This window comes from Rhinolophus sinicus, chromosome 1, assembly GCF_057876585.1.
Source record: "Rhinolophus sinicus isolate RSI-liver-muscle chromosome 1, RSI-T2T, whole genome shotgun sequence".
Taxonomy (NCBI): Eukaryota; Metazoa; Chordata; class Mammalia; order Chiroptera; family Rhinolophidae; genus Rhinolophus; species Rhinolophus sinicus.
The window spans coordinates 10,101,966-10,160,599 of record NC_142501.1 but is presented as its reverse complement, the minus strand read 5'-3'; the positions used below and the strand labels follow the sequence as shown (position 1 = coordinate 10,160,599).

Below are 58,634 nucleotides of genomic sequence, written 5' to 3'. Positions count from 1 at the left end.
AGGTTACCAAGATTTATGTTTAAGTATAAAGATTTATACAATGTAACAAGCAATAGCCTTTATCTCAGGTACGATGCTTCAAAACAAAAAGTTCCCTTGTAGAGGAAGAGGAAGTTATAAGGTCTCCGATTAGGAAACTATTACTTTTCAGAAAGGAAGTTAACCTGACCTTTAATTTCACAGACACAGCTTTCCCATATTTATCATCTAAAGTACTCTCATTCCAATGATAAGTGTACCACTGAAATGCTTTTTACAAGGTGTAACTAAATATTCAGTATAGAAAGTATGTTTTCACTTTATACGTTTTAAATATAATACTATGTGAACACCAAGGGCCCACTGCCACCCACTTAAGAAACAGACACGCGACAGCCACCACCGCTCCAGCCCCATCTCCTGTGAGCCGTACATCAGCAAAATCATTCCTGCCTGACTTCTACCTCAGAAGTATGCCTACGAATGTCTTGTGCTTCTTCTGCCTGATTTTTTTTTCCTGCCCAATATTTTTACATCATGGACAATAAAGTGTAGCCATCAAAGACCTGGGCTGTGGGCACAGATTTCCTGGATTCAGCTCCTGGCTCCTGTCCTCCTCCTACCTGTGTGACCTCAGCGGACTGACTAAGCCTCTCTGTGCCTCAGCACTGAGCTCAGGTGAGTGAAATGGATGAACACAGGCACAGCCCTGGGAACAGGGCCCACTTCTGGTCATAAACTGTCCTGCACTTGAAACCATACTGTGCCCACAAGTTGGAGTCCTGCTTCGCTCCCCTCGCCCCCCCAAGCATGTCATAAACATTTCCCCAAGTCTTAAACATACATCATAAACAAACTCATAATATTCATATATTGGAACAAGTGCATCCATATTCAAAAGGCTGCATAATGTTCCACGTGTGGATATCGCCTGATTTACTTGATTAACCAATTCCCGAATGGAACACACATCAAGGCTGTTTCCAAATTTTCGGTGGTATCGGTGACGCAACACTGAGGTTTTTGTTTGTTTGTTTGTTTGTTTGTTTATTTTTATAAATGCTCTGGCATTTTGGAACGATGGTTCTAGAACACTTCCTAAGTATTGCATACTGAAGCTTTGGGTCCCTGTAGACAAACTTCCCTATGAAAATCTTGGAGTTCCTCTCCCGGGAGGAGGGTGTGAGAGGTGCTGTGGGACCTGCCACCTGCCAGGTCTGTGCATCTAGGGTTGTCCCTGGTCAGGCGAAGAACAGGAGCCAAGCCACGGGCCGCGAGGAGTTCAGCCCCAAGCCCGCCCTGGCTGCTATTCTGGAACAGCGTCCCTGCTGTTGCTGCCATCTGATCACTCTGGATGAAGACTCTCCCTTCCACACATGGGCTCAGCAGAGTCACCCAGTGAGGGGGTCCCATGTCAGCCACCCACTGCTCCCTAAAGGAGGAAGGGTGAAGGCTGGGACCTGTCGGGACAGGTGCCTAGGGGATGGGCAGGGAGAGATGCCCGGTGGACATGGGCACAGAGCCTCAGTGGCTGTGACTGGGAGGATGGGACAGTCATCACCAGAGGAAGGACATTGGGACAGAGCCTTCAGTCTCAGGGCAGAGGCCACCAGTAGAGCAAACAAAAGGTTCTCCAGCTGGTCCCAGGTGGCTGGGGACTCAACGAGGAAGAAGGACCCCAGGGGCGGGCTCTGCTTTTCTCCCTGTCCTGGCCTCCAGACGCCTGGCGCCTCCAGACGTCTTCAACTTTCACTATAGAAACCTGGGACGGGGTGAAGGTGGCACAAGGCCAACCTAGGCTACTGTCTGGAGCCCTGGCCAGTGATGCCCATCTTGCTGGACGTGGATGTCCTTCACAGCAGGGACAGGCTCAACCTGCAGGGATAAGAAGCTCTCAGTGGGATGATCTCATCCTACAGCCCATCGATTTAGACCAAGGATGCTGGCAGCGTGGAGCTGGGTGGAGGCAACAAAAATGAAACGCTCAGACTGGGGGTGCCTCCCTTTGGGGTAAAAGTCCAGATGCAGGCCCCACAGGCAGATATAGGAGGGTTCTGTGGGCTGGAGAAGGTGGGGCGACTTGGGGTTCATCTTCTTGAGGGCAGGATGGTACCTGGCCCACACTGCAGCCCAGTTTCCTGGGGCACCCCAAGGGGGAGGTCAGCGGGTTGTTGTTTAATGAATGAGGGAACCAATGAATGACTGCATCAGCAGGTCATCCCCGTAGGGAGGGACAAGGTCCCAGAGGTGGGGTCTGTGGACCTCCCATCTGGCTCGCTGGGTCACACACTCCACTGCTCCTCCCCTTCCCATCTCCTCTGCCTGGGGAATCTTGCCATGTGGAATGTGCTTCATATTCACTGGAACATTCTGGAGAAGCTGGAGCACACAGACGCTGCCGGGTCATATGGGACACTTCCTGGAGCCCAGTTCTGAATGTGCCCAGACCATGACCACGCTGCTGACTGAGCACAGAGACTTCAGCTTGAGGACTTTGCACCCTGACTCAACTACAGCTATGTGTCCCACCAGACCGGCAGGAGCTCAGACCCCCGCACAGGGCGGGGCCTCAGAGGATCAAGGCTTCCAGGGTCAGCTGCCTGGAGGGGACGGTGGGAGGCCCAGCAAGCCCTCAGGGGGAGTGTCCACGGCAGGTCCTGGGTGAGAACTCAGTGACACTGGGGACAAGATTTAGAGTCCATGTGGAAGGACGTTTGGGGGGGGAGGCAAGGCACTGGAGGGGGCCGCCCCCTGTATGGCGGGGTGGCCTCTGCTCTTTGCATGGAAGCCAACTGTCTCTTCTTCCATCGCAGTTTGTGAAATTCCAGGAAGACTTTGTGGACCCCCCAGAGAAGGCTTCTGAGCCCTGGCCCAGTCTGCACACAGACACATGAAGGCGCGCTGTGCTGAGCCCCCATCCCACACAAGGCCCCTCTTTGCTTCCGACTTGACACATCATGGGCCTTCCTGGCCTCTCTGGGAGACCTTTCTTTCTGTAAGTTTTCCTCTTTGCCCAGTATTCCCACAGCCCCTCATCTCCTGTCCCTGTGCTCATCTCAGCTTCCCGCTCTCCTCTGTCCCCAGTCCCCTCTCCCTCCCCCCGTCTCTCTCCCTCACTTTTCTCTCTTGAGGCCCCTTTGTTTTTCTCTACCTCCCCAGAGTGTTTTATCTTCCTCTTTGATCCTACTCCAAAATTAAGTATTAGACATCTGTCAAGTTATGCACATACCTGGAAAACCCAATACATTGAAAACATCAAAAATGAAAACATCTATCTATGGAAAGACTTCATATACTAAGAGCCTCGACACACGTTGAGAGAAAGCATTTGTAGTGTATGTAACTGACAAAGGATTACTATCCAGAATATCTAAAAACTCTTATAAAGCAAGAGGGAAAGACAAACCGCCTCACAGAAAAATGTACAAAGGACTTGGCCAACAGTTCTAGAAAAAAAGGAGAACAGGCGGGACAGAAAAAATATGAAAAGACACTGGATCTCTCTAGAAATCAGGAAACCATAAAACCAAGCAGCAGCGGGAGAGATTTCACATCCCACTGTCACTGCGGGTTCACTGGGGTGTCTGAGAGAGGACTCAACCCAGAGCAGTGGTGATCAGGTTCTTGTTTCTGCGCCAGAAAGAATCAAGAATCCAGAAAGAATCAAGAATCGAGAGCGAAACAGATGCAAGAAAGCACAGGAACTTTACTGAAACAAAGTATACACCACAGAGGGAAGCGCGGGGGAACTCAGAGATTGAGGCACACAGAGGAAGTGCTGACCAGGTATTTATACCTCCCAGGAGCAGGTTTCCATAACTGTCCGGTTGACAAGTCTCCTTAGTTTCTTGTCAGGAGGCAGGATCCTCAGGTTCCCTCTCTTCCTTATTTGGTTCCTCCGGAACTCTCATGGCATCAGGTGCATGCTGGGAGTCGTGGTAACAGCAATGCAAATGAGATTATAATGACATTAAAATTAGCTAAACGTCAGATTCTGGTCAAAGGGCTTAGCCTTGCTGGATGAAACTGGTTCTTGTTCTTCTCCAGCTGCAGGTGCCAGCTAGTCACCCGTTACTTGTGTAACCAGTGAGGCGCCTCAGTTGTTTCCTGGAGGGGGTTGTCAATTTCGTAGCCTACCTATCCTGCCTCACCATCAGGTGGGAAAATGAGAGGTCTGATAATACCTGCACTGGTGAGGACATGGGAATGGTGACACTTTGTATTCCCCCGGGGTGTTCATTGGCATGAGAGCTTTGAAAAGCAGTGTAGCAATGCCAAGTATGGGTGAAGATATCTATGCTCTGCGTGCTAGCATTTTTCATTCTAGAAACTTCCCTAGATAGTCTCACTCACAAGTACACAACAGGTAATCCCTGCAGGGCTATCAATGATGGTGGAAAAGTGGGAGCAATCTAATTGATCCCCCATAGAGGAAAGGAACAAATCATTGTCCAGTGCGGTCATGGGAGGCTGTTACCAAATTCAGGTTTGGTTTGCTGCTCACGAGACAATGATCGAGAGACAAGGGTTGGTGGAAAGAAAAGCAGGTGTATTCAAAATGCTAGCATTCCGGGCAGCCAGATGGCTCAGTTGGTTGGAGCGCGAGCTCTGAACTACAGGATTGCCGGTTCGATTCCAGTGTGAGCTCTTAACAACAAGGTTACTGGTTACCTGCATGGGATGATGGGCTGTGCCCCCTGCAACTAAAGATTGAAAATGGGGACTGGACTTGGAGCTGAGCTGCGCCCTCCACAACTAGATTGAAGGACGACGACTTGGAGCTGATGGGCCCTGGAGAAACACACTGTCCCCCAATATTCCCTAATAAAATTTATTTTTAAAAAATGCTAGCATTCAAGGAAGATGGTGGACTGCTGTCTCAAAGACCACCTTCCCCGTTTCTAGCATGGCCAGAAGGTTTTATAGGCACACAAGAAGACGCAGAACAAAGGAAAAGGGGAGTTAGATGAGTGATTCCTGGGAGTTAGCCAAGTGATTCCAGAGGTCCAGCTCTGTCCGGAAAATTCCTCCTAGGGTCTGCTTCGTTTTGAGATAAGGTTATCTCGGACACGGATGTAGGGGTGCTCCATGCGTCATCTTGCAGCCTGGTTGCCAGCATCCAGATGTCTGTGGGCTGAAACAGTCTCTTTCAAGTTAGTGTTCTGGCAATTAACTAGATTAACGAGGTATGTGTGTAGCCTTGGGAAAACAGAACAATTAAGTCAGGCAGTCGGGGAAAGAAACAAAGACAAGAAAGAAAGAAGAAAACAATAAACTATAAAATAATAAACTAACCTAGACTGTTAAATCTTTGCAAGTACACAGTCACCCTTGCAAGATGGTATCCTCAATGACAGTCAGAGTCCAGTGGGCCCCCAGATGGGGTGCACTGATGGCAATAACATAATGTCGACTGAAAGAGTAAAGGGCCAGAGAGATAGACGCAAACGACACCACGCATGCAAATAATCCCCAAATAGCCAGGTACTATTTACAGAGAGACACAGACACAAATGCCCAAGCCAGGAAAATGTAGAGGACAGGGAACACGCTGCCTGTAGGACATGGTTACCTGTGGAAAGAGGCAGCTTCGGGGCCGGCTCCACCAGCAGCTACCTGAGCGTCCTCCAATGAATATACAGTATGAATTAACCTGCTGGGGAGCCCCCCTTCCCCACCAACACTCCTTGTCCTGTTCCCATGACGATCTCCATCGTGCTAAGGGCAGCAGTTGCCCAGCTGAACTTCCTCACGTGCTGGGCCTCCCCTGACTAGCAGTGACCGTGACCTCGGAGAAGGCAGAGGCAGAGCCTGGAGAGGCAGCTCTGGGTGTCAGGCAGCCACCGCCCCACTGTGCCACCGAATGACGAGCTAGCCAGGGAACACTCTTAGTTCCGGGCTGAACTTTAGTGTCCTCCAAATTCATATGTTGAAGCCCTACTCCACTATATGATTGTGTTTGGAGGTGGGGCCTTTGGAGGTGATTAGGTTTGGGTTACAAGGGTGAAACCCCAATAAGGGGATATGTGTCCTCAGCAGAAGAGGAAGAGAGATCAGAGCGAGCTTAGCCTCCACGCCTCATGTGAAGGCTGAGGGGACTCATGCAGAGGACCCAGCACAGAACTAGGAACTCAAAGCACATGTGTTCCTTCCCTGTGTCCGTATTTTCTGTGTCCACAGAGAACACAGGAGTCCCAATCCAAGGCTCACGCTTTCCCATCACCTCCATCATTCAGCAGGCAGGGGCAGAGCGTGCCCTGGGCACAGACTTGGGCTGGGTGCAGGGGTGGGGTGGAGAAGGCTCCAGCCTGCCCTCCCCAGGGGAGCTGGGCCTCTGTCCTGCTCTCTTCAGCAGGGCCGGTCCCATCCTCCTCTCTCTGCCCTCACGACTTTCACTTTCCGTTTGCCATCACAGTGGGTCCTGCTGCACAGAGGAGTCTGTCTCCACCAGAGGTCCAGCTCTGCCCAGAGGGAGGGCCCCAGGGAAGAGAGAGAAGGTGGGTGAGCCTGAGCAGGCACTCACCCGGGCCCTCCCATCTCTGCTGCCCAAGCAGGAAGTCGGTGGGGCCTCAGCTGAGAGGGCTGGGAGGTGCTTAGACAAGGGACTTTCTAAAGCAGGGCCCCTGTGAGAAGAAATGGATCTCCAGTATTTGAGGGAAGAGGCAGAAGCCTGGCTGGAATACTACATCAAGAAGTCCTGGACCAGGTACTGCTGCCCACCCTGGCCCGCTGGCCCCCTCTCCGTAGCCCCTTCCTTCACAGGGGGCCCTAAGATCCTCTGTCCTTGGGGCCCATCCTCCTGCTGTCCAGCCTGGCTTCTCTCCCTCTCTCAGCTCCTTCTCTGCAGGTCCCTCTCCCTCGGGGGTTTTTGTCTCCACTACTGACTCTGAATGTCCCTGCCCGTACCTCCACCCAGCCCTGTTGTCCTGGCCCACCCCTCAGTCTGCAAGTCTGTGGGGCTGGGCTGTCCCCTCCCGGCCTGTGGGGCAGCCTGCCCCACGGTCTTTCCTGTGCTCTGTTAACAGTTAGAATTGGACGAAAGGATGAGTGAAGCAGTTGGTGGATTTAGTTTTAAGCACTTTGATCGATTTGCTCTTCTACTGACCCTGGTATACACACCGTGTGAGAATAGCTGTCTGGGGCAAGAAGATACGTTATCTGCTCCAAGGATGTCTCCACTGTGAGCAGAAAAGTAAATGCAGACTGTTCCCAGACACACCCACAACCTTTACAGTTATCACTACCACCAGCCCTGACCTGGAGAAAAGATACCTCAGGTCAGGAGATAGGCTGATAGTTTGCAATTAAGTAGAAAAGAGCGCCCCACCCAAGGCACACACTGCTGCCAGGTCACACAAGGGAATAGCTGGGCATGGCTGTGCCTGGACAGGGTACCAGGTCCGTCACTACCGGACAGGTAGCCAGCCCTGTGACTCGGGCAGGCTGCTGCCCCTCTTCCTCCGCTCTTCTCTGGGATGGGTCCCCCCAGGAAATGGGGAGGTGTAGATGACTTCAGATACATACAGCACTTAGAACAGTAGAGCTGCCTGTGACTTTAGGTGTTAACCTCATATTTAAAAATAAATAAACATGCATCGGTGAGAAGTTAAGCATCAATTGAGTGGAAATATTAAAAGCTACTATTTGGGGGCCAAGGTTTTTTGTTTATTGGTTTGTTAGTTTTGTTTTTTTTCTCGTTTTTATTTTTCTAACTGGTTGGAGGATGGTGGGCAGGAATCTGGGTAGGGTAGGAGGGGTGCTCTTGGAAGAAGCAGAGCCTGGGCTCCTATGGGACCCGGTCCCTGCTGTCCCTGACCCCTCTCCTCTCCCTCTCCCCCAGTCTTCCTGCCTGGGCGGCAGCAGGAAATACTCAGGGACCCAGGAGCGGTTGGGGGAGGCACAGCCCAGGTGGCACAGGGGGCTGTGTTCAGAAGACACTACATGGAGAAAATCCAGGGAACACTCTCTGCATTTTCTGTTTTCTCTTTTGCCCCAGAAACCCGATGGAGCAGTTGTATCGTGACTATTTCTACTTCCACTTTTACAACCTGCACAACGCCAGTCTTCGGTTTGGCTGCTACATCTGCTACCACGTGGAAGGAACACAGACTCACTTACCTATGCCCTTTAAAAAAGGGGTCTTTGAAAACCAGGTATGGGCCCCACTAGACTCTCATCAAAGGCAGGAACTAAGCCAGGCGATGATGCGGGGAAAAAAAGGATCAGTAAAAAGCCAGATGCTTCTTCCCACACATTGTCCTGCATCCTTGGCCCGTGATGTCTGTCCCTTGATGTTCCTCTTGAATCCTGATACACGATGGCTTTTGACTTATCCCACGAGACCTCTTTTAGAGACTCTGCTGGCTGTCCGTCTCTATGTCTTGTCATCTAGTGTGGCCTCTAGCAGCCTTGGAGGAGAGAACATCTTAGAAAGTCGGGTTTCTTGTACGTCAACGCCTTACGTGGCCACGGTAACTGCTCTGCTGGCCGGGTCCTCCCCCGGCCACAATCCTGACTCCTCCACAATCAGGATGTGTGATCCCCCAGGGGAGAGGCCGCAGCCCTCGTCCTGCCTGCCCCCAGCCTGCTCTGAGCCGTGGCCAGGTCTGCCTGGATGAGGTCTGCGGCCTCCATGGACACTAGATCAGACCCCCCCTTGCAGCCCCTGAAACAACCACTCACCTCTCCTGCAAAATATCCCACCACCTGCCACTCAGATTGCAGACTTTTCAGAATCTGTTTGGGGGGAAAAGCCATTATGGGATGGAGGGGTGTGCACTGTAGCGGTACTATCCCACTGAAGCATAATCGGGGTTACTTATGTCATGTAACCTTTTCTAGTACCCAGTGTTCAAAAGTTAAGAGATATTGATGAATTTAATGTTGCTAGTGTGCTTTGTAATATATCTAAGATATTATTTCAAACTATAATTTATACAAAAGTTCTTCAGGAGATAGTTACGTTCTTTTTTCACACTAAGTCGTTGAAAGGAGATGTGTATTTCACACTTGCTCAACACAGACGAGCCACATTTCCAGAGTGCAGTCAGCACGTGTGGCTATTGGCTCCCCTGCAGACAGTGCAGCTCTGTGCCCCCCCACCCAGCAGACAGCACCCAGGGAACAAGGCTGGACCCCAAAGGCCCAGCCCGGAGCAGGCGCTCAGGATGCTTGTGGCTTGAATGGATGGGAGAATGAATGTTGGAATTAATGGATGAGTCGATGCATGTGGGAAGGGATAACTAAGTACAAACAGAAGGGAAAGCAGAGATGGAAAGGAGTAAATCAATGCAGGACATGCCCCTGGGCCCTTTCCCTTGGTTCCCACACCATCTCGCCCTGCCACATGCCTGCCGTGCCAGCCAAGAGCGTCCCCTTTCCTTCCTTCCCCATCTCTCCCAGTTTTATCCCAAGAAGAGACGCCATACAGAACTCTGCTTCATCTCTTGGTTCCGCAACCAGAAGAAGTTCTTGGACAAGATGCTGTCCCCTGGTGAGAAATACCGTGTCACCTGGTACATGTCCTGGAGCCCCTGTATTAACTGTGCGAATGCTGTGGTCAGGTTCCTGGAGGAGAACGAGAACGCAGATTGGAGGATCTTCGTAGCTCGCCTCTATCACTCCAATTCTCCCGAACACCGGCTGGGGCTGCGCAGGCTGCATCACGCAGGGGTCCAGATGAATATCATGTCATCAGAGGGTGAGAGCAGAGGGAGCTGGGGCAGGGGTGTGGGAGGGGCTAGAACCAGGTAGGGGCGACCTAGAGAGCCTTAGGGAAAGTGAGAGGAAGGGCAGCCTCTCTTCGCCGCCTGCAGAGGAGGTGCTGGACCATGGAGAGGATTGCGGAGTCTACTGGAAGAGAGAAATCAGGGGAGAAAGGTGGTCCTGGGCAGGGGAGGGTACACAAGAAGGACTTGGGGGCTTCCAGAAAGGGGGAGAATTGTAGCCTCAGATTCCAGTTGGAAGAGAGAAGTTGAGGGAAGAAAGAGGAGGCAGTGAAATTATGATGGGAAGAGTGTGTCCCTAAGAGTCAGACACCTGTGGCCCCTCACCCACCCCTAGAACTGGAGCTCACCTCTGTTTCCCCTGTCACCTTTCAGATTTTGAGTACTGCTGGGAAACCTTCGTGGACCACCAGGGAACACCCTTCTTCCCCTGGGATGACATGGATGAAAATTATGAGAGACTATCTATGACTTTAGAGGACATTCTCCAGGTGAGGTTCTTCCCTCCCTGCTCCCCGTCCTCCCACCTCCACGCCCCTTCTCCCCCTCACCATCTCTCCCTGGACCTTTCTTTCCCTGTGCTCAGGGCCTCCTCTGGGTTACCTGCTCTCTGCCGGGGCACCAGGTCTATCCCTCCCATCCCTTCTGACACGGTGCCTCTGCTTTCTCACCTCCCTGTGTCCCTCCTTCTCTCCCCGTTTTGTAACTGCCCCAGACCTCTTCTCTTTTCATCTTTCCAACTGCCTCACTCCCTGCTTCCTTCAACTCTGCCTTCTGGATCTAGAATCAGGAAAATTGATGGGTGGACTTCAATGTCTCTAAAGAAGGCAGGAGACCTGCGTTGAACAGCAGAATAATACCCTTTCTCAAGAAATGGAACCTCCCTATTGGCCACCATCTCCAGATTGATGCAAAGAAACCGGCGAAAGTCAATGAGCTCATAAGAAATTGTTTGTTTGTTTGTTTGTTTGTTTGTTTGTTTTTAAATCTAATAGATTTACTGTCATTTAAAATCCATGTTGTGTTCCAAATATACACCAGTGAGATTATTATCAATAGTATCAGAACAGTTTTTGATGATTTTAATTGATTTTAAATCCAAAGCAATGAAATGAAAAATTAAGAATCTTCCACAAATTTTTTTTCCCTTTCTAAATGTATCATGAAGTTCAAATAGCTCAATAAATGCTTGCAAATATGCAAATGCTTTTCTCTTTTGTAGGTACCTTCATGGGGTGGGGGCAGTGGGTATACTAATTCCCGCTTGGGGTCAAGTAAAAATCAGCTAATCCTTATAGCAGGGGAATCTGGCATTTAAAAACCTACATTCATTGACTAACTATTACACTGTTAGCAGCAAGTTTTTGAAATGACAGCCTACACAATAAGAAAAGAGAAAAAATGAGTGTAAATATTGGGAACAAACATTCAAATTGTCAGTTAGATGGGGGCTGGGAATTACTCCAGTCCTCAGGCTGTTTCTACTTCCCCTGCCCTGGTGAGGAAGCTAGAGGGAGGGGCTTTCCTGCCAGAGCATGACCTCTGCCCTTTACGGTCCTGGGCCCAAGCAGGACCCACCACAGGCACTAGATGTCTCTCCTGCCATGTCTCTGTGGAGCCTGCGTCCTGCTGAGTGAGCCCCTGGCAGCTGGGTGTCCTGCACAGGCTGTTCCGGGCAGTGAAGGCTCCCAGGTCTCACCTCACAGACTTCTGCTCACGTGCCAGGGCCCAACCTGGTCACAACCTCACACAGTGACTGCAGGGACTGCGGGAGGAGTCATTGAGTTTGAGACATTGGAGGGATGGAGAGTAAGGACAGACGATGACCATGGCCAAGGAGGGAGGAGGGACTAAGTCAGGGAGGGCCTGCAGCCTGAAGGGGAGAACTGATACGCAGTCACCTGGAGAGATGGAAGCAAAGGAGAGGGGGGGCAGTGAGAGGAGGGGCAAAGCAGGGCTGAGGGCCAAAGGTGAAAGGCCAAGGGGCAAGAAGGAGCCTAAGGACAGGACACTGGGATCGAGGGAGCCTGGCAGGGACTGTGGCTGCCAGTGACGGAAAGCTGCCGGGAGGGCTGAACCAGGCTGTTTCACAGAACAAGGCACGTGGGAAGGGTAGGGTGTGGGCCTGGCTCAGCTGCTCGGCAATGCTGTCAGGACCTGGGCCACAGCCCCTGTCCCCAGCTCAGCTCTAGGTGCTCGTCTGCTGCTGGTTTCCTCCAGGCTTCAGATGGCTGCCCACCTACAGCCATCACGATGTCTCATTCCAAGGGAGCATGAGAAAGGGGACAGGACAAATCCCGGAACTTTCAAGCCTGTACATCCTTTCAATGGACAATCAAAGTGACCTACCATGAACGGTGGCTGATAGGATACCCCATAAGTCCCAGTTTCCAGTGGTGTTACCTTTGGAGACCCCGTTTGTTTGCAAAGGGAACAGGACTGGCTCTTGGGTTCCTCACCTGTAACGTGTGGAGAGTAAGAGTGACTGACCAGGGGGCTGCCCTGACGGTTAAATGTTGAGTATTTATTTACTTAAATGTCTGAGATAGGCAATCCTCAACAAAGGAAGAAGTTATTATAAAATAGAGGGGAAGTCTCTCATTCACTAAATCACTCAATCCACCAGTAATACCTCAATCTTGCAGCAAGTTCTGCTCATACCACGTGCAGCCAGGTGCTGGGAAGAGGTGATGCCAGGAAGCGCCCAGGGCCTCAGCAGGGCGGTCACAGCTGAGACCCAGGACAGGGCCAGTTCCTGCTCCTGAGTCCCCTCCTCCTGGTCTTCGTGATGGGGACTCCCCTCCTTCCCTCCAGGGCTCCTTCTCTGATCCCTGGGAGCTCCTCCTGTCCCCTGACCCCAGCGTCTGGCCTGGCCTCTCTCTAGGGGTCCCGGCGTGTCCTCTAGGCTGATGCTTTCATTTCTGTGTCTCTTCCTGCTCCTGCAGCAGGTGTGCCAGGGAGCCTGAGTCCCATAGGTGATGGTGCCATGCCCAGGTGAGGGGGACGGATGGAGAGGTGTCATGTCCAGCACAACACAGGCTGTGGGAGAGTGAGAAGGGGCAGCGCAGGGTTAAGAAAGAAACAGAAATTAAGAAAATTGTAACACAGAGGGCCAAAGATCTCACCACCTCAAAGGACTGTGAGCCCTGAATCGAGCCATCCTGTGGCTTTTATTGATAAACATACAAGGAAGTAGCATTGTTTTTTCCACGGTCTGTGAATCTCATACATCATACCAGAAAACTGATTCAAACCAATCACCCTTGCCTGCAAATAGCCGGAACAGAAAGTCCCATGATGTCATAACAATTATGATATATGCCGTCCCAGGAACAAATCCTTTATGCTGAAACTTATTGTTAAGAATGGAAGGAGAGCTGATGTTATCACATCACTGACTCACTTCCCAAGCAGGTAATGGGAAGGAATATAGCCACAGAGGCAGAAGGTCTTTTCGGCTGGGGAAAGGTGGGGGCTGTGCCCACCTCTATCGACCCCGTAAGTTCTCCTAGTGGTCCCCACACGGTTCCTCCTGGCTTGGGTTGTTTCTCCCGTGAGAAATCTTACCCGTCATTGGCTGACCAACCATCTTTTGGGGGCCAAACAGAGACATGAGGTGTAAGCACAAAGGTGAAGCCAAGTCCCTGAAAGGTACAGTCTCACAGACTCTTCTTTCATTAGGGAAAGGCACGAGGGGACGGACGGCTAGGCTGCGGCGTGACAACAGAGAGGGGACGCCTTTCCCTTGTCTTTAAATTAGCCTCCACTTTTTGGTGCAGACTCACCTTGTCTCAGGCCTGGGCAAAGCCCTCTTCATCCCCAAGCTCACCCCAACTTCTCCAATCTTCAGACGAGGGACTGACTACTTAGTACCATTTTGCTCTGAGGGAAAGTCCTTTTTCCCTTTTCCCAAGGTCACAGGTAGGACAAAGTAGAACCCAGATTCGTATCGTCCGTCCCTCCTTTTTTTCCTCCCTCCCTCTCTCTTTCCCTCCTTTCTTTCCCTTCTGAAGGCCCATTTCTTCTCTCCATCTGCCCAGAGTGGTTTATCTTCCTCTTTAATCCTGTTCCTTCCTCTCTCTGCTCTTTCCTCCTGGTCCCCCTCCTGGCTGCCTTTTTCCTTCGCGTCCATGTTCCCCTTTAGCTGCCTGACTCGATTTCTCTTTGCCTCTCCCAGACCCAGCATGAATCAAGGCCTTTAGCTTCTCCTCCATCTTCTTTGACATTCACCCCTAGATGACCTGGCATGAGTCGTCTACACGACCATGGCCTGAAGTCCTTCCTAGAGATGCCACCCTGGGCCCTGGTTCATGTCCACGAACCAACACAAATGACAAAATGCCCCTCTGTGTCAGTGTCCTTCTCGGTCGCTTGGCAGAATTTGGAGTCTGTCTTTTTATCTTCACTCTTTTGGGGCAGGAAACCTCATCCTCTGCTCCCTCATGTGGATGTCTACCGGCTACTGAAGTGGCTGCCCCAGTGTATTTGCACTAGTAACCAGCCCAGTCCCTCCCGGGAAAGAGAGCACATTTGTTGAAATAATGGACAGAGGCCCTGCTCAACACCACCATTCATTCGGTTTCTGAGCCCATCGCCCCTTGGCTCAGCTCCTCTGGTCACAGGCTGTGTCCTTGCCCTTCAACTGGATCCTGTAACAGGGGGGTCCTTACATAATGGTGGGTTATACTAGTTACCAACAATAATACAATTATTGGGAATCCATTCTCATATATAGAAAACGATTTTAATATTACAGGTTTCTAGTAAAACACGCAAGCAATTTATTTTTTTATTTTGTTTAACAGGACTTTATTGGGGAACAGTGTGTACTTCCAGGCCTTTTTTTTTCCAAGACAAGTTGTTGTCCTTTTAATCTTAGTTGTGGAGGGTGCCGTTCAGCTTCAAGTTGTTGTCCTTTCAGTCTTAGTTGTGGAGGGCGCAGCTCAGCTTCAGGTCCAGTTGCCGTTTTCTAGTTGCAGGGGGCACAGCCCACCATCCCTTGCTGGAGTCGAACCGGAAACCTTGTGGTTGAGAGGACACGCTCCAACCAACTGAGCGATCCGGGAGCTCAGCGGCAGCTCAGCTCAAGGTGCCGTGTTCAATCTTAGTTGCAGGGGGCAGAGCCCACTATCCCTTGCGGGACTCGAGGAGTTGAACTGGCAACCTTGTGGTTGAGAGCCCACTGGCCCATGTGGGAATTGAACCGGCAGCCTTCGGAGTTAGGAGCATGGAGCTCTAACTGCCTGAGCCACCGGGCTGGCCCCACGCAAGCAATTTATAATCAATAGAATGAGAGAGAAAATCTCCCATACCCCCACCCATCCCATCCCATCCAGCCTTCTCCAGAAGTATCCTGTTTCTTACAGCTGTAGGTCATCAGTTCTCATTGCTGTGTAGTATTCCACCAGGTGAGCTCACTGCACTTCCTTTATCAGTCCTGCTGTTGATGACATTGGCTGTGGGCGTGGTGACTGTGGCAGAGCTGAGGAGGCCATGAGGAGCCTGAGAGGAATCAAGACCACTGGAACCCAGCTTCACCAGAATTGTGTTTTCTTCACAACAGCACTCATTTACCCATTCAATCAACATCTTAAATCTTTTCTAGTCTGACGTGGGAAGGAGCTATCGTATTGGTCTTAATTTTTATTTTTCTGATTACTAAGGAGTAGATGAAAGTGGTGTCTTTGTTTTAAGCTCTTTCCAAGAGAAAGCTTATCCATGTCTCACCCCATTTCTTCCCTTAAGATTTGGTTCTCACAGGCTGCTATTGGCTTTCCTGCTAATGAAGTGCCACCGCCTCCTTCTCAAAAACTTGCAATTCTTCCTAAATACGAAATAATGGAAGACAGAGATGAGAATGTCCTTCCTCCCTGTAGCAATTGAGGGAGAGAGGTCTTGCTGTGTCATAAATTAGTTCAAAGAACTGGTTCAAGGAATCTGAACATGAGGTTAAGACCTTATGTTCACAGGGTACCAGTCTTGACTTTCTGTGTGGTAGGACAGCTGTGTGGACACGGGTGGTTATTAACAAGTAGAATAGAGATGGGAGTAGGGGCTCAGGAGGCAACTGCCTGCGTTCCCATCCTGCCTCCACCACTTGCTGCTTTATGATATTTGGCAAATTACTTAGTCAAATTATAGGCATAAAATGGAGACAATAATAGAACTTCCTCATATGTGGTTGTGAGGCTTAAATTAGTTTTTTATGTTTATATCTACATATCTTATGAAGAGTGCCTGACCCACACTAAGCATTATAGAGTGTTTGCTGTTTTCTATTACTAGAAATCTGTCTCTAAAAATAGCATTCCACATCATCTTGCAAAGGCTGTATAAGACCCATACATTGAAAACATTACTAAGAGATAGTAAAGAAGACCTAACTAAATGAAGAGATATACCATATTCATGGATCAGAGGTCTCTGTGTTAAGATGTCAATTCTATAGATTCCATGCAATTCCAATCACATTCCAAGAGTCTGCCCCCTTGTGGTAGCTTTGTAATGCGTCGACTAGGCCAGGCCAAACTACTTTCCCAGAATTCCCTTTCTAGTAGTTGTGGACCAGTGTGCCCCGCAGGAGGGATTATCCTAGCTGATGAAGAGGGAGGGAGTGAAATAGCAGCCTGTTCTAGTGTTGGGGTGCTGACTTGATTCATCTCCTTGGTGTGAAGCAGCAACTGTGAGGACTTCCTCCACTTCTCCTTTGAGCATCTCTGACCTCTGGGCCAGGTGTGTGTCATTAGCTCCATGATGAAGGGCCCAGCGACACCCAGACCACTAAAGTCATAGGCAAGAACGACTACATGGGTTTCTGTCCATCCTCATGCGCTCCACAGCTAATACTTGTGGGTCCAGCTTGTTCTTGCTCTCCCACACCTTCCATCCATCGTCCTTTCCCAATTGCTCATCCTGTGGACCTCATCTTGCAGCATTAGACATGAAAACAAAACCTTACAGAGACTGCTTAACGAGCCCCCACAACTGCATAAATCACAGTCCTATAGGAAATCCTTATATGCACCATCTTGTAACCGGAGGACAAAGGAATCCGAGGCTCGTGTTGCCTGTGCCACTCAGCCAATAGACCGACACAGGAGTTGGGTCATAGAATAAGCGTTTTTTACCAGAGTGCCAGGATCAGGTCTGAGAAGGCAGAGGGTTAACACCTCCCAAAATTGCCTTAACGTTCTCAGACCGGCTTGGGGTATTTAAGGGAAAACCAGGGCATTCTCCCAGAGGCTGCAGGACATCTCGGAGGTCTGTTCTCATTTCATGATGTTCCCCTCTGTCATCTATCTCTGTGGTGCCAGTGGCTCAGGAACCAGTGGTCCAGGAAGGGTGGGGGAGTAACCTGCAAAAAGGTTTGTAATTAGCAAGCATCTACAAGGTGATCTTCTAAGATAAGCAGCCTGAACTGGGACAGAACATCCCAGAGGCATTCTGAGCTCAGCCACAGGGGGTGCGAAGCCCACTTGGATGGGGTTGGGGCACCCCAGAGGCATTCTGAGTACAGGGGGCCCAGCTGGGCCCTGCTTCAATATGATCTGGCAATCCCACTTCTGAAAACAAAATCTGTATTCCAAAGAGCTATCTGCACTCCCATATTTATTGCAGCATTATTCACTCTAGCCAAGATATGGAAACAACCTAAGTGCCGGTCAATGGATGATAGGAAAAAGATGATATGGTAAAGACAATTTCTTCAATAAATGGTGCTGGGAAAACTGGAAAGATACAGGCACAAAAAATGCACCTAGACCACTTTCTTACACCATATACAAGAATAAACTCAAAATGGAGTAAAGACTTAGATGTAAGACCCTGAACCATAAAACTCCTAGAATAAAACATAGGGAATAAACTCTCTGACATTGCTTTCAGTAATTTTTTTTTTTTTTTTGGATATATCTCCTCTGGCAAAGGAAACAAAAGAAAAAGAAAATAAATAGGACTACATCAAACTAAAAAGTTTTTGCACAGCAGAGGAAACCAAATGAAACCAAATCAACAAAATGAAAACAAATGGGAGAAGAGATTCACCCATGACACATCTGATAAGGGGTTAATATCCAAAATATATAAAGAACTCATAGAACTTAACACCAAAAAAAACCCAAACAATCCAATTGAAAAATGGGCAGAGGGGCCGGCCCAGTGGCTCAGGCAGTTGGAGCTCCATGCTCCTAACTCCGAAGGCTGCCGGTTCGATTCCCACATGGGCCAGTGGGCTCTCAACCACAAGGTTGCCGGTTCAACTCCTCGAGTCCTGCAAGGGATGGTGGGTTGTGCCCCCTGCAACTAGCAACAGCAACTAGACCTGGAGCAGAGCTGCACCCTCCACAACTAAGACTGAAAGGACAACAAGTTGACTTGGAAAAAAGTCCTGGAAGTACGCACTGTTCCCCAATAAACTCCTGTTCCCCTTCCCCAATAAAAATCTTAAAAAAAAAAAAAAAAAAAAATGGGCAGAGGACCTTAATAAGTATTTCTCCAAAGAGGATAGAGAGATGGCCAATTGACATATGAAAAGATGCTTACCTTCACTAATCATCAGAGAAACACAAATAAAAACCACAATGAGATATCACCTCACACCTGCCAGAATGGCTATGTCCATAAATCAACAAACAAGTGTTAGGAGGATGTGGAGAAAAGGGAACCCTCCTGCACTGTTGTTGGGAATGTAAGCTGGTGCAGACACTATGGAAAACAGTTTAGAGGTTCCTCAAAAAATTAAAAATAGAACTACCTTATGACCCAGTAATCCCACTTCTGGGTATTTATCTGAAGACATCCAGTCTGGCTCGGATCAGAGGGAAGACTCCAGAGAGAAGATGGGTGTGAGCCTGAGCAGGCACTCATCAGGGCACTCCCATCTCTGCTGCCAAAGCAGGAAGGAGGTGGGGCCTCAGCTGAGGAAACTGGGAGGTCACTCAGACAAGGGACTTTCTAAAGCAGTCCCTGTGAGAGGAAGCAGAGCCCCAGCACACCAAAGAAATGGCAGGGTGGGGACGTATCAGTGGAGGAGACTACATCCAGATCCCCTGGGTCAGGTACCGCTCGCTGCCCACTCTTAGAACAGTAGCAGGAGCCTGTGAATTTAGGTGTTAACCTGATATTTAAAAAATAAACTTGCATAAGTGAAAATGGAATGAATAGAACTGAAATATTAAAAGCTACTATTTTGGGGCGGAGGGGGTTTTATTATTGATTTCTATTTTCTAACTGGTTGGGGGAAGGGTGCGAAGGAATTTGGGTGGGGTAGGAGGGGTGCTCTTAGAAGGAGCAGAGCCTGGGCTCCTATGGGACCCGGTCCCTGCTGTCCCTGACCCCTCTCCTCTCCCTCTCCCCCAGTCTTCCTGCCTGGGAGACAGCAGGAAATACTCAGGGACCCAGGAGCGGTTGGGGGAGGCACAGCCCAGGTGTACAAGGGACTGTGTTCAGAAGACACCACATGGAGAAACTCCAGGGAACACTCTGCATTTTCTGTTTTTCTCTCTTGTCCCAGAAACCCGATGAAGCGGTTATATCCTGGGATCTTCTCCTTCCACTTCCGCAACCTGATCTACGCCAACGGGCGAAATTCCTCCTACCTCTGCTTCGAAGTGGCAGGAGTGCAGTACTACTCATCTCGTACCGTATCCTTTCACCGTGGGGTCTTTCGAAACCAGGTATGGGCCCCACTAGACTCTCATCAAAGGCAGGAACTAAGCCAGGCGATGATGCGGAAAAAAAAGGATCAGTAAAAAGCCAGATGCTTCTTCCCACACATTGTCCTGCATCCTTGGCCCGTGATGTCTGTCCCTTGATGTTCCTCCTGAATCCTGATACACGATGGCTTTTGACTTATCCCACGAGACCTCTTTTAGAGACTCTGCTGGCTGTCCGTCTCTATGTCTTGTCATCTAGTGTGGCCTCTAGCAGCCTTGGAGGAGAGAACATCTTAGAAAGTCGGGTTTCTTGTACGTCAACGCCTTACGTGGCCACGGTAACCGCTCTGCTGGCCGGGTCCTCCCCCGGCCACAATCCTGACTCCTCCACAATCAGGATGTGTGATCCCCCAGGGGACAGCCCGCAGCCCTCGTCCTGCCTGCCCCCAGCCTGCTCTGAGCCGTGGCCAGGTCTGCCTGGATGAGGTCTGCGGCCTCCATGGACACTAGATCAGACCCCCCCTTGCAGCCCCTGAAACAACCACTCACCTCTCCTGCAAAATATCCCACCACCTGCCACTCAGATTGCAGACTTTTCAGAACCTGTTTGGGGGGAAAAGCCATTATGGGATGGAGGGGTGTGCACTGTAGCGGTACTATCCCACTGAAGCATAATCGGGGTTACCTATGTCATGTAACCTTTTCTAGTACCCAGTGTTCAAAAGTTAAGAGATATTGATGAATTTAATGTTGCTAGTGTGCTTTGTAATATATCTAAGATATTATTTCAACCTATAATTTATACAAAAGTTCTTCAGGAGATAGTTACATTCTTTTTTTCACACTAAGTCACTGAAAGGAGATGTGTATTTCACACTTGCTCAACACAGACGAGCCACATTTCCAGAGTGCAGTCGGCACATGTGGCTACTGGCTCCCCTGCAGACAGTGCAGCTCTGTGCCCCCCCACCCAGCAGACAGCACCCAGGAAACAAGGCTGGACCCCAAAGGCCCAGCCCGGAGCAGGCGCTCAGGATGCTTGTGGCTTGAATGAATGTTGGAATTAATGAATGAGTCGATGCGTGGGGGAAGCAGGCATGACTCAGTACAGGGAGGAGAGATATTTTAAAAAGGGAGAGGTCAATCAACAACATGCCTCTGAGACGATTGCTCCCTGGCCCCTCGTCCCCACTCCAACCCTCCCTCTACATGCCTGCCGTGCCAGCCCAGAGCGTCCCCTTTCCTTCCTTCCCCATCTCTCCCAGGTCTATGAGAATAAATCCTACCATGCAGAACTCTGCTTCCTGTCTTGGTTCAAAGCTAACAAGCTGTCTCCTGGTGAACATTACCATGTCACCTGGTTCCTGTCCTGGAGCCCCTGCGCCAGGTGTGCAGAGGAGATAGCCAACTTCCTGAAGCAGCACAGGAACGTGACGCTGAGAGTCTTCGCTGCCCGCCTCTACTACTTCTGGAACCCAGCATTCCAGCAGGGGCTTCGGAAGCTGCGCTGCTTAGGGGCCCAGGTGAAAGTCATGTCCTACCACGGTGAGAGCAGAGGGAGCGGGGACAGGGCTGTGGGAGGGACGTAGAGTGCCCCAGGGAGAGTGGGGAGTGCAACTTGGGAAACTGAGGCAGGAGTGATGGCTCCTGGCAAGGAGGAGACCAGGCCCTGAGCAGGGACACCTGGGAAGGCTGAGAGGCAGTCTCCTGGGCGGGTCCTGATTGCTTTCACCCCTCTTTATCTCAGATTTTAACTACTGTTGGGAAAACTTCGTGTACAACCGGTACATGCGTTTCAGGTGTTGGAAGAAAGTGCATAGAAATTATAATTTTATGTCCACACGGCTTGAGGAAATCCTCAGGTGAGTGCTCCCCTCACCGCCCACCACCTTCACCTCTGTTCTTGGGCCTCCTGCCTCCTTGCTGGCTCTGGTCATTCCCCCCTGCACTTCCTCTCTCTGCCCCTCAAGGTCTCCCTCTCACCAAGGAAGTCTCCTTCTCCCCCAACTTGGTTCCTCCCATCTCACCACAGTAACCAAATCTTGTTATTAAACTGAACATAAGTGGTCATGAGTGTGTAAGTGTGAAAATCAGAAGACGTGTGAAACATCCTTCAAGGAATCCTTAACCAGAGAAGGAGGGCCCACTGGGAGAATGACTGACTGCATTGGGTTGCTAGGGCTTTCAAAACAAACCCTGTAGCCAAGGCCATTGTGGTTTGAAGGCTCCATGCATTTGCAGCAGCTAGCATTTAAATAATTTAATTCTTGACTAGGGCTTTGTTCACAAGGTAAGTGTTCTTCCTGCTTAACTCCCTTTGTTCTCATAAGCTGCTGAGATGGTGTCTCTGTGTCAAACAAGAGGAGATAACTTCAGAGTCAAGAGGAAAATTCAGGAGTTTGTTTTGCAGAAGAATGTCTCCAGGCTACAACCAGCCGCTGACGCCCAGGAGTCTGATACAAAACGTTATCTAAGACTGAAGAAACAGACTTCTCTCTCTGGATTCTCTGAAACTCCCCCTTCCCTACTCCCGAGCTGCATAAAAACTCCCTACTTTTGCTTTTTGGGGAAGACAGATTTGAGAGATGTGGTTCTTTCATCCTCTCTTTGGCCAAATCCAATAAACCTTTTTCTATCTCCAAGCACCAGTGTCTCAGTGCTTTGGCTTACTAGTGCCTCGGGCACACAGACCGGAATTTTGGGAGGTGACTCAGTAACAACTCAGATTGGGGGACTCTAGAACAGACCTGTATCCCCTCACAGTTCTGGAGGCTGAAAGTCCAGGATCAAGGTGTCGGCAGGTTGCTTTCTCCTGAGGCCTCTCTCCTTGTCCTGCAGATGACCGCCTTCTCCCTCTGTCCCCACATGATCTTTCTTCTGTGCATCCCTCTGTGTGTCCCAACTTCCTCTTCTTGTAAGGACGTCAGTCAGATTGGATCAGGGCCCACCCTACGTGCCTCATTTAAACTTAATCACCTCTATAAAGGCCCTATCTGAAATACAGTCATATTCTGAGGACCTTGGGGTTAGAACTTCCACATATCAATTTAGGGAGACACAGTGCAGCTCACACAATGACCAAGGGCCTTTCTGAGCTGAGTGGGTGATGCAAGAGCAAGATCCTTGTCCTACGTGTCTGTCTCCCAGGTACGCCTGTGTCTCCCAGGTACGCCTATGTGTCTCCCAGGTGCGCCTGTTTCTCCCAGGTACACCTATGTGTCTCCCAGGTATGCCTGTGTCTCCCAGGTGCGCCTGTGTCTCCCAGGTACACCTATGTGTCTCCCAGGTACGCCTGTGTGTCTCCCAGGTGCGCCTGTGTGTCTCCCAGGTACGCCTGTGTGTCTCCCAGGTGCGCCTGTGTGTCTCCCAGGTACACCTATGTGTCTCCCAGGTACACCTATGTGTCTCCCAGGTACGCCTGTGTCTCCCAGGTGTGCCTGTGTCTCCCAGGTGCGCCTGTGTCTCCCAGGTACGCCTGTGTCTCCCAGGTACACCTATGTGTCTCTCAGGTATGCCTATGTGTCTCCCAGGTGCACCTGTGTCTCCCAGGTATACCTATGTGTCTCCCAGGTGTGCCTAGTTGTCTCCCAGGTATGCCTATGTGTCTCTCAGTTACGCCTGTGTCTCCCAGGTGCACCTGTGTCTCCCAGGTGTACCTATGTGTCTCCCAGGTGTGCCTGTGTGTCTCCCAGGTGTGCCTGTGTCTCCCAGGTATACCTATGTGTCTCCCAGGTGTGCCTAGTTGTCTCCCAGGTATGCCTATGTGTCTCCCAGGTGCGCCTGTGTGTCTCTCAGTTACGCCTGTGTCTCCCAGGTACGCCTATGTCTCCCAGGTACGCCTGTGTCTCCCAGGTGCGCCTGTGTCTCCCAGGTGCGCCTGTGTCTCCCAGGTACGCCTATGTGTCTCCCAGGTGCGCCTGTGTCTCCCAGGTGTACCTATGTGTCTCCCAGGTGCGCCTGTGTGTCTCCCAGGTGCGCCTGTATCTCCCAGGTACGCCTATGTGTCTCCCAGGTACGCCTATGTGTCTCCCAGGTGTGCCTGTGTCTCCCAGGTATGCCTATGTGTCTCCCAGGTGTGCCTGTGTCTCCCAGGTGTGCCTGTGTCTCCCAGGTATGCCTATGTGTCTCCCAGGTGTGCCTGTGTCTCCCAGGTATGCCTATGTGTCTCCCAGCTGCGCCTGTGTCTCCCAGGTATGCCAGACCTGATCTTGACTCACCTGCTTCCATTCCAGACCTTGCTGCCCCAAGAGCCCCCACCCCCTCCCACTCCATCATCATCACACCCTGCTCCACACCCCCTCACACCCCACCCTCATTCTGCTGCTCCTATTCATTCCCAAATGGGTGTGTAAGGATTGAGATTATCAGAGCTTTCCAAAAAGCAGAACAAAAAGTGGAAGGGCAGCTGAGAATCGGTCAGAGACAGCTCAGGAGCTCAGTGTAGATCAGGAAGTGAAGGTCTGGTCCTGGACCACAGAGCTGGCTACCAAGTGAATGTCCTGGGGAGGAAATGAGTGAGGTTCCCAACAGGGTGGGATGGGCTCTGGCGCCCAAAAAGGAGAAAGAGATGAGCCTGATATGGTGGGATTCTGGGCAGGCAGCCACAGAGGAAGGAAAAGCAAGAGGGAAGCTGTGCATGGGAAATACTTGCATAAAACCACTGCGAAGAATGTCTTAGGTCCCCCTGATTTGGGAGCCTTAAAAAACAGGAGAGACCATCTGTTTCTCCTCTGATCTTCACTGTTCTAGTGGGAGTTGTTGCTGGTGGCAGACACCTGTCCCTTCACTCGCCATCCCTGTCTACACTGCTGCCTGGGGTGTAGGGCAGAATCCAGGGTCTCTGGCTGCATTAGCCTGTCTACCTTAATGCTCCCCTCTCCGTGTTTCCTCCACAGAATGAGGCACAGAGGGGCACAGATGTGGATGACATTCTTGACTGCCTTGGTCATCAAAATGGTCCAAAGGGGCCAGCTCAAAATGTCTTCTCCTGGAGGAGACATTTCCGGCCTCCTGGAAGGCCAGTCTTTGCAATCCACAGGGACCTCCAGAACATCTCCTGCAAGACAGTCACTGTCCTGCTCCCAGCACGTCTCCATTCTCTGCCCACCTCGGAGAACTCACAGGAGTTCTCCAGGCTGAGATGTAGGAGTGCGGTTGTTGGGGAAAGGCCAGCAAAGGGGTACAGCTTCAGGTCCATCCCTCCTGCTTCTCGGGCTGTGGGGGCGTCTTGGCTCTGAGTTTGAACAGCACCTCAGTGTGCACTGATCACTCTTCCTGGAAGGGCCCAGCTTGTTCTGGAATCTTCCATTGGTTGTGGTCCCTGTGTGTGGAAGAATGACGAGGACCGAGAGACTCAAGCGGCACGCCGAGATCAGGGAGAACACAGCTTTATTACTCCAGTGGGCTCAGTGGGATTGTTCCCAAAGAACTGAGCACTAACTGGGGTTGGGCGCTTTGTTTTATAGGGTTGGGCCTCCAGGTTTTGGGGAGATACGCGCTATTGTTATTGCAACGCTAGGGGTTGGTTAAATCTGGCCAGGGTGCTGGGAAGTCCGTCCCTAGCAGCTGTGATTATTCAACATTGTTTTGACAGGGAGGCCTCTAACCATAGTGCCCGCAGGAGACATCTCCAATAAGGGGATGGAGGGAGACATCCCAATAAGGGGGGATGGAGCTCTGAGCTGGAGCTGCAGGAAAAAACCGTCCCAACACCTGAACATTAGGACAGATTGGGGTGGAGGGGACGCCATTTCTACAGACCCTCTAACCTCCTGCCCATGCTCTTGTTACCCCTGGGCCATCCCAGGGCCTCTGTGGCAGAATGGGGTGTGTGTGGGATGGGGAAGCAGTGGGGAGACAAGCTGGGAAAGGTTCCTTTGGGCCTTATATTTGTGTGCAATCTAGATTTGAGATGACAGGTGACTGCACTAAGACTTCTTCCTCAGGATTCTTTGTTTTTTCACCTAGAGGTCTTAGTGAAGTAGGAATATGTCTCTGTGAGTCCCCAAATGATGCAGGGGACTTTGGAGTGAGTGAGTGCCGGGATCCTGTCTCGTGAGACCAAAGAATGGAAACATGGACCCAGGAGAGGCAGAGTTTTAAAGGAAGATAGTTTATTGAAAGCAAAGGGTCAGACCTCCTGAGCAGTGAAGGGATCCTGATTGGGGGTCTGAGGCAAAAGCTCTTACTTTTATACCTTTCCTTGCCTGCTTGGGGAAGGGGAGCTCTTTGAAGAAGGGAAGTGGCACCTTCTAATGAAATTCGTTGTCTACCAGGTTTGTTCTGCTTGCCCGTCCTGAAGGAATTAGCAAAATAACCCACTCTTACCTATCAGATCTGCTCCGTTTGTCAGGCCAAAAGGAATTTTATGATTAACCTCAAAGCATTGTTACATTTTGTCCTGGAGCGAAGAGTGATTTCAAAACCTGGAGTTTCAGGACATGGCCTTTTTTGTTTATTCCACCAGGGACCTTCCTGTCTACCTAGCGACATGTTAGCTAACCTGTCTCATTAGTGGACATGCCACAAGGCACATTTGAAATCCAGGTCCTCAATTCCTGACCTGCGATGCCCTAGGGGAATGAAAGCCCCCTCCACTTGTGCTATCTTTCTCCCTCCAACACACACACTGCTTTTCAGGAAACAATGAGGAAGCAGGAGAGAGTGAGGCCACACCGCCTGGACAGCATTCCAGCTCTGCCATTTATTTGTTGTGTGACCTGGGGAGAGTGTCTTCATGTTAGGCCAGGAACAGAAACTGCCTTAGGCCTGAGAAACCGCAGGGAATGTGCTGAATAGAAACCATTTTATCTTGGAAGCCATTTTGCCTTGCTCCCTGCTTGCTTGTATCTGCTGGCTTGTATTTTTCTCACATTAGCCCATGATCAACGGACCTGAACATTCCCGGACAATAGCATGGGAACCAGGATACGGAGCAGGAGGACATCGTCACACCCCGAAACCCTCGGTGATGAAGAGTGCACCGAAAAGCCCTTGAAGCCTGGAAGAGAAACAGCCTTGTTTACTTCCCCTTATAAAGCTCCATGCCCCGCTTGCCCGGGGAGGGGATGGTCTTGTCTAACCTGGCCTCCCGCTGCTCAAACACACCAGCTAAATTCGAATACACCAATTTTGATCTCCCGCAACTCAGTCCTGCAGTCGTGCCTAATACTTAGTCTCTCTGTGATGGGACCTCGTGTGAGTTGTCAGTATTATGATCCGCCCTGTTAATGCTATGAGGATGGATTACAGGATCTGCTCAACACACCTGCCTTCTCCAAGGCTGGAGATGAAAATGCGACGCCCTGCCCTCACTTTACATTATCACCAGTCTTTGTCAGGACACTGAATGGCAACTAACTGCAAAGCAGGGGTGGTGTGGAGAGGGTTCCAGCCTGCCCTCCCCAGGGGAGCTGGGCCTCTGTCCTGCTCTCTTCAGCAGGGCCTGTCCCATCCTCCCCTCTCTGCCCTCACGACTTTCACTTTCCCTTTGCAATCACAGTGGGTCCTGCTGCACAGAGGGGTCTGTCTCCACCAGAGGTCCAGCTCTGCCCAGAGGGAGGGCCCCAAGGAACAGAGAGAAGGTGGGTGTGAGCCTGAGCAGGCACTCACCCTGGCCCTCCCATCTCTGCTGCCCAAGCAGGAAGTAGGCGGGGCCTCAGCTGAGAGGGCTGGGAGGGGCTTAGACAAGGGACTTTCTAAAGCAGGGCCCCTGTGAAGAGAAATGGAGCCAGAATGCCCATGACATTTTGGCTGGGCTGGGAGAATCATGCTGAGTAGACTGTATACCTGGGATCAGGTAAGTCAAAGGCACAGGAGGAGAAAAGTTGGGTTAGAGCCCAGAGAAGCAAAATCTCCCTAGGGCCTCCCACCCTGGGCTATCACAGCAGCTTGGGGAGCGAGGGGCATCCACCATTCAGACAGCGGGAGGACAGATCAGGGGCTTTCCCAAGGCCAACAGCAGCCTCGTGCCAGGCAGCTTTGTATTAGGGAAGTGGAGCCTGAGAGCTCAGGGACCAGGGCAGACTGGGGCAAGCCTGCCAAGGAGACTGGGGCTGTGCTACAAGGACCAGTTGCCACTGCCTCCTGTCCTCTCTGCTCCTGCCTCCTCCCCTCTTCCAGGCCTGGGTTCGCTCCCTCTCTGGTGCCATCTCTGCAGGGTCTACGCCTGCCTCCAGCCCCAGTCCTGCCTCTGTAGACCCCCCACCACTGGCTCCAGCAGCCTGTCTTTCTATGCCACTGGCTAGATCTCGTAGGCATGCCACCGGGTCTTCTTAAAGCCCTTTGTTCAAGCTCACCAGTCCACTTTAGGTGCAAGGACAATTGAGATAATTGTTGGAGGCAGCTATCAAAGCATTCTGATAAGTTTTATTTTAAAAACTTGCACAGTTTTGCAAGGAATGTTCTAATTTCTGCCATGGGGAAGGTAACTCCTCTTCAAGACAAGAAGATAAACTGTTTCTCTTAAAGACACTACCAAGTGTGCAAAATTAAAATGGTCCTTAAGTACTCCCTCCAAGTTGTTTCTATCATGCCTACAATTTTAGCTATTCAAGGCTAGGGGTCAACACTTGTGCTATTAAGGTAGTGCACTTGTCTAACATTTGAACTACTTTAGCCTTGACTGTGTGGGTTTGCCCGGCACTGGGGAATCTTCCCAGAATGGGGGAACTTCAGTATTAAATCAGGAAGGTTTTCTCCTAAGTGTACTATGAATGGGTGTCTTTCTTCTAATCCTCACCCTGAGGGTGGCCAGTGGCCCTAACTGGGAGTATGAACTTCTGCCTGGGTCACTGGTCTGTCATCAAAGGCCCCAGTCACAGATGGTCTCTTCAGCAATTGTCATCCAGTTCCATCTGAAGATTTGCTAATTAGCACAGAGATGTCAGAGGTGGGTTTCAGTTTATGAAATTAGTGGCTTTCTAAATTAGCATAACCGATGTCAGAAATGGTTTTTCATGGGTGGACTTAGGGGTGTTTCTGTGAGTTGGCTGGAAATAGGGGGAAGGCATTTCTGCCTTTGCAGGAACAGGATATGCAGCTCAGTGGCACCCTGTGCTGTGCGCCCCAAGGAAGGGCACCCTTGGCGTGACGCCTGCAGCCAGATGCAAGTTTCTGAGCCCTGTGGTCGCCAGGGCCTGACTCCATGATCAGCCAGGTCACCTCAGCCTTGGGTGGAGTGTCCAGAAGGACAGCAAGCTGGGGTGCCACCAAGCCTCCCAAGCTTGTTCACACTGTTTGGCGTCCACTGGGTCATGAATGGCCACGTGCAGTGGGGTCCGACCAGAGCCAGCGTCAAGCGCGCCGCTGGGCTGTGGCAGGAGGGCTCCAAGTTCTGTGCCCCTCGTCCATCTGGGCAGAGTCCACAGAGTTCTCAAAAAGGATCCGGTGGTTCTGCATGCCCGTGTGGGCCAGGTCCCTTCGCAATGTAATTCTCAATGAAAACCAGCAAGATACAAAACGGACTACTCTGTAGAGTATAATCACCACTGGGGGAGAAAAAGCTATGTGAGTCCTTCAGCCAAAAATCTCTCTCACAACACTCCCTTGGTGAAAAGTTTTTCCTGTTCACCTGCCTCTGCTCTTTGTACAGACTAAAGCGTGATACACATGCCGAAGCAAAGGGCGCAGTTAGAGGAAGCACCAGCTTCCGTCCCTCACTCCCCAAAGACAAGGTTCTGGAGTTGGACATGTTGGGGTTGAGGTGCCTGTGGGACCCGAACAGAGGAGTCTGGCGCTCAGGACAAAGGTGTACGAGCCCAGGAAGGACATACGGTGACCAGTTTCCAGGGCGTAGACCCCACTCAGGCCAGTTGTCCTGCCTGCAATGGTTTCCAAAAGGGGAGGGGCCCTCGGCCAGTCTAGAGGTGAGAGGCAGCGGGCCAGGTGGGAGCTCTCTCCTCTTCCTTCCCCCTCCTCAGTCCTTCTGGCCAACGAAGAAAGAGGAGACGCTCCTTACCTCCCTTACCACCCCTAGGTCCCAAGTGAACCCAAGGTGACAGAGCCTGGGCTGACACCACAAGACGCTCTCTGCATCTTCAGTTTTCTCCTTCCTGTTGCATAGAAACATGAGTCTGCTGCCAGAGGAAATATTCTACTACCAGTTTGGCAACCAGCCACGGGTCAGCGAGCCCAAGGGACGGAGGAAGACCTACTTGTGCTACAAGCTGAAGCTGCTCGATGTGACACTTGAGCAAGGCTACTTTAAGAACAAGGTGCCAGGCGGGCTCCCTGGGCGCAGGGCAGGAGGGGCTCCCGCATCCAGTGTGCAGGGAAAACACTGAGACGGCTGGGTCTGAGTTAGCCCAGCTTCCCTGGAACACTCCAGCTCCTTTCCATCCTGGGCCTCAGCAGAAGCTCTTCCCTCCAGCAGAACGCTCTTCCTGCCCCATTTTGAGAAGTTAACGTTTCCTGGTCCTCCGGATCTCAGCTTTGGGAAAGCCAAGGGCTCTTCCGAGGACTGAGCACTTAACTCTACCAACAAGATCTCCACAACATCCCTGCTTTTCCACCTGTTGCCCAAACTGGCCATGCCTCCTCCCTTCTGCTCTGACCTGCTTCTTGGGATCCCCAGACAACCTCCTGGGCAGGTGTCCAAACAGGTCCTCAGAGCCTTCAGGACTGTTCTGTGGGCTGTCTCTTTGCCAAGCCATCACCTACTCTAGTCACTGGGATCCTGTCTGATTTGGATCAAGCTGTGGGTGCTTTGGGAATCTTGAATTAATGGATGAGTGAGTTAATGAAAGAATAAATAAGGAAGGAAGGAAGGAGATTCTTTCCTGTCTTAGGCAAGTTTACGTATTCAAAAATTTACAGGGCAGAGGTCACGAACCTCTGGACTCTGCCTTTTAACCAACCCTTCCTTGTCTCCGTCTGGGACCCTCCCCAGAAAAAGAGCCATGCAGAAATTTGCTTTATTGACAAGATCTGCTCACTGGACCTGGACCAAACCCAGAGGTACAAAATCATCTGCTATGTCACATGGAGCCCCTGTGCCCACTGTGCTGAGAAACTGGTGGCTTTCATTGATGACCACCCCCACCTGAGCCTCCAGGTCTTCACCTCCCGCCTGTACGTCCACTGGCGCTGGGTAAATCAGCATGGGCTGCGACAGCTTTGGAAATCCAACATCCCAGTGTTGGCCATGACAGAACCAGGTAGAAAGAGACACAGCTGTCAGCTGACGGGAGGGTTTGCAGTTCCGAGAGGGAAAAGGCCCTGGGGGAGGGATGGTACCTGGACGGGAAGGATGGGGGCCCAGCTGAGGGCCAAGGTGGGGTAACACCCGTAAAGGACATTCCCAGGGAGAGAACGAGAAGGGAGGGGAAAGGAAGGAGGAGACCCTGACCCTGCAGGTGAGACATGCGTCTCCTCTGCCCCCTGCCCTGACTGGGACTCTCCTTTCATCTCAGAGTTTACTGACTGCTGGAAAAACTTTGTGGATAACCAGGAAAGGCCTTTCGAGCCCTGGGAGAAGCTGAAGCAACATAGTGACAAAGTAAAACGAAGGCTCCAGAAGATTCTGAAGGTGAGGCGCGGTCCCACTGCAAGCCCTTGGCCTCCACACCACCTTCCCAGCTTCATCCGCTTCGCCATGTCACAGCTCCCCTGGCCGCTCCCTCTGCCCTCACTCATTTCTCTTTTCCCACAATGCCCTGTTTCACTCCCCTCTCCCACTAGGGCTCTCAGTTCCTTCCTTCTCTCCCTTTCCTTAGACTCTTGTCTGCTTTCTATTTCTTTAAAGGCCTCACTTGACCTGGTTCATTTCTTGTCCCAGCGTTTTCAGTGTCCCCTCTCCTTCCTCCCTGCACAGCTTTCAGCCAATCGATGCTTCCTAATTTCTCTCTCAACAGATCAACACGATAGATCTGTTCTCAGAACAGAGCTCAGAAGAGATTCGAGATCTGAATAATTTAGTGGATGCTGTCAGAAATTTGAACTTGGATGCCCATGACCCTCATTACTAAGAAGTCACTCAAGATGACTGTTCCTGAAGCATCTCCATGATTCATAAACTGCTGACTCATGATTCAAAACTGCAAGAAGTGAGCTCCACAGGCACACCTGACCCTTAGCCAAGTCCAGGAGACCTTTCTTTCCTCCTTTTTTCTTCTGTTTCATTTTCTATTACAAGTAAGCATGTATTTTTATAGTTGAAAAAATAAAGATGATTTTTAAGTTTGTAAAAGGTGGCTTATTTTCTCAGGGGAGAATCAGGTCTTTCCCTCATAAAAATAAGTATAAAGGGCTTTTATTCTACAGCACCAAGAAAAAAATTTATTTGAAAATTCCCTGGATAGTCTAGAATAGTTGGATCATTTTGGTGGTCCAAGTATTCTGTTCCTTCTCAGTATCTAATACGGGTCTAATAAATAAGCTAAAACTCTATTGAGTGTAAGGTGTCCCATAGAAATGATTAGGGGAAAAACACCACTTGGAACTGTGTATTCACTGTTCTTAGTTGAAGAAGCAAGCACCAAGTCTGGCTAGTTAAAACACACACACAAAAAGATTGATTAAAAAGATGTGAGTGGCTCAGTGAATCTCTAGGAAAGATGGAGGACGAGATTTGGAGGCATCAGAGCCAGGAAGGAACGCCTAGACTGCTGCAAAGCTGGTCTAGTGAGAGCAAGGATGGAAGCAGTATGCTCCACCCACACCAGCCACATCTGGAAACTGGATGCTGATACAGAACACCTGCCTTGGCTGCCACCACTGTCAACACCCCCACCAGAATGGAGAAAAGGAGAGGGGGCAAGAAACTAGTTACAATAAATCACGAACACAGCATAAGATGAAAAAAGTAAAACCAAGTGTATCCCACTAAATGTGAACAGAACGAATTCTTCCATAACTTCTTACAAGAAACACTCTTAAAAATAGATATGGAAAATAAAAGGGATTAACAAAGCGATACCAGACAAATGAAAATTTAAAGAGCAAGCAAGAATGGCAAAATTACAAAAGGTAGAGTTTCAGGCATGAAGCAAGAGAAAGAGGGACTTAACTATAATGACATAAAGGGACAATTAAAGATTAAAATATAACAATCATGAACTTGTATGTACCAAACAACATAGCAGCCAAATAAAGGGAAAATGATGAGAAACTCTGAGTTTGGTGGCAGTGGCAATTTTACAGCCCAGGGGATAACTCATGATTGGCCTAAGTCTGTCGTGTAATCCTATCCCCCCTTTGCCAGATACTTTATTAGCCTCTCTTGAAGCTACGAGTGGCCATGGGACCCCGTTATGACGAGTTAAGCATAAGAAAATATCTGTCTGAGAGCTTTCTTTCTTTTTTTTAAAAGATATTTCAGACAAGTAAGGTTTAATTATCCCTCCATTGTTTTTCCTGCCGGTTAGTGGGACAGAACATGTGATGTCTGGAACGGTGACAGTTATCTCGCAACTATAAGATGAGGAGCAGGAGGACAAAAGTCAACATGTTGATGATGATGACGCAAAAAGCTAGGAAAAAGCTTGAGTCTTTGATGAGGGTGTTAAGACACTGAAACAATATCTGCTCTAGAAATATCTAGCTATAATCTTCCTGTTACATAAAATAGTAAATGTCTGTATTATTCAAGTCACTATTAATCAGATACTTTGTTATTTGTAGCCAAATGTGCCCTAACAGATGTAACTTCAAAATCTAGAGGACACAGCAAAAGCCATACTCAGAAAAAAATAAGGTAAATGTTTTCATTACAAAAAAAAGATAACTAGAGCAATTTCCTATTCATTTTTAGAAATCAGATAAAGCAATGAAAGAAACCAGAAATAGGAAATTAACAAAGATCAAAGCTGAAATTAATTAGAAAATTTTAAATGGCAGAAAGCACAAATTTAAAAAATCTGATCCTTAAAAAGATCAATAAAGTAGATAAATCTAGAAAGAATTTGATAAAAGAAAAAAAGATGGCAAAGATACACAAGATAAAGTATAAGAAAGGAAATGTAACCCTGATACAGGAAAGACTGGAAGAATTCTAAGAGACTACTACAGGCAAACTTATGGGAACAAATTTGAAAATCTTGAGGAAATGAATAATTTCCTAGCCAAATACAATGAACAAAATTGACCCAAGAAGAAATAGAAAACTTGAATAAAGCTATAATCATGGTGGAGATTGGAAAGATAATTAAAGATCTACCACTAAAAAAAAATGCACTATAACCTAATGTATTCACAAATCTATCAAAACTTTAAAGAATATATCATTTTAGTGTTAATAAAAGATTACAAGTTATAAAAAAATATGGAAAATTTTTCCCAACTCATATTGTGAAGACATAACCTTAATACAAAAAATAGTGAAGAGTACCAAAAAAGAGGCTATGCAATCTCTTAAATCAATCTCACTTATGAATATAGATGCAAAAATTATAAATAAAATATTTACAAATAGAGTCAACAATGTATTAAGAGAATACTATGTTATGACCAAACAAGGTTTATTCCAAAAATGAAAGTATAGTAATATATCAGGAAATAGACCAACATAATCCATTACACAACTGATTAAAGAAGGAAATCATGTGATGATACCAATAGATGCTGAACAAAACCTCACAAGAGTCAGCCATCATTAAAATACTAAGTAAAATAGAAATAAAAGTTCTGAAGCGTAGAAAAAGATTTTTATGAAAAAGATAGCAACAAATATTATTATAAATGCAAAACATTAAAACCATTTCAATTAAATGGGGAACATGCCAGGGATGGTGCTCATTAACACTTATTCAACATAGTCTTGGAGTTGTAATGAATGTAATAAGACAAAGAAAGTCCATAATTAGTGTAAACATTAGTGTAACTTTCTTCTGTTATTGTTGATGATTTTATATCTCCCAAACCCAAGAGACTCAAATTTGGAAAAGAAAAAAAAGAAGAAAAGATTCAGAGTAAATAAGAGGGTTGAATACAAAATGAATATTAAAATCTTTTTCTCTGTATTAACAGTCATTTAAAAATAGAAAAGGAGGTATTATTACTCTTAAAATAGCAATAAGATTAAATCCAATGAACATATAAAAACCAGTTGCATTTCTATACACTAACAATGAACAATCCGAGAAAGAAATTAAGAAAAGGATCCCATGAACAATACAACCAAAAAGAATAAAATACTTAACCAAGGAGGCAAAAGACCTCTACGTGGATCACTACAAAACATTGCTGAAAGAAATCAGAGAAGACACAGTAAACGGACAGACATCCATGTTCTATCATGTTCATGGACTGGAAACTTAACATTGTTAAAATGTGCATATTACCCTTCAACACGAGTCCTTCACCTTCAACGCAATTCCTATCAAAATCTCAATGTTATTTTTTTTTGCAGAATTTCGAAAAAAGCATCCTAAAATTTCTATGAAATCTCATGGGTCTTCAAATTGCTATGCGAATTTAGAAAATGCATACATTCTGGAAAAGTTGCGTTTCTATACATTAATTTCAAAAATTCAGAGTTCCGTGACAAAGACAAACTGAACAGTCCCTGGGGCCACAAATGCATATTTTTTATTATTCAAAAAGAGACAGACAGCCTAATGAACAAAGATTTCAGTTTCAGTCTTTTTAGTTTGTGCATCTCAGTAAAGAATCATTAGATGACTCAGACCCTGCATCTCCCTCAGTCTGAAATATTTTATTTGTGTATGTCTGTCCTGTTATTTAAGATGTCTGGAGGGTTCCAAAGAATCAATCATACTAGATTTGCAATCGTATTTAAGTTTTAAGAGACTGTGATTAATCTAATTAATAATGCTTAAATGCTCAAGGAAAATGGGTTTTCAGTTATATCACCTTCATAAAAAAAGTACCAATAGTGTTGGGTAATCCCGTCCATGGACAAAGACCTCCTAGATAGTAAAGAAACTATCGACAGTCTATTATATGAGTTGAAATTAAGATCACCTGAAAGTAACTGTGAGCCCCCCCCCCCCCCCCCCCCCAAACCAGGGACTAAAACTAGATAGAAGCAGGGCCTCTGAGGCTGGCCATGCAGTCTGCTCACTTCAGAATTCCAAGGCCTTCCATTCACCTCCTCTGCCCTGAGAACGGTGCAGCACGGCAGCCCTGGACAGACAGCTACCTCAAACAGGAAAGTCCAGGTGTAAGCTACACAGCCAGGAGATGACTCCACAGTCATTTAGATCCCAGGCTGCTTTCAGCTTTCTGCTATGCCATCCTCAGGACGTGCGAGGCCTTTGTCTTCATGGCCCACAATGTATCATTATAACATCTGTGTTCTGTCAGCTAGATGGGAGGGGAGAAGGGGCAGACGACCAAGCTGGCTGCCTCCTAAGGGAGCGTCCCAGAAGCTGCCATATGGCACTTATGTTCACACCTTCCTGACCAGGACTTAGTTACTTGGCCACACCTAGCAGCAAAGGAGTCTGGGAAATGTAGCCTTTATTTTGGATGGCTATAGAGCTTGCTAAAAAGCAGGAGTTATACATTCTGCAATAAGAAGAATTAATAGAGTGGGACAATTAACAGTCTCTACCACACAGGTGAGAAAGTTTTTATTAGTAAATGTGAAATGTATATGTCCTGGGTTGGAATAGTATCTCCCTCCACCCCAAATTCATATCCTTCCCAGAACCTTCCCAGAACGTGGCCTTGTTTAGAAATAGGGTCCTTGCAGAAGTAATTAGTTAAGGAGAAGTTACACTGAAGTGGGTGGACCCGTAATCTAATACGGCTGGCGTCCTTATAAGGAGACACACAGACGCGGACTCACAGGGAGAAGCCCACGTGAAGATGAGGTTGGAGAGATGTTTTACAAGCCAAGGACTGTGGGCAACAACAGAGGGGGAAAGCCCCCACCTGCAGCAGACACAGGAAAAGATTTCCCATAGAGCCTTCAGAGAAAGCACATCCTGCCCAGCGGGTATTGGAGAGAAGATCCGGGTAAAACAGTGAGTGCAAAGGCCCTGGGGTGAGGACCTGTTTGCGGAGCCGCATGGAGGCGAGTGTGGCTGAGTGTTGCTCTGAGTGTGGTGTGAGCTGGGAAGCTGTGGGAGATGGAGGGGGGGGCAACCAGGGGAGGGAGGGGCAGCAGAAGGAAGGAATGGGGGTGGCGCAGCTCAGGGAGGGCTGAGGTGATACTTTGAAGTCAATGGTTAAGAACAAAATAGGACTTCTGGCTTATTCCTTCTCTCATTCTTGGTGAAAAGGGAGTAAAAGGGAGTGATGTCCATTAACACCTGCTTTGCTGAGGGCTTGCTGGGGCCACACCCCCTGGCGGCCTCTGGACACTAACGGAGACAGCTACTAAGTGACTACTGGTGGGGGCGGGGGGGGGTCGCTTATACAGGGTGGAGACATTAGACAAAGGGATGATTCACATCCTGGGCAGTTTGGGAAGGGAAGGCACAAGATTTCACCATGCTACTCAGAAAGGCGCACAAAACTTATGATTTGTTTATTTCTGGAAGTTTCCATTTAATATTTTTGGACTGTCATCATCTGCGGGTAACTGAAACCATGGAAAATGAAACTGTGGACAAAGGGGGCTACTGTAGTGAGTCACGGGTTCAAATTCCTGGCTCACTACATCCTAGCTGTGCAGATTTGAATAGCTAACCATAGCCTAAGTATTTGTCCCACCATAAAAGCAGGTGCAGTAATAGTGCCCGAGCGTCAGGATGGATATTTGTACCAGGGTACCGATGGGACTTTTCTTGGGGACCCAGAATTAGGGTCAAGGCTCACAGCTGAGGACAAGGCATGCTAAGTCCCCACTTTCTAAAGGCAGTTATCTAGGAGCTGCCGGCCTGAGGGCCCTGACCGTGCAGGAACTAAAAGGAGGCAGAAGCACACCCTTGGCACCGCCCCCCACCCACTCCTCCTCGCCCCTGAACCCTGACCACCACGGTGGGCATGCATCCATCTACACTCTGGTTTCAACCACTTGCCACCCATCACCGAATTAATCTTACTCGACACCTGGAGGACACAAAAAACTGAATGACCTGCCCAAGGTCATGGTCAGTACCCGGCAGACCTGGGACTAAACCCCAGGCTGAGCCCTGCGGGCTGGAACTCCTTCCTCAGCAGAGCTGTGTGACGCCATCAAAAGGAGGAATGGGATGCCCAAGAGCTTTTTTTTAAAATCATCTTTAATGTATTTTTAATAATTTTTTGCCTCATTTACCAGATAAATCATCTAAATAAATAGATGCTATACAGTCTCTTACCAATATCAATACAAAAATAAAACCGAGCTCTGCATCCACTCTGGCTCTCCCCAGCACACCCCCCCTCAGAAAAGGCATGTGCAGGGGGTCAACTCGTGCCCAACCCCTCCCAAATACATTCATTTCGTCTGAACAAAGCTCACCGCTCATTCTGTGCAAAGGAAGCGTCCTTGTGCTGAGACCTGGAGGCCAGGCTGGCCACTTATAAAGCAAAAGCTACACCACCTTACAGAAGCATAGCGCCATCCTCCGGCAGGGGAGGAGGAGGAGGTTGGCAATGGGACCCAGGGGGCAATGATCCCGCTCTGCCCGCAGGCTCGGCTGCTGCACTGAGTGGCCTTGCCAGGGGTGCAGAACATTCTCTGTCCGATCCCACAGCAAACAAAAAGTACCGACTGGGGTCTACATTCGAACAGGTGGGGGCTGGGGAGAGGAGAGGCAGGCGGTCCGACGTTTCTAAGCCCCGACCCACCCACGAGTGTACTGGCCTTCCGGGTGGTGGGGGCGTGGGGTAGGAGGTCAGCGTTCGCCATGCCTCCTCTCAGGCCAGGCAGCCCAGCGGGGACACTCAGGGCTGGGAGGAGGCCTGCAAGCCACACGGAACCCCTCCTAGAGGTCTCTGTCCTGGTCAGTGCAGGAAGGGTCCTAAGAGCCACAGCCCTTCCCCCAGGGAGCCGCTCCTGCTGGGTTCAGCCCTCCCTGAGACACAGGCCTGGCTGGTGAGCTGTAAAGGGCTGAGGAAGAGGCGAGAAGTGTTCTGTTGCTGCCGACAGAGAAACAGCTGCCTCATTCCACCAAAGAGCCCTCCAAACCCCAATCCTGCAAATTGCACATGAAAGTGCCCATGAGGCAGGAAGCGTTTTTTTCTGTGTCCCCAGGGGGATAGGGAGTTTGACTTCTATTGGAAGCTGCCAGCCAAGTCCCAAAGCCAGGAGCCAACAGCGTTCATTTAGAGAGAGGCCCCCCTGCCCACCTGGCTCTCCAGCGCCCTCACCTCTGCTGGGAGCCAGGTCCTGGGAGAGTCCCCAACTCCAGCTGCCTGTCCCCTCCCCGGGTCCCACAGGGGCGGGTGGGGCTTCCTGCAGCTGGCCTCCTCTCCCTGACCTACTCCCACTACTCCCATGCAACTCCCCAGGCTAGGGGTGAGTGAAGTCGCCCAGGAGGGGATCGTCCATCCCCCAATGGAAGCACTGAATTGACCCTGGACAGCGAAGGATGAAGGAGGAAGGGGAAAGAGACGGAATTCGGGACTCTTGCCAGCAGGGCACCCAAAACAGAAAGGGGGATGCAGGCTGTCTTTGGTTTGGGAACTGAGAGAGAAGGGGTCTGGGAGAAGAATGGCCTGTCCTTGCCTGGGCAGGGATTCTGCTGACGTCCTCAGGACACAGGGAGTGGGGGGACAGCCCTGGGGGAGGACGGGCGGCAATGGCAAAGGGCAGAGGAAGCCAGCCTTTTACACGTGCTCCCTGGGTGCACCCACAATTGGCTTTTTCTCCCTTACAGAGCTGGGATGGGGGAAGAGTCACTCCTCGTTGCTGGGGGAGCTACTAGTCCACAGGGCAAGTGTGTGCAAACTAGAAAATGAGTGCCCCTTCCTCCTGGCAGACACAGCCCTTTGCCGGGTGCATGGGGCAGGGCTTGTGGACAGCCTGACCCCAGGAAGGCATGGCAGAGGTCCCCCACAGGACAACAAGGCCAGCCCAGCTGCAGTGTCTAGGGTGGGGGGGAGGGGACACGAGGAAGTGTGTCAGGAGCCAAGGCTGCCCTGAGACGGCGGGACACCCCTCCCTCCCTGACCACCCTCACCGATACCCAACATGGCTGAGTTGGAGGGGAAGGCAGAAAAAGAGGGGAGTGGCAAGGGCTGAAAAGTCACCTGAGTCAGAGAACAAGAGCCCCTCAGGGAGGAAGCACAGGGCCCAAGTGCCTCAGAGCCCCGCACATCTGCAGACGCTTGCACACCTGCGGCTGGCCAGGCGAAGCCGCAAAGCCACAGCTGTGTGCGTGGAGCGTTGGAGGCCATCTTGCCCACGGCAGGACTCCTGCCGACAGCTTCCAGCAACCGGTGTTGGGCTAGATTCTGTCACGTCATGGGCCATGCAAGATGGGGTGCATGTGGGGTGCCCGTGGCAAGTTCTTCTGTACTGTGAATCACCCCACATTCAGTCATCTGATCAAGGTCTCTAAACAGGAGGTTTGCAAGGCCCACTGCACATGTCTGCAGACACGAACACACACTCACAAGGGCGGGAGGGGCAGTGTGCATGTGCACACTTGTGTGGCTGAGTGTGCACGCGAGTGCTTCTCATAGGCCCGTGATGGGGGATGAGGTGGACCTCTCAGCAGAAGGGGCTCTGCTGTCAGCCGCTCCCCCTCCCCCCAACCAGGGAAAGGCAGAGACCGCTCTGAAGGCTATCTGACACACAGGACACACCACCCCATCTCCAACTTCCTCCTGCCCCTTCTCTCTGACCCTCACTCCTGATCAAAGGCAGCCTCCAATCCCACCGAAAGCTGGAGTGCAAAGTGAAAAATAAAGACCACTCCCCACAAAAACAGGAAAAGGAAAAATCAACCAGAAAGGCTGGGGGAGGGTTTGGGCCGTCCCATCCTCCTGTATTTCCTAGGACCAGCTGCTGTGTCTCTAGAGAAGAATGGTGATGGAGGTGTCCAGGGGAGAGTGGCTCTGTCCCCATCCTGACGAGGAGATGGTACCCCAACGGACAGAGCAGTGCCAGGCCTCCCCACCCCCAGCCCCAAAACAGACCCTGAGGCCTCTCTGTAAACATCACTCCAGAAAAAAGGGCAGGGTGGCGGGAGACTGTTGGGATCTTCCCCCCATTCCTGCTCCATATTTTTTAAATAAAATAATTATCCCGCTCCCAACCCCTCCCCACCTCTGGAAGTCCCCACCCCAAGCCCAAAAGAAAACAGTTTAAGAAAAGTAAAAATGGTGATTCAGAACTTCCCACTGCGGTCTCGGAAGAAGCCCTCAGCAGCCTGGGCCTCACGGAAGGTGACGGTGATGGAGTTGGCGGTGATATCGGTCACTGTCACTTCACTTGTGGGGAGCGCAGGTGTCCAGGGAGGGGGCCCCTCGGCCAGGTCTGCATCTGCTACAACTGTGGGAGAAAGACAGATGGGTGAGGCCAGGCTTGACAACAAGGTGGGGCAGGTGGGAACAGGTGGCAGCATGCAGACCACTCCCACCCCCTCACACCAGGTCTTCCTCTGAGTGTCCAGCCAGGTCAGAGCCTAGCTCAGGGCCGGACACACAGGAGGTGGTCACATTTATCTTTCTTGGCTGGACCAGAGCTCATCCCGAGCAGGACTACAGAATGGGCTGTGTCTGGGCCGAGTGCCAGGGTCTTTGCAGGCTGTGTAGCCTCAGGAGCACCCCACGCCCTCTTTGAGCATTAGGCCAGCTGGACCTGATGACTCAAGGGACCTTTCCAGCTTTGAGGGTCTCTGGGCCTAGGCCGGGGGGGCTGGGCCACCTTACCCTCCTCTTCGGGGGGCTGCTCAGCAGGCTCCCACTCGCTGGCTGCCTGCAGAACATCCTGAGCTGGTGACTCCTGCAGGAAGAGCTCCCGTCGATGGCTGTGACTCTCCAGGTTGGGCCCGCGGGGCGGGAACTTCTTGCGTGAGAGCCGCAGGTACTTGTGGGCCTTGCGCGGCTTGCGGAGCGGGAAGGGCAGGGTGGGCACCAAGGGGCCCTTGTCCACCAGCTCGGGCGTCCCTGCCTTGACCACCCCCTCGGGGCTCCCGCTGCCGAGTGGGCGTGTCAGAGAGAAGCAGAGCTTCTCCTTGCCCTTGGCCTTGTGGGAGCTCCGCAGGTCCATGCTGTACAGCCGCTGCAGGGGCAAGCCAGGGCACGGCGGGTCAGCCCTGCCCTCCCACCCACTGCCGCGCCTTTGCTCACGCCGTTCCTCCCACCCGAGTGCCCTTACCCATGTTTCATGGCCCAGAGCCAGACATCACCCTACCCCCTGCCCAGTGCAGCCCAGAGAGCCCCCCTGACCAGCCCCAGCCCCAGGCCCGGCCCAGCTCTGCCACTCATCTCAGCCCCACAGCAGCCTCATCTGTGCAGGGGGCTGTCAAGGGCTCGCGCACGGGGGCCGCAGGCATATGCCTTTCATGCCTTTGGGACACAGCAAAGGGCGTACAAGAGGTACGAAGCCAAAACTGACTGACGAAACACAGACCTGGATTTATGAAGCAGATACATTAAGGACTTATTCCTCATCAGAGGAATCGTTCTCACTGAAGGACCCCCATAGCTGAAACGGCCAGCTCGCCAAGGAGATGGTGTGAGGCAGAGGGCTGGGAAGGTTCTTGGGGCAAGTTCACCAAGGGGACGCACAGCACTGGGGGCGCGGGCTCTGCCAGCAGCCCGCAGGCACCCCGGGCCCGTCCAGGGCCCTCTCAGCCCTGAGCTGTGGCCCTCTGTTGATGCCCTGCCTCACTCCTGCCAAAATGGGCTGCAGGGAACATTCTCCCGCCACTCAAGGGCTGGAGTTCTGAAATTTGGGGATTTGTCTTACTGACTTTTGGGGGAAATTTATACAAATTCAAGAAAGATCATTGTGCTAAAATGCTGGGAGGACCTGGCTCCCTCAAGGACAGTACCTGGTACTGCTGCCTGTCACCAGAGGCTAAGAGCGCCTAGGAAGAAAGGGAGTCCATCAGAGGGGACCTGTAGGTCAACTGTCTCAAGTTGGGAGCAAAGATCACATGTGCAGGCTCCGTTCCCCAGTCCTACCTGCCAATGCCCATCTCTGGGTATGGGGTGCGGGTTGTCATGGTGATGGGAGGAGTGCTGAACTGGGAAGGGATTGGGAATATACTGCAATGCTGGGAGGGCTTATCCTATAGTCAGCTTTATCAAAACCCACTCCTTCAGCCTGGCTCGCAGGCCATCACAAGCCCAGGAAACTCTCCCATAATTCTGCCAGTCGCACTCATCTGTCTCCTCTCCACCTCGCCATGAGAGAACCACCGCTACTAACAGGGAGCCAGGAGCACCAGAGGCAGATCTGGGTTTTCATCCAGCTGTGACCCTGGTCAACTGCAGCCTACCTGAGCTTGTTTCCTCATCAGTGAAAGGATGAAGAAACTTTGGTAGCCAGCCTCCAAGAGCGCCCCAACAACAACCGCCTCTGGGATTCACACCCGAGTGTCGTGTCGTGCCCTGCGGGGTGGGACTTCCGCAGCTAGGGCAGGAGAGACACTGTGCTTCCTCCTGGCTCGCTCTCGTGGCCTGCCCACTCTGCGGGAAGCTAGTGGGTGTCCTGTGAGGCCACTCAGCAGCCCTCTGGAGAGGTCCGTGAGGTAAGGAACCATGCTTCCTGTCAACGTCCAGCACGGACACGCCCGGCATGTGAGCAGCGCTCTGGAAGCAGATCATCCAGCCCTAGTCCAGCCTTCAGATGAGCGGATCCCGGGCCGACACCGGGACTGTACCGCAAACTAGAATCACTCAAGAACTAGTTGAAGCACTCCGGAATTCCTGACCCACCGAGACTGTGTGAGATCACGAGTGTTTATTGCTTTCAGGTGCTTAGTTAGGGGGACATTGATTACACAGAAGTAGATGATACCCCTTCCCTAGGAGTATAACTGTGCAGATGAAGTGTGTTCATTTGTGAGGGGCACTGAGCACAGAGCTGAGTATGGAGAAGATGTCTGCCAGGTGCCAGGGACCCAGTTCACACCAAGCCCGTGGGACATGCCCACTGCATGAAGGAAGGCCCATCTATTCTGGCAAAAGCCTCCGGAGATCGATAGGCAAGAGTGGACAGGAGGCTGGACACGCTGCACAAGGACCCAGAAGGCCGACTTGGGCTCCAGTACCCGATGGGCTTCACTAAGGTAAGGAGAGTGGGTATTCCTACCCGATGAGAAAACGCAGGCCCAGAGAAGCTACACATGTCGCACAATTGCCTCAAATCACAGGACTACATCACTTCAGATGCCATCCTCTTTTCAGTGCACAGCAGTGAGGTCAGCAAAGTGCCCCCAAGACCTGGGTAACCAGATGACAGAGTCTAGACCCCACCTGTGGCAGAGGATTGGAAAAGGAGGCCCTGGAGGTTTCTTCTCACCGAAAATAACACGATTCTAGGAAATTCCAAGGCTATGGTTCCAGAATTCCAAGGGTCTCTTTTCCTTGAATTCTAAAATTTCAGGCTCCCATGTTTCCTCAATTCTAAAGTTTTTGTCTCTAAGGAACTCAAATATTACAATTTTGTGCTTTGAGGATTTTGAGCATCAAAGAGGCTCATTTACAAGATTCTAAGCTTTCAAAGTTCCAGGAGCCCATTCACCATATATCCACCCTCCCTCAAACAGCACCTCCCCCGGAGGCTACCTTCCTGGGGCACCAGCCCCATATTCCGACTTTTCCCAACTCCTTCCATTGGACCTTACCCGATAAGTACCCCGCCCACAGCACCCCGGGTGGGGCTGAGGAGGGGGAGTGTTCAGCTCAACTAGCTGTGCCACTGCATGGATGGGGCCAGCTGACGGGATGAGCAAGGGGGCCTGTGGGTGGGCACCAACGCTGGCGGGTTACCTGCAGCAGAAGCCGCTTGGGTTTCGGGCCTCTCTTCCTATACCCCGACGCGCGGTCTCTCTCCTCCCTGAGGTGCAAAGCAGATGGCAGAAGAAAAGGAAACACTGGTGACATTTAAGGGAAAGTAAGGCGCCCGCTCCACCCAGCCCTCTGCTGTCTACAGGAGAGAAGGCACCTTCCACAGGCTACCCCACCCCCATTCTGGAGTCGGGGCTCCTCCTTGTTGCTCTCTTTAGGCCGTAACAACTGGGTCACATATTCAACTCCCAGGGCCTCGGTCTTCCCAGCCAACACAAGGCAAGGGCACAGCCACTGGTCCCAATTGCTGAAGTGGGACTCAGGTGACAACTCCAAAAATATGTGGCTCTTTACTGGGCTCCAGGGTCATGCACAGCTCTGCTCCACACACCACTGGAAACAACCCCACCAAAAACCAATGTAATTCCAGTTTCTACTCTTGTACAGAAACTTGTCAATCAAGTTTGCCTTGAATGTCCCAAGGCAACTGATGAGCATGGGAATGGTTCTTCCCCCCATTTGAGACTATGTGATGGTGGAGAGAACATGCTCCCCTGGTCTGTATTGTCCCGTCAGGGAACAGGAGGAAAACTAGCCCGTACTGAGTCCCTAGGAGATACCAGGCTCTGTGCTGGGGGGCTTCCCCACATCCCAAATGCACAAACACACAGGCACAACCTGGGGAAGCAAACAAAGCCACACACAACACACACCAGAAATCACAACAGACGCCAACAACTGTGCCTGAAGGGATGGGACAGTGCAAAGTCATTTCGCCCTGCCCACTTCACTTCATTCCGTTCACACTTTCTGTGGCCTCACTGCAGAGGCCACGGGGACGGCAGCAGGAATATGGGGGCAGGATTTCGCCCTAACAAGAGAAAACTTCTGAGATGTTCTAAATTAAATTGCAGCGGGCCAGAGAGTGGGAGAAAGAGACAAGGCAGTCAGCCTGTTACTAGCTGGGGGCCAGCTCACAATCCCAATGTGGTGGAGCCTTAAATCAACCTCTGGGCGCCTGTGACACGACCACCAGACACCACCACATCCCGCACACGCATGAGCTTTCAGGACGCCCGCCTATAACCAATCAAAAGCAGTAAATACGCGTATTTCTTCCTTACATGCTCTGCACTGCCCTGCTTCATCTTTTCCCACCCCACCCCCCTTATCTGTAGCCAGTGTAAAATCTTTCAAAACTTACATCTTTCTTCCCCAAAACGTAATGTGTAAAACACGCCGTGCACTCCAGCCTGCAGCCCTGCTGCTGGTGCTTTAGACCGCATGCCCCAGGACCTGGCCCTTTTCTGGCTAGCAGTACGGCCCCACACACCCTTGCTTTCCAAGTCCTTTAGCCATGGAAGTTTTTTTGTTTCCCAGCTTCGTCCCCCCTTACTGGTGGTGTGACCTGAGGCCAGTCTCCAAATCTGAGCTCAGCTAAACCCACGGATCCCGCGAAGCTGCTTCCGCTGTCTTCCTATAGGCAGCAGCTGCCCTCCCTCAATCTCCAGGGCCACTGGAGACCTCCTGGGGGAGACGTGATGAGAAGGGGGTAGGAGGGACAGAGGAAGGGACATCTGGGGGCAATGCACCTGGTGAAGGGCCCTCTCTCCTTATTGGGTCGGCTTCAGCAGACCTGCTGTGGGACCCTGCTGTGGGACCCCAGAAGCAGCATTTGAAAGAAGCATCCAGGGCACTCTGATACCCGCCCCTGGAGGCTCACGGGGACAGACCTCCCAAGCCCTCAAAGCTGAGACTCTTCTCTCAGCACCCACTGCTGGGCGCTAGGATACCCCGGTTCCAGGCCCATGGGAGACAGGCTGGTCACTACCCCTCTCCTGGCCTCAGTGTCCTTTTCTGGAGCTGGTCACCAAGGCTCTCGAGAGGGGCAAGAGCGCTCCCTGGTATGTACGAAAATGGAGGGTAGAAAAGCTAAAGTAATAAAAAGGAAGAAGAAAGAGGGAAGAAAAAGACAGCGGAAGAGGGGGAGGCAACAGAGGGGGGAAGGTAAGGGCCTTGGGGGACAATAATAACAACGATAATGTTTTTGTCATATTTATGTAAGTCACTTATCATCATCGTCACACACTGGACACTGGACAAAGTGCTGCTCTACAGCCTTTACCCTCACAACCACCCTACGAGGGAAGCACTATTACTATCCTCATTTTATAGTTGTGGGAACTGAGCACAGAGAAGTGAAGTAACTCACGCAATGCCCAAGTGTGACACCTTCCGCCACTGGTGAAAATGCTGAGTTCCGGGCTCCAACCTTGGGAGGGTCGGGCCTAGGATTCCAGTGAAGGTCGGCAGGACAGGCCTGGAGCCCAGGCCTCGTGATCTGGGCTTCTAATCTGCAGCCCTCTGCCCCCCTCGCTGCCTGTAAACTGGGAGGGGTCGGGCAAGGAGAGGGAGGTGGGGGCATCCACTCCGTGTGGTCCTTACCAACCCAGGGCCTGGTTTCTGTCAGCCCTGCACCCGCTGACCATTTCTGTCCAGGGCTGTAGGGCAGAGGCTGCCACACGGTTGTGGCCCCAGCAAGCCCTCGGGGCCTCTCAGCCCCTCCTGGTGTGCAGGGACTCCCCAGGAGGGCCTCCTTGCCAGCCCCCTTCCCAGTCTCTTTAAAACCCTGCAAAGCAGGTGTTAATGGCCATCACTCCCTTTGCACCAAGCCTGAGAGGAGTAAGCCAGAAGTCAAGCTGTGGGTCTGTACAAGTCTCTGAGCTCCTAATTTGTTCCTTAACGATTGACTTTTCTGACTCAGTCAAAATATCACCCCAATCCTCTACCAGGACATACTGAGCCCTCCCTGAGCTGCGCCACCCCCATCTTCCTTCTGCTGCCCCTCCCTCCCCTGGCTGCCCCCCCCCCCCATCTCCCACAGCTTCCCAGCTCACACCACACTCAGAACCACACTCAGCCACACTCACCTCCATGTTGCTCCGCAAACAGGTCCTCACCCCAGGGCCTTTGCACTCACTGTGCTTTACCCGGATGATCTCTCAAATACCCACTAGGCTCATTTCCTCACTTCATTCAGGTCTTTGGTCAAACACCACCACCTACCATCCAGGTCACCAGCACTCCCACCCATCCCTCTCCCTGTCCCCTACCCTGTCTGAGCAGTGAGCACAGCTGATACGTGTTTACTAGTGTGCTTTCTATAGCGTTGCTCTGCCCTGGGAGGGGAGCCACATGAGTGTAGGGACGTTGGTTGGTTTTGTTCCTGCTGTGTCCCCAGCACCTAGAACAGTGCCTGGCAGATATCAGGACCTCAATCAAGACTCGCTGAACAAATCAAAGGATGACTAGCTGACCCCTAATTCCCATCAGAAGATACTCACACGTGTGTGCCCATACTCACAGGTTTACAAAGTGCTTTCAAATTCCTTTGCTCCCCATGAAAGCCCCAAAAGGCCAGCATGTTATCCCCATTTCCCAGATGGGGAAGCTGAGGCCCAGACAGGGAAAGGCCATGCCTGACACCTCACAGCTGCTGAGTGGCAGAGCCGGATTAGGATTCTAGTCCAGGCCTTTGACGCCTGCCCAGTGCTCTCCTTACCACATTCCAGAACATTCCGCAGGATTCTTCCAGGGTCACAACCCTTTTAGTCAAGGCACCACCAAGTACTGGGGAACCAGAAAGAAGCTGTGGGGGCAGGGACACCCTCACTTTTAAAGGAAGGAACAGTGGGAACTGGTCTTTGCATCTGCAGCAGGAGACCTCCTGGGGAGAAGTGGTGAGAAGGGCGGGAGTGGCAGAGGAAGGGCACTGATGCAGAGTCAGGAGCCCCACACTGAGTCCTGGTTGGGCGACTTCCCAGCTGTGAGGCAAGTCCCTCGGCTCCCCATCTGTCAGATGAGACCCTCGTCCCTGTCGCAGGACGTTACAGTCAGTGGCCAAGGGAAAACATTTTAGGAAATGGTCCGCACTCTAGAGGTCGGTGGTTGGGGAGTTGCTACAGGATGTGGGCTGCCTGCTGGCAGGAGGGCAGCAATGCTGAGCTCACACGCAGAAGGGAATCTGCTCAAAGGGCCCCACACCAGGAGAAAAGACATGTCAAAGGCTCCCTGCTGAGTGCCCTCATGGCCACTGGACAAGCTACCAATGACTAACCAACCTGTGAATCGCAGCTGAGCAAGGGCAAATGTGGGCGACTGAGGCCCAGGCTGCGTTGCCCAGCCACTGGGCTAGGAGCGGGCCAGGTGGGTGGACCAGAACTCAGCCAACCTGGCTCCAAAGCCACAGCCCCTCCTGGGCCTTTCCTGAGCATCATCAGACTCACCTTCTCCTGCTGAGGGACTCTCCAAGGAGCACGTCGCTGGTCTGCCCCCAAGGGCATGCCTGGACATTACTAATACTGCTGCCCATCACACATAGCGCATCGCTATGACGCATTTTTACCTTCTTCGCCGCAACTGCAACCCTACCTTACAGGGAAGTTGCGGCGGGAGTTATTGGGGTGGCCCAGTTTACAGCAGAGAGCACGAGGCCTGGGGAGGGGAAGGAAGTAGCCCACATCACTCGGCAACAGGAAAGGGACCAGGGGCCTTGGCTACCCTGGACCTGGTGCCCACCACCTTCCCCCAGCTGCAGACTAGACCCCGGCCGCCCATGCTCCCTGTTCAGAGCCAAGCCAGCAGCAGACTCCCTGGGAAACCTCCGAGCCTGCCTGTCACCCAGCCCCGTGGCAGGCTGAGCCCCTTACTTCTCTTCATAGGCCATGACCAGGCGGGGGTCCAGGATGTGCTCTTCTGGCTCCCACGTGCTGTACCTGGGAGAGAAACTCGAGGTCAGAGCTGCCCTGCTCCCCCCAGCACTCACAGTGGCCACAGCTGCTCCACCAGGGCCCATTGTCTGCAGCCTCTCCCCCCTTTCTGGTACAAGAAACTGTCACCGAGTCCAAGGAGCTGTTCCTGACCACCCAGACTAGGCTAGGAGCCTCCTGGGGGGCTTCAACACCAGAACTCCCCTCATTCTGAGCAAAGATCACACCACCCTATAAATGTGTCCCCATGTTCACCTCAGGAGCACGGGGTGCCTGGAAGAGGGCAGGGCCTCTAAGTCCGAGAATCCCTTCCTCGAAGAGGCAAGTGTGTGGCAACGAGCAGGGGCTCTGAGCCCTATTGCCTGGGTTCAAATCCCAGCTCTGCCCTTGCCAGCTGGAGGACTCTGAACAGTTTACTTAATGTCTCTGTGCCTCAATTTCCCCTTGGGTAAAAGACTCGTGTGCTGATTTAATGCATGCATGTGTCCAAGTGTTTAGAGCAGTGCCTGGCACACAGGTAGAGCTCTGTGCAGAGTGCTGTTCCGTCCCTCCCCTCCTCAAAGCCCAGCCCCAGCACAGCCTTCACTGCTCGGGCTGTGGTGCTCCCTCCCTCCTTGGCACACATCTGTGCCATCATGGCCAGGTTGGAAGTGCCCTTGTATCAGGGCCGGGCACACAGAGGATTTAGTAAGTGTCCAGTGACAGGAGGGCGCAGCGGTCCCATGGCAGGCCCCCTTGGTGTTTCCCCAGGGGATCGTCTACCACTCCCAGACCACAGAGCATCCTCTAGAGGACAGACCTGGGCTGAGCCAGCTTAGCATTTCCAGAGCTCGGCCATCCTTGTTCTACCTGCCCTGTCATTCACTTACTATTTGCCTTAACGCAGCTCACTTTTTAGTTCATATAATTGTATTTTAAAAGCAGACTGTGTATGACTTTCCCACAAGGAGGAAAACCAGCATCACTCACCATAAACAGATGCTAGTGCATAAAAATTACAAAATTGAAAACAAATACGTGTGTGTGTATATGTGCATGCACACAAATGTAAAATTACATACAAACACACAATTTCGCCTGCATGTGCACATGTATATGCACCAACAAAACCAAAGCAATGGACTATGATTCTGGCCAAGGCTGCAGCTCTGATGGCTAAGAAGGGCGGTGAGCAGGGAGTAGGGAGATGTTAGGAGGCAGAAAGGTTGGGCAGAGCCCCAAGCCCGATGGCCTCCAAACCAGCTGAGCTAAAACCTTCATCTCAAACTGTCTTGGGACTGTGAAGCCTAACTAACAGCGGCCCAATCTAGACTGAACAACGAGCTGCCCCAGGACTGAATCCTCTCTTCCTCCCGCCACTGACACTGCAGCACATCTACTCCGTGAAGATGACGTGTTGGGCTCTGTAAACTCAGCAATGAAGGGCCATGCCCTTAGGACCTTATGGCCCCTCCCCAAATGCCACATGCCCAGCCTGAGCAGGCACAGTCACACCCCTCTTCCCTTGCACATGCTGTGCTTTCCTCCCTCCAGCGATCTCCTACTCATCCTTTAAGAGCCAGGTCCTTGTAGCTTTCCCTGACACCCTCTCCCAGCAGGATGAACTCTCCCCTCTATGACCTTCCTGTTGCACTTGGCACCTGCCACGATTACTGATGAATCCAGCTGGCATCCTGGTGGGCAGATGGTAACCCCTCTCCAGAACGCCTAGCCCAGGCAGGACCCCCGGGTGCTCCGGGAATAGTTCTAGAAGCCACTGCAGAGTTTCACTCACTCTGAAGCAAAGGTGAAAGTGAAACTGGGTTTGTTTGTTTTTTTATAGTCTGGGTAAAGCCCCAACTATGAGCAACCAGAGGCTGGCAGAGACTCCAAACCCTCCTCCCCCAAAACGAAGCTTGAGTTTCCTCTACTGGAGGAAACTATACAAGAAAAGGGGAATTTTGTGTTCTTCCGTCTGCTGCCTCACCCTCCCTCTTTCTCTAGCTGTTAAAATGTCTCTACCTTGCTCTGCCCTACCCACCGTCCTGCCCATTTTTTGTTGATGTAGCTGCTGTGTGGTTCCTGGCAAGTCCCTACACTTCTCTGGACCCCAGTTCCCTTATCTTAGCATCACCAGCACCACCACAGTTAACAGCAAGGAGGGAGAGCAGACTAAGGAGCCATCCTTTCCTCCTAACACCTTTATGAGGTAGGTGGCCCCATTTCACAGATGAAGACACTGAGGCACAGAGGGTAAGCATCTTGTCAAGGCCACTGAGCCAGCGAGTGGCCAGTCTGTGGTTGGAACTTAGTTGAATCTCCACCACTCTCTACCTGCTGGTCCCTCACATGTCACCGTATCTGGCTCCCCACAGGGCTGGGACGTCTTAGGAGAGGGGCACTGCCTGATTGACTAGTCCTCAGTGTCTGATCAGCAGCCGGGCACACAGTGGGTGCACAGAAAGGGTCGGCAGACGCAGAGGGGACTGTTACTGGCCTGGGGCATCCAACCGCGGGATCTGAGGTAACAGCAGAGTCAGACTTGGCAGCTGGAGGCCTGGCCCTGTTCCGTACTAGGGGAGGTCAAGAGAAGGTGGACTGCACAAATTGTCTAACATCCTGGGTTCCCCTAAAATGGAGGCCAGTAGCGCCCCTCTGCAGAGCGGGCATCCAGGCCACAGGGATGGCAAACCCGCTTCGGGAACAGCCGGACACAAAGATAGAAGCGCGCAGGCAGCAGGGTCCACAGCCTGGGCGAAATCAGGGGGCGAGGTGGGGAGTGCAAAAGGAACAGACGTCGGCTGATCGGCTAGAGCGCCTGGTGGGAACTGGAGGGCCCACTCTGCCCGGCCAGCTCGCCCCGCCCCTCTACCGGTTGCCGGGGCGCAGCGCACGCGCACGCAAGGCGGGCGCGTGCACAGGATTAGCAGGCCAACCAATCCGGGGGCGGGGGCGGGGACGACGCGCGCCGACTGAGAGGTAAACACGGCCACGTGACCGACAGCCCCGCCCCCGGGACGGGTAAACAGGCGCCCCGCCGCTGCCTGAGCTAGGTCCGCGCAGGCTTCAGTCCTGCAGGGCCCGCCTCAGCCCCCCCATTCTAATTTAAAACCGTCCCAAATGAGAACAGGGCTCGGGGCAAGCCTGCAGAGTGGCCTCCGTTTACCCATCCGTGAAGCGGGGCTATCAATAGTCCGTGTTTTAGGGTTGATGTTCTGACTAGATGTGTTAAGCCATGTGAAGCACTTAGTTTAATGTGGCACATGGTAAAAGCAAATAAGCGTTAAATGAATTTCAAAAGTCCAGACAGTGCAAAAAACCTGTCAGGGCTCCAATCCTGGACTCTGCTGCTGCTCCCCAAACCTAGTCTTAGAGGAGAAAGAGGAGAAAGAAGTACCCCCTCTGCCGCTGGTACTGCTATGAACCTCTCTTCTTGTCACAGGCAGGCTTGGCAGGGCCGCGTGAGGCTAGGGCCTCATTTTACAGGTGGGCAGATGGAGGTGCAGAGAGGTTGGGGGCTTTGCCCTGGGTCACACAGTGGATAAACATATACGGCAGGGTTCAAAGGCAGCCTGGTCTGGCTCCACAGCCTGAGCACTTCCTACTGAACTGGCATGAGATGCTCAGTCACCCTTGCCGGAGCTAGCTGTGTTATCAAAGGGGCTAGACCTCCAAGTGCTGGGGTCAGATGGCCTGCGGTTCACATCCTCCCAGCTATATGACCCTGGGCAAGGACTCTGCTGAGGGCTTCTGTCTCCCCATCTGTAAAATAGCTTGTCATGAGTCAATTGAATTAAACGGGCCAATCCCTGACCATGGGGGCTTACAAGGGGCTTACTGATTGGCAACCTGGTTATTGCTGTGCCACTGACAATATCATTACTAAAGCTCCATGGAGGTGGTCCTCCCCAGAAGATGCGGTAGCATTCACAAGTGGGAAAGGACAGAAGGAACGTGGTCCCAAAGGGGGAACAGCAGTCCTGGGCAGGTGGAGATGACAGTGGGGTGTCTGAGGTCTCTGTGGGGCTGAGGGCACCTGTAGCTGATGATTAAACATCCTCTGTCCCATGCCCCCAACCCCTCCCTGTGCCATTTGCTGTACCTTCCAGGACAAGCAAGATAGCTCCTCTGCCCCACCTGCTGGGGAGGAAGGGCAGTCATTTGTCTGCTACTTGGAGGAAAATAGGCAAACATATAAAGGCTTAACAGGCGCCTGGCACAGAACGAGTGTTTCTGTTAATCATGGTTTTTGTTAGTGTAAGCCTCCCTGGGCAAGGGCCAGGAGGGGGCTGGGGAGCAAGAGAACCTGACTCCCTTCCCCACTGAGGTGGGCTCTGCCCTAGCCAAGGCTCCCAGGCCTGCAGGGAACAGGCCTGTCCAACTCCCCACCCTCTTTCTCAGCCTCTGTCCCGAGTCAAGCCCCCTGAGGAGGGGAGATTGAAGACCAAGTGGGTTACAAAGGAGTCCTGGCTCTCCTGCCTCTTCCTCTAACTGAAGCTCCGTTTTTCTGCAAATGAAGTGGAATGACACAGTGGATGGCATGAAGTGGGGATCACACTGCACGAGGTTGGCAGTTATACTCTTGTAATGACCGCTCCTCTCTGGGCCTCAGTTTCCTCATCTGAGGACTGATCTAAATGATTTCTAGGTCACTTTGAGCTCCTGTTAGGAATGGACTCCCCCAGGTCCCTTTCCTGGCTGGGGGGGGGGCACCTAGAAGCCGACATGTCTAACTCTATTAATAGCAAACATTTACTAAGTACTTGGTCGGCTGAGAATGCACCAGGTACTTTCTAGCCATCATCGAACCTTCACGACGTTGTGATGGAGGCTTTATTATTCCTGTTTGGAAATGAGGAAGCAGAGGTCCCACCATCTTGGGGACCTGCCTAAGGACTCACAGCTGTCCAGCTGTGAGCCAGGCCAGGAACCCAGGACCAAAGTGTGGGGGAGCCAGAGGTGCCCCCAGTCATCTGACCAAACAAGGTTCCCAGGCCCTCTTGGGTAGGGGAGAGGAGCCATGAAAGGTAGTCATGAGGGCCCCTCTGGCGGTCTCAGCATGTTAAGAAACAAGAGGGCCCCAGGATTCAGGCCAGCAGAAACATACAGGGGCTACGCCTGGAGTGCTAGGTCCCTCCCTGCTGATGGAAGCTCTGATGGGCAGACATATTCATTTGGGATTAATAAAAGTGGAGAAGGAACTTTTAATTGATAAGTACCTCTGTTTAGAGAAGAAAATCTTTCAAAAGATGGAGTCTACAGAGGAGGAAAAATTGCCAACAGAGCCTTGTAGGCCCTCAAGCTGGGACCACACTCCAACACAATGCGTTCTGGTGTAGAAGCTAAGGGGAAGCGAGTGCCCAGGGAGCCAATGCGCCTGTGGCCTGCCCTGGGCATCTTCCTTTTCTAGCTCTCCCACACTCTTACTGTGGGAGTAAGTGGCCCCTTCACCCAGGCCAGAAGTTCACCTCTCGTCTGCCCAGTGGAGGAAGGGACCCTCCTTCAGTCCCCAGATATTTGGGAAGGAGCAGCAGGTGCAGGAGGAATGGATAAACGCATCATCTGGTTGGCCAGCCACCAACCCCAATCATCAGGATGCCTGCAGGTCACTCTGACCATGTGCCCAAACCTTTCACCCCCACAAGGTGAAGGAGCACGTGAGGGGAGAGCAGGGTCTGGACTATTGAACCCATTTTACATAGAGGGAAGACGAGGCAGCATAGGCCTTCTTTGCCTCTGCCATCTCTCCCCACCATGCCCCTAAGATGCTCCCAGAATCCAATACCAGGTCAGCCCCCCACCACCAGGAAGCCAGCAGAAAGCCCCTGGCACAGACACAGAGGCTCCCGGCAAAGGGGGATTCCAGGAGTCAATCTCTAGGAGGCAGGGCAGGGAGGTGGGGCGCCCATAAACCAATGGGGAGGCCCCACGACCTGCCGGCAGGTGATTGGTTGGTATGAAGGTTCCTGATTGGGCCTCCACAGGAGAGGTGGAGCCGACTGTGAGAGGTCCTAGACCCAGCTCCCACCCTCCAACTCTGAGGGAGGAGGTACAGATGAGATACCTGAAAATAGGGGTGCTTAGTTCAACTCTGCTTCCATTTGCTGTGTGACCTCAGCAAGCTGCATACCTTCTCTGAGCCTGTTTTTCTCATCTTTAGAGACCACCACCCCACCTGTCTCACAAGGCTGTATGGGACCCTGCTCTGCAGACTGGAGAGAGCGACCCAAAGACTAGGTGGGTTCAGGCTCTGTCCCTAGTTCTATGGCACTGAGGACTCATGCCCCACTCGCTAGACTTGTCTCACCCAGCACCACAAACCCCTCCCCAGCACTGCACTTGCTGTGGCTTGGGACACCCTCCCGTCCCGTCCCGTTTCCCCCACCTCCCACGCCCGGCCAACAGCCACCTCTGAAGCCAGGAGGCTGGGACTTCACCTCCCGGGTACCAGGAAAAGCCAGGAGGGGAGGGGAGGGGAAGCTCCAACTAGAAGATGCAGCTCAACCTGGAGGGGAGCAGGTGAGAAGGAAAGCTGGGTCCCACCCTGACCATCATGTGCTCCAAACCCTCAGCTGGCAGAGGGGCAACTGAGCCAGAGAAGATGATTTAATAAAGGCCCGCCGGCCAATTACTAAAGCAGCTAGAGCTAAAAAGCTAGGCAGGAGAGAGGGCAAAAGGTGGATGGAAGGATGTACAGGCAGGCAGACACACACACAAAGGACCTTACTTTGGGGGCCATCCTTTCCACTTCACCAGATATTCGACTTTACCCTGGGAAGAAAGAGAAGCAGACAGTGATATACACAGTGAGACGACTGCTCGCAGGACAGGAAGGCCCAATCCCCTCTGCAGACAGACGTCCCCCAACACACACACAGACCAGGGAACCTCCCCGCCAGATCCACACCAACCCAGAGACGTCCCCCAAACTTTGGTTGCTGCATGACCACCTAGACCACCCTGCCTACTAGAGCACCGGAGTGTATATGGCCCCAAACACCTCTGGACTCCTGTGACAGAAGTTCAGCTCATGTCACACATGGGGAAACTGAGACCACATGGGGGCATGCGTCACCAAAGACCCAGTGTCCAGAGTCCCAGGGCTAAGACCTTCCTTTTTAGGTCAGAAGACTCTCCAAATTGTAGAAAATTCCTCGCTTGAGTGTCCCTACGGCTCTAGTCCCACCAGCCCCCTCCCTGGGAGAGGCTGCCTTTGGCCCAGAGGTGACAGGCTAATGATTTTGGTACTCTCAACTCAAAAGATCCTGGCAGGACCCCTAAGAAGGCTGACAGTCGCCACCTTCAGAAATGATGGTCACCCCTCCAGTAGTTAGAAAATAGAGCCAGGCCCCTCCCTTCCTCACAGCTGACAGGAGCTTTTAAAAGCTTCTAGTCCAACCCCATCCAGTGGGGGAAACCCCTCCATCCTGGAACTTTGAGATCAGGATACGTCACCTCTTCAAAGAGGCCCGTCCTGGCCGCCCTTTCTAATGCCATCCCCCCCACACACACACCTCACAGTTCTTTCTGCACAGTACACAGCCCCACTGGAAGGCATCTGTATTTATTTCCTCACTCATTACGTGTCTCCTCTGCCAGAATGCCAGCTCCTCCAGGGAAGAGGCATATCCCTCCCTGGGGCTTAGAACGGTGCCTGGTACACAACAGATCCTCACTAAATTCATTTTGAATGAATGGCTGAAGGAATGATACCCCTCAGTCTCTGGCACTACCCCTCAGGCCCCGCCTAGAAGGGGGATAATCACTGAACCTGCTTGGGTTACACTGCATGGAAAGCACTGGGCTCTGTGGAATAAATTAAAACTCTGGAGGGTGGGAGAAGAGGAGGGGCAGCCCCAACATGAAGACAGAGTTCAAACCCACTGAGTTGCAGAAGAAAAGACACTCATGGCCCATCTTGACCTTGACCTTCGGACCAAGGTGCCAGAACTGAATTTTTTTCTCTCCAAAGAAGATGAGCTGGCAATTAGCCAACTTGAGCTCCTGCGCTACTTCCATCTCTAACTTGTCGTGTGACCTTGACCAGGTCACTTCCCCTACCTGGGCCTCAGTTTCTGCCTCTGTCAAATGAGAAGCACTGACCTCTAAGCTGGCTGGGGCCTCCTGAGGGGCTTCAGGGAGGAGGTGTGGAAAAGGACGGTGGTTAGTGCCAGGAGAGGAACTTTCCCCAAGGACTTCCATCCCCAACCTCCAGTCTGGGGCGAGCCCACTCTGCATACACATGCACAGGAAGTGGGGACCGCCAAAACCCAGCCCGGAGGCGCAGGGACCCGAACCCAGCGAACCCTCCTGAAATTGCAGGGTGTACGTTTTGGAGGCGAAGTCGAAGGGGGAGGAGTTTCGGGGATGCCGAAGCGATGTAGGCGGCTTCACTGAGCCAAGCCGGGCGGGGCTGAGTTGGGGTTGGGAAAGCGGAGGGGTGTGCACTGGAAGAGAGGGAGAAAGATGGAGGTGGGGGTGTAGAAAGGATCGGAAAAGGTCGAAGTCCAGCAGTTAGACTTCTGAGGCAGGAAGCTGTTCCAAAGCTCCGCCTCCAACTTCAAAGGTCTTGGTACCAAGAGTCTAGAGTGCTGAGTTCGAGACCCAGCTTCGACGTTAACACACTAGGGAAACCGTTTCCTGAACTTGGGCCTCAGTCTCCCCATATTTAGGATTAGGGGAGGGTGAGGGACGATGGCGTTTAGGATCCCTACAGACTGATCCAAATCTCCAGCTCCGGCGCACTCAGCTGCCTCCAGCATCCCGGGGCGACAACTTTTATTCTACTCAACCTACAAGGTGGCGGGGGAAACTGAGGCACGGGTTGGGGAGACGAGCCCAACAGCGTGGGGCTGCCTGGGCCCCCTGCCCCACTTCCCCCTTCGTCCCCAGCGTGGAGGGGACGGTGTTGGGAACCGGCGGAGACCCCAGAGGGGTCTTGGGAGCCGCCCCCCGGCAGCCTCACCTTCCGCACGCGCTTCTTCCGGATGCTCTCCACGGCGAACACCTGCTCGCCGATGGCTGACAGCTCCATGCGGGGCGGCGGGTCAGCGGGCCCCGGGCCGGGCCGGGCCAAGCCGGGGGCGGAGCTGCGGGGCCGCGGCTGCGGCGCGCGATGCTAGGGCCGGCGGGGTCCCCGTCACCCTCGCCCGGGCGCGCACGCGCACGCGCACGCGCGCACACCCCCCCGTGCTCCCTCACGCCGCCGACGTTCCATTTTTGAACCTGCGCAACGTTTTCCTCCGCGCGAGCGAGCGAGCGAGGGCGCGGGGAGTGGGCGGGGCGGGGGCTCGGCTCGCGCCCGGCAGGTCCCGCCCCTCCCTCCTAGCCCTCCCTCCGCCGGCCCCGCCCTCGCTGGAGCCCCGCCCCGTCGGGGCCCCGTACCGCCCCGCTCCGGAGCCAGGGGCCGCGAGCCGCACACCCAGCCGCGGGCCCGCGGAACTTATTTGGCGCGGGCGCCGTTCGGCTCCGGGGCGGGACGAAATCCTAACACCCACACGCGTTTCTTAAAATCCTCCCGTTGACTCTGATGGGCCGGAAACGGCATGGCCCGGATTGGGCAGATGAGGAAACGGGCAGAGTGGGGAGGCCATCTGCCCCACCTCCCACAAACGAGCAGGCGGGGCCGCGGTGCGAACCCCGGAGCTGCAGGAGGACGGGTACCGCCAAGGTTTCCCAACCTGTCGCGGCGTCACCGCACCGCGGTCTCTCTAGATCTGGGCTCCGGA

At 51.9% G+C, this 58,634-nt stretch overlaps 2 protein-coding genes across 4 annotated transcripts; one reads left to right on the top strand and one right to left on the bottom strand.

Moving 5' to 3' along the window:
• The first annotated feature begins 6,493 nt into the window (after positions 1 to 6,493).
• LOC109448838 (uncharacterized) lies at positions 6,494 to 31,347 on the top strand. The gene is made up of 20 exons (XM_088793481.1): positions 6,494 to 6,685; positions 7,976 to 8,132; positions 9,382 to 9,679; positions 10,080 to 10,195; positions 10,420 to 10,446; positions 19,062 to 19,108; positions 19,216 to 19,378; positions 20,623 to 20,880; positions 21,105 to 21,219; positions 21,688 to 22,095; positions 22,545 to 22,603; positions 22,686 to 22,706; positions 22,808 to 22,866; positions 23,172 to 23,190; positions 23,288 to 23,348; positions 23,490 to 23,548; positions 29,380 to 29,571; positions 30,246 to 30,513; positions 30,769 to 30,884; positions 31,210 to 31,347. Exons 1-20 carry the CDS (start codon positions 6,615 to 6,617, stop codon positions 31,321 to 31,323), a joined length of 2,628 nt encoding a protein of 875 aa, XP_088649607.1. The 5' UTR covers positions 6,494 to 6,614; the 3' UTR covers positions 31,324 to 31,347.
• Positions 31,348 to 37,470: 6,123 nt separating this feature from the next.
• CBX7 (chromobox 7) lies at positions 37,471 to 58,187 on the bottom strand. Of its 3 annotated transcripts, none has more exons than XM_019734487.3 (6): positions 57,872 to 58,184; positions 55,634 to 55,677; positions 48,868 to 48,933; positions 44,141 to 44,207; positions 41,069 to 41,420; positions 37,471 to 40,688 (listed from the first exon to the last, which is right to left on the bottom strand). In XM_019734487.3, exons 1-6 carry the CDS (start codon positions 57,938 to 57,940, stop codon positions 40,525 to 40,527), a joined length of 762 nt encoding a protein of 253 aa, XP_019590046.1. In that variant the 5' UTR covers positions 57,941 to 58,184; the 3' UTR covers positions 37,471 to 40,524. The 3 variants fall into 3 exon arrangements, with proteins under 3 accessions (XP_019590046.1, XP_019590047.1, XP_088652526.1); XM_019734488.3 differs by having other exon boundaries at positions 41,069 to 41,141; XM_088796400.1 differs by lacking the exon at positions 48,868 to 48,933 and having other exon boundaries at positions 57,872 to 58,187.
• Between the last annotated feature and the right edge of the window lie 447 nt (positions 58,188 to 58,634).

Coding starts and splice junctions, on each gene's coding strand:
- LOC109448838 (XM_088793481.1), top strand. CDS start 6,615: ATGGATCTCCAGTATTTGAGGGAAGAGGCAGAAGCCTGGCTGGAATAC. Junction 8,133..9,381: donor AAGGGGTCTTTGAAAACCAG/GTATGGGCCCCA, acceptor CATCTCTCCCAG/TTTTATCCCAAGAAGAGACG. Junction 23,349..23,489: donor GGTGCGCCTGTATCTCCCAG/GTACGCCTATGT, acceptor TGTGTCTCCCAG/GTGTGCCTGTGTCTCCCAGG.
- CBX7 (XM_019734487.3), bottom strand. CDS start 57,940: ATGGAGCTGTCAGCCATCGGCGAGCAGGTGTTCGCCGTGGAGAGCATC. Junction 55,678..57,871: donor GGAAGAAGCGCGTGCGGAAG/GTGAGGCTGCCG, acceptor CTTTCTTCCCAG/GGTAAAGTCGAATATCTGGT. Junction 40,689..41,068: donor GCAGCCCCCCGAAGAGGAGG/GTAAGGTGGCCC, acceptor TTTCTCCCACAG/TTGTAGCAGATGCAGACCTG.